At 44.7% G+C, this 72089-nt stretch overlaps 1 protein-coding gene across 3 annotated transcripts; it reads right to left on the bottom strand.

The window, feature by feature from the left end:
* Positions 1-8185: 8185 nt before the first annotated feature.
* Positions 8186-52048, bottom strand: LOC311600025 (protein argonaute-4). Of its 3 annotated transcripts, XM_084786255.1 has the most exons (18): positions 51698-52048; positions 42307-42472; positions 40205-40325; positions 37074-37255; positions 36772-36908; positions 36546-36680; positions 34615-34702; positions 32284-32431; positions 31279-31398; positions 31021-31149; positions 30690-30823; positions 29255-29439; positions 27326-27485; positions 23437-23752; positions 23169-23303; positions 15483-15584; positions 15024-15223; positions 8186-12579 (listed from the first exon to the last, which is right to left on the bottom strand). In XM_084786255.1, the coding sequence occupies exons 1-18, from the start codon at positions 51714-51716 to the stop codon at positions 12471-12473; spliced, it is 2586 nt and encodes an 861-aa protein (XP_084642381.1). In that variant the 5' UTR covers positions 51717-52048; the 3' UTR covers positions 8186-12470. The 3 variants fall into 3 exon arrangements, with proteins under 3 accessions (XP_084642381.1, XP_084642383.1, XP_084642382.1); XM_084786257.1 differs by lacking the exon at positions 51698-52048 and having other exon boundaries at positions 40205-40421; positions 42307-42429; XM_084786256.1 differs by lacking the exon at positions 51698-52048 and having other exon boundaries at positions 40205-40355; positions 42307-42370.
* Positions 52049-72089: the final 20041 nt, after the last annotated feature.

Genomic DNA, 72089 nt, shown 5'->3' on the forward strand with positions numbered 1-72089 from the left:
TAATACCACTTATTACATTATTTTGCTTCATAATATACATGAGATAAATATTCTTTGGTTTAACTTTAGACCATTAACTTGATCTCCCTAAAGCTTTATTTTCTTTTTTTGTTTTTGTTTTTTTTGAGACAGGGTTTCTCTGTGTAGCCTTGGCTGTCCTGGACTCTCTTTGTAGACCAGGCTGGCCTCGAACTCACAGCGATCCACCTGCCTCTGCCTCCCTGAGTGCTAGGATTAAAGGCGTGTACCACCATGCCTGGGCTAATCTTTATTTTTTATAGGGGGAAAATAGGACCTACACTTATAAAGTTGATGAAAACATACTGCATTTATTAAACAAAAGACTCCAACAATGCAGAAAGCTTTTAAGGAAAACAGTAAACAAAAGGTTTGTAGAGAGGCATCCACTGGGGTCCACTTCAGGAGAGAAGAGGAGAAAAATGAGAAGAAATGAAGAAAACATGCAGCAGTCATGCCAAAGCATGTCACGACTAAGCACATTTACTGTTTTATTTTGTTTTAGAAGGGATAGAGGCAATATGGCCACCACCTCCAATGAACATGGTGCCTGCAAAGGAGTGAGTACACTCTGTTGAAGAAGTCTTGTTAGGTTTAGAAAATTCAAAGTCCTTTCTTTATCTTCAGGAACCCCCATTACTTATGGCTCAAAGGAAAGATTTCATAATTTTAATATATATATGTGTGTATGTAAATTTTAATATATGTGTATGTAAATATATGCATATATAATATATATACATATATTATGTGTGTGTGTGTATATATATACACACATACATACATACAAATGCAACTCCTACGGGCTAGCCAGATGGCTCAGTTCAAGACACTTGTGGCTAAGCCTTATGATCTGAATTCGATCCCAGGTCCCTCATGGTAAGCTGCAGGAACTGATTTCCACAAATTACAGTATTATACACGCAGGCCCACAGACACAAGAAATAAATGTAAAAAATTTTTAAAGATTTATTTATTTACTTATTTATTATGTATACAGCGTTCTGCCTGCATATACACCTGCTTGCCAGAAGAGGGCACCAGATCTCATTATAAATGGTTGGGAACCATCATGTGGTTCCTGGGAATTGAACTCATAACCTTTGGAAGAGAAGACAGTGCTCTTAGCCTCTGAGCCTTCTCTCCAGCCCAATACATGTAAATTTTAAAAACAAACAAACAGTAGAATTTCTGGCTTTACATGCTGTGTAACCTGAGATTGGCCTATCTCTTAGACAAAAAAAAAAAAAAGCATGACCGAGCAGAGGTATGTGGGGATATTATGGCAACAAGAGTGAAAGCTTTGTTTCGCTTCAGATGTCAGGGTTCATGGGTCAAAGACAAGGAAGAGCCGACATAGCCCTGCAGCCCGCCAACTTTCCCACAGCTTCAGCACTTCAGACTGAAGAGTCTAAGTCACTTGCCTGGCTGTGTCTTTGAGCAGCTGGCTTGAGAGAACGAGCCGCCGAGTTCTGCGGGTCCAGGGAGAGAACTCGCTAGCTTCAGTGGAGGCTTTCCACAACACGTGGCTCTCCTAGGCCTTCATTCCCCAGCAGGCATGTGATTGGTGAACTTCGTGCCACTGCCTCTTGAGTACTTGGATTTTAAGTGTGCACAACCATATGTGGCAAGAAATCCCCTTTTCCCTTCAGTTTCTAGGACAACCGGTTCTACTCTTCCTTTGTCTGCCTGTAAACATCTGCACTCCTCAGGACTCCACGCTTTTCATCCCGTCTGCACGATCCTCCTGTTCCCACATGTGAATGGCTTTAATCAGCACCGACACACTGATGGGTGTGGTCTCTTTCTCCCGTCCAAATGGCTGGCCCTCAAGTCCAACTTGCCTGAAGCTGAGCTTACCATTCTTCTCCTTCCCATAACCCTACTGTTTCCTGTGTTCTTCCTGTTAGTGGCACTATTGTTTACCCAGCTACCCAGACCAGTGGCTGGGCTCCCTCCTAACGAGTCTACCTTCCTCCGCCCCTCCCACCACTCAGCCACCAAGGTCTATTTCTATTTTCCGCCTCATCTCTATGTCTTCTAACTGCACCTCACTTGCTCAAGTTCAACCCTCATCCATCTTTGCTGGCAAAAAATTACAAAAACCCTTGAACTTCCCTCAGCAGAATTTCAGCTTCCAGTTGCCACAATATTCTTGCCAGCAATACTAGTGCAGAGCAGAATCTGTGTGTGTAAGACATTTTCTAAACTCCTTAAAATGTCATTCAAGTCCTGTCCTGCAAAGAATTGGCACCTGACCCGTGCCCACTTCCTCCTCCTCCAACCCTTAAGATCTACGACCCCGGGCTGAGGTTGCGGCCGCGCCAGGCGGGACAGCGCTGGTTGAGCATGAAGAGGCCATGAGTTGAATCCCTTGCACTACAGTAAGAAGGGGATGATCGGAGAAGTAGAAACGGAGATGGCCCGGCTGTTAAGAGTACATACCGCTCTTGCGGAAAACCTAACTCCATTCCCAAGAACCCGTATTAGGCATCTCACCACCCTCCTGTGACTCCAGCTCCAAGGACTTTTGGAGCCCTCTTCTGGCTTCCAGCATCTTTGTGGTACGAATGCTTAAAGGGCCAGGCGTGGTGGCGCACGCCTTTAATCCTAGCACTCGGGAGGCAGAGACAGGCGGGCAGCTGTGAGTTCGAGGCCAGCCTGGTCTATAAAGCGAATCCAGAACAGAAAAAAAAAAAATGTGATTGGTTGTTTTTTTCTGCATGTATGTCTGTGCACCAAGGGTATGTGTATGTCTGGTGCCCACAGAGACCAGAGGAGTGCAAAGGATCCCGTGGAACTGGAGCTACGTAGAGCTGTGAGCCCCCTTGTGAGTACTGGGAATTGAGCCTGTATTTTTCTAGAAGAAGAGCCGGTGCTCTTAACCACTGAGCCACCTCTCCACCCCTCAGCCATTCTTTCCATGGCTGAATAGTTTTACATCAGTGTATTTATGTGAAAGTTCTCAGTGTGATAGCTCAGGTAGGACCAGAACTTATTATATAGACCAGGTTGGGCTGAAAACTCAAAGCAATCCTTCTGCCTCAGAAAAGCTATTACAAAAAAACGTTTCCTGCCCGCAGGTGTGCCAGCAGGCCAGAAGAGGGCGCCAGATCTCACTGTCGATGGTTATGAGTCAACATAGGGTTGCTGAGAACTGAAGTCACCGCCTTTGGAAGAACAGCCCTTAACCCCTGAGCCGTCTAGCTCAAAAGCTATGACTTATAAGACAGCTAACTCATCAGTTCTTCTAAGAAGCATCCCTTGGGCAAGTGAGACGGTACAGTGGGTAAAGGTGTTTGCTGCCAAGGCTTATGATTGAGTGCCGGGAATCATATTGGTGGAATGAGAGAACCAGCATCTACAAGTTGACTGACCTCTGCCAGTCAGGCACTTCCAGTAAGTGAATGGAAAGGGGGAGGGAGTTTCTTTGAAGGTCCTCTAAGAATTCTCATAAGTCCACGGAAGCATTCTTTCATCCTTTTTTTTTCTTTCTTTTTAAATATTTTTATTTAATTTTTAAATTTATGTGCATTGGTGTGAGGGTGTCAGATCATGGAGTTACAGACAGTTGTGAGCTGCCATGTGGGTGCTGGGAATTGAACCCGGGACCTTTGGAAGAGCAGACGGTGCTCTTAACCACTGAGCCAACTCTCCAGCCCCTCTTTCTTTCTTTTATTGGTTTTTCAAGACAGGTTTCTCTGTGTAGCTTTGGCTGTCCTGGAAGCTGGCCTTGAACTCACAGAGATCTGTGTGACTCTGCCTCCCAAGCATTGGAATTACAGGCATGCGCCACAACATGGGCAACGGAAGCATTCTTTTTTGTTTTTTCAAGACCGGGTTTCTCTGTGTAGCCTTGGCTGTCCTAGACTCTCGCTGTAGATCAGGCTGTCCTTGAACTCACAGGGATCCTCCTGCCTCTGCCTCCCAAGTGCTGGGATTAAAGGTGTGCGTCACCACGCCTGGCTAATAATGGAAGCATTCTTAAAGCTACCTGTTTACTTGTATTTCTTTCTCTTTTTTTTGGTTTTTCGAGACAGGGTTTCTCTGTGTAGCCTTGACTGTCCTGGACTCACTTTGTAGACCAGGCTGGCCTCGAACTCACAGCGATCCGCCTGTCTCTGCCTCCCGAGTGCTGGGATTAAAGGCGTGCGCCACCATGCCCGGCTTACTTGTATTTCTAACCCCAAGCTTCCTGAACAAACTCAATGGCTAGAGTTCATCTCTTCATCTTTGTAAACTTTGTTTTGCTTTGTTTTATTTGCCAAGACAGAGTTTCTCTGTGTAGCTTTGACTGTCCTGGACTTGCTTTGTAGACCAGGCTGGCCTCGAACTCACAGCTCTCTGCCTGCCTCTGCCTCTCGAGTGCTGGGATTACAGGTGTGCACCACCATGTCCAGCCACCTTTGTAATTCTTAGCCATAAAAGAAGTCCAGAAAATGTTTTGGTTTGGGTTTGGTTTTATTCAAGATAAGGTCTCTCTGTGTAACAGCCCTGGCTGTCCTGGAACTGGATTTGTACGCCATAGTGTGTTGGCTCTGTTTCTTAACAATTAAACTTTATTATACAACCCAGCTAGCTTACACAAGAAGGAAAAAAGGTTAAAGGGACAAAAGAGTGAACCTTCCGGTATCCGTTCCACGAGACGGGTCCTTAGGTGTCTCTCTGGCCCGCATGCTGGTCTGGCCTGGTTGCTGCTCCCCCCCACGCCCCATGCTCTCCTCTGGGCTGAACTTGTTCTCTCCTCCCCACCTCCCTCAGTCACATGGGAAGGGTGGTCTCCTTCTCCCGTTGAGGGTCAATTAGGAAAACAATAGCCCAGGTGGGGTTCCCAGGTCTGCTTCCTGAATTCCAAGCCCAGGATAGCTCCACTCAGTCTATCACAAGGTATTCATGGAGTGCCCCAAGGGTAAAGCCCGCCAAGACTGCTTCCATCTGTGACAAAGCTTAATCTTTCCCACACATCCCCCTTCTCTTTTAGAAAAAATTAAGAACTATATACACACATATACATATATACATAATCATCAGGTATCAAGTACATAACAAAGTCCTTTTATACTTGTTAACCCGAGGGAAAGTATTCCACTATCCTACCAAAGAGAGTCCTTTTCTTTCATGAGGAATGGCAATTATCAATCTATAAATGTGTTTTTAATTCTTAAACTAAAGCTTCTAGTAACGCTGTGGCTATCTAGTTTTCAATCCCATCAGAGACCCAAGAAGGAAAATCTATCTAATAGTGGCCTCAAACTCAGAGATTCACCTGCCTCTGCCTCCGGAGTTCTGGGATTAAGGGTGTATGGCACCACACCCAGCTGTTCTGGAAATCTTTCTTAAACCGTTCTAATCATTTCTTCTTTTGCTTGGTAAGTTTCTTGAGTTCTTTTTAGTTGTTTTGTTTGTTTCAAGATAGGGTTTCTCTTGTAGTCTTGGATGTCCTGTAGACCAGGCTGGCCTCCAACTCACAGCAATCCACCTGCCTCTGCCTTAAAGGTGTGTACCACCATGCCCAGTACTTGGTAAATTCATAATTGCTTGCTCGCTTGTTTGCTTTAAATACCCAAGGCAAGCTGGGCATGGTGGCCAGGCCAAGGCTACACAGAGAAACCCTGTCTCAAAAAAAAAAAAAAAGAAAAAGAAAAAAAAGAAAAGAAAAGAAAGAAAGAAAGGAAGAAAGAAAGAAAGAAAAAAAATTACTCCAGGTGGTGGTGGCACAGGCCTTTAATCCCAGCACTAGGGAGGCAGAAGCAGACAGAGTTCAAGGCCAGACTGATCTACAACAGTGAGTTCCAGGACAGCCAGGGCTATACAGAGAAATCCTGTTTCAGAGAAAACAATGAGCAAAGCAAAAACGTGTCCAGACAATTATAGCTACTGTAATCTGCCATGAGGAAGTAGTGTGCTCCCCGTCCTCGTCCTCGGTCTGCTTGTGCTTCATGACCCACCGCACAGTTGCTAGTAATATAAAGCCTTTTTTGATTCCCATAGCAAGGCTGCTTTCTGGTCAGAGACGCTGTCGTTTTATGCTTAACAGTAGGTACAATCAAGTTAAACAAGCATGTGTTCAAATCATGGTTTTGCCACTCAGCGATTCTGTAGATGCTCAGAAGCTGATTGGTTGACTTTATTTTGCCATGCTAGGGATTGAAACACACACACACACACACACACACACACACACACACACACACACACACGCACGCACTGCACAAATGAACAAAGTTCTTTTTCTTGAAAATGAGGATTCCACTGTTAACCTCAAAGGGCTGTTGCTAAGATTAAAGATGTCCCTGTTAAATGCCTGACAAGCAGGCATCCATGTTAATGGTGCTGTCTCTTCCTCTACCCTACGCCTTCTAAGGATGAACTCTTTTTTTAAGATTTATTTATTTTAGAGCCGGGCTTGCTGGCGCACGCCTTTAATCCCAGCACTCGGGAGGCAGAGGCAGGCGGATCGCTGTGAGTTCGAGGCCAGCCTGGTCTACAAAGTGAGTCCAGGACAGTCAAGGCTACACAGAGAAACCTTGTCTCAAAAAAATTTTTTTCTTTATTTTATTTATTGCATATGAGTGCTTTATCTGCAGAAGAGGGCATCAGATAACATTATAGATGGTTGTGAGCCAACATGTGGTTGCTGGGAATTGAACTCAGGACCTCTGGGAGAACAGGTGGTGCCCTTAACCACTAAGCCATTTCTCCAGCCCACAGGATGAACTCTTTTTATCAGTTAATCAACTATGCATGTCTGTGATATGTATGCATGTTCACATATGTATGGGTGCACATGTGTGCATGTGGAGGAGGCCTGAGGCTAACACTGGGAGTATCCATTTCTCTCCACATTATTCGTGAAAGCAGGGTCCCAAAATGGCCACCAACATGGCTAGTCTAGTTAACCAGCTTGCTCCTGAGATTCCTTGTATCCACCAAATTGCTGATTACAAGCTCGCTTCCATGTTCATTGGCTTTCACATGGGCCCTCCTGCTTGTACGGCAGGCCTCCAAGCCCTCTCTTTGGATTCTAGAAGGAACTGTTTGAGGAAGTTGACACTTTTCTGTGTTCTAAGTATCTAGGGGTGGGGGTGGGGGGAATTGCACATACCTCACTTGTGACGTATGTTTGACAGCTGACAGAGGAGGAGTAAAAGCAGGGCTGGTGGAAAACCAAAACCAAACCTACCTTCTCAGGAGTCGGCTGCATGCAGAACTTTCTCTCCTGATAAGCTAAATTCCCTGAGAATAAAGTTTGGATTGGGACAAATCTTTGCATAGTTGGTATAGGTTTTTATTGTTGAAAGTTTTAGAAGTCACGGGCTGGGCGTGGCAGTTCGTGCCAGTCATCTTGCTGCTCTGACCACTGAAACAGGAGTAAGAGCTCAGTATCTTGAGGTACACAGAGAGACCTGGCTCCAAAGCCAAGAAGACAAGAGACCGGAGACTCCCTGTTTTGGATGACTTTGGGGATATTCTCTAGAGAATCTAGTCATAAACACAAGCACCTAGCCACACTATCTTCTTGGGTTTGGGTTTTGTCCGTGACTTTGACACGTGGACGCTTGGCTCCCAGCTGGTGGCGCTGTTTAGGAAGGCTAGACCTTGGAGGAAGCTCATCACTGGAGCAGGCCCTGGAGAACTACAGCCAAGCTTCATTTCCAGATCATTTTCTGCTTCGTGCTTGTGGTTAAGGATGTGATTTCTCAGCTTCCTACTGAGGCTGCCTGCCGCCATGCTTTCTACACTATTGTAGACTCTCCTTCTAGAACCCTAAGCAAAGGAAACACTTCTCTCGTAGGCCACTCCTGGTCCTGTTTTCTCCCAGCAAGGAGAAGAGTGGCTAACACACAGGGTGCTTCTCTAAGGTCCAGGCTAGACTCAGAACCAAAATCACCTTCCTGCTGCGGTCTCCTAAGTTCTGGGCCTACCTCAGTGTTTCCTTAAGATCTTACATAAGCAGAGCTTGCCACTGAGCAGCACCTAGAATCCTCATGAATCTTGTCCAGGTTTTCCATTTGTGAAGTGTTCCTGGAGGCCTTCAAAAACTCCCAAATGGCAATTCCTAAGCACATTGAGACCCAGAAGTTAAACACATAGTTGTCTCACTTCTCTTTTTTGTCTAATTTCTCAAATTAATGATACTGTTTAAAATAGCCACGTACGATGCCAGTACAGTATATTTCATATTTATTACACAATTGACAATAAAAACAACTTTTAGCACAATAATGCCAATCTATCCTCATCCCTCATTTTTGGACATGTGAACAGAAAATAACCCTGCAGGCCAAAAAACAAAAAACAAAACAACCCCCCCCAAAACAAACAACAACAACAAAACTCTGAAAAATTAAAACAATCATTATCCTATCTCACATACAGATACAAACCCTTAATAGCTTAGAAAGTACCTCGTATTGCTAGAAACAGACACCCAGTCCAAATTAATAAAATACACTATAAACATTACAAGTCTAACTGTATAGAAACAAAAACCATACCATTAGTCAAATGAACAAACAAACATTTTCAGCCAGTACACACAGAAAGAATATGAATATGTCAACAGCAAGGGGTAAAGAAATGGTTGACCAATAAAGATCTTTCCTTTAATTTTACAAGAAAAAAAATTCTTGGAGTTGAAGCAGTATTAATATGATGCCCTTAATCTCTGCTTTCGTAAAATGAAAACAGAGCTGCCACCTTGCTACTGAGCAAGGGAAGCTTATAGCATTATCCAGGAGGGTAGCTAGGGTCGAGTAGAGAGGGTGAGCCTCGTTAAAACAGTGGATTACCTTTTTTCATGGGAAGGAACAGACAGGTAGCTGAACCAAGCTGGTAAGCTCTGATATAGGATACAGGCTGGGCAGCAGATCCTAAAACACAAGACCATTCAGAACATGCCTGCTTGTAAATGATCACCTTTGGAAGCAGCATATAAAATTTACAGTAAGAACGAATGTGGTTTGCCTGCCCAGAATGCTGGCTGCATCAAGCCAGCTGGTTCACTTTACAAACAAGCTCAGGATCCAACAACTAACAACAACAACAAAACACAATTGGTTCAACATTTGGGTCTTTCCCCGCTCTTAATGTCCTGTGCTCCCTAGCCCCAAAATGTTACTCTTTACCGTTGCCACAGCAAAATCTTCCACACTACATGACAGTACCTAAATAGGCTGTGTTTAAAAAAACAAAACAAAACAAAACAAAACAGCCCAGTACTACTTCTAGAGAATGCACACTTCCATTGATTGACACATGCATCACAAGTCAGTCAGTTTCGAGGTGGGGTAAGCTATCTGAACTGTCAACCCTAATTAAAACTATGCGTTCAGATTTGCTTGCGATGCTGTTACTGCAGTTCTGATTCTGCAGTGATCACCTCTTAACTAGTTGCCCCTCAGCAAGTTTTCCCAGATAATCCTAACTTTTCCATGTTTCTTTCCATTTGTCCAAAACAACAGCATCATGCCCTTATTGGTACTGGTTTCCTACAAAAATAAGCCTCCTGGCTTTTCCTCCACTGCCACACTGATTGACCCCAGCATAGTAGGACTTACTGAGGTGTTTCAGGCATATTGTTCAAGGTCTAGCCTAGAGCCCAGTTACAGGAATGTGGATCAGGACCTCTGGGCACCCAGCTTGCTCCCTGTTCCATCATGCTGAAAGATGGCAAGAGTTTCTTCTGTGCATTGTTAACAATCAAGCCTTTGGCACCCCGTGCAGGTATGGTGCCTGCTGCCCAGCCAGCCAGCCAGCCAGCCATGCAGGTATGGTGCCTGCTGCCCAGCCAGCCAGCCAGCCATGCAGGTGTGGTGCCCGCTGCCCAGCCAGCCAGCCAGCCAGCCATGCAGGTATGGTGCCTGCTGCCCAGCCAGCCAGCCACCCATGCAGGTATGGTGCCTGCTGCCCAGCCAGCCAGCCAGCCATGCAGGTATGGTGCCCGCTGCCCAGCCAGCCAGCCAGCCATGCAGGTGTGGTGCCCGCTGCCCAGCCAGCCAGCCAGCCATGCAGGTGTGGTGCCCGCTGCCCAGCCAGCCAGCCAGCTATGCAGGTGTGGTGCCCGCTGCCCAGCCAGCCAGCCAGCTATGCAGGTGTGGTGCCCGCTGCCCAGCCAGCCAGCCAGCTATGCAGGTGTGGTGCCCGCTGCCCAGCCAGCCAGCCAGCCATGCAGCCTGCAGGAGCTCTTCGCATCACAGACTCCAGGCAAGTCTTGCTTCCATTTTTTTCCTCCTCTTGGGTCCACCGTGGACAGTGGCTGTGCTGTGTTTTCTGTGCTCTCCCTGAACAAGTGTGAATGAAAGCAGCAGCCAGCCATTCTTCAACATGTCCTGATTTGTATTATCCAAGTGAGGTATTTGCAAACAAGGAAAATCTTAGGGAACAAACATCTGCCGTGTCTTCCCTCCTGCCTGTGCTGTGCTTCAGCCACAGGCCTAGCCTTCCCCCCACTGTCTGCAGAGGTTTAAGGATGTCCGCGCCCATCCTCGTGTGCTATAGGACTTGACAGACATCATAAAACTCTCTTGGGGACCAGTCTCAGCAAACACTGGTGGCACCACTGAGCAACAGCACGTGGAAATGTAAACATTACTGTATTTACAAGCTTGCTTGAAAGGCTGGAGGGAAACGGTGCTTTATATTGCTGGGATTTTGAGAGGGCTCATTCAACAGATTTGGGCCTTGAACCAGCTAATGAGTTCAAGCAAACACCCTTCACTGTCTGATCCAGTGTTTCCCACCAGCGGCCTCTACATAGAGACTGCGAAAGCGTTCTTAGCATAGTGTGTCTGTCTCTTCCCTAGCACCCTCCTCAGCCACGAGGAGTGCAGCTCTAGATAGAGCCTCTTACCTTTCACTCCTTGTCCTTCCAGGATTAGAGGCAAATGTGGGCTGGGAAGCGCTGGGTGGAACGCTTGACTATGTAACGCTTGTCCTTTACAGAATACTATCTACACTAAATACAGAATACTTTCCCCTATGTTCTAGCTGGCGCTGGCTTTATAGCAATCCCCCTTGTTCAGAATAGGAAACCTATCTTCCTGTGAAGGAATCCAGAATCTATTATAGAAAAAGAAAACAAAAACAAAAACAAAAGAATCAACTTCTACTGAGTTTTAGTTGAAAAAGAGAAAGGCAAAGCCACTTAGCACATTTCAGGCTGGAAGAAGAGTAAACAAAACTGTGCTGTAAGCGGCTGTGTGTACAGCTTCGATTCTCAGGGAAAACAAGATTTTACATGCTGGTACTTTTTTCTTTTTCAAATGCAGCATCACTCAATGTGCCTTATACATTGGCAAAGCCTGACCAATCAGGAAGCATCCTAGTTTCAGCTGATTTTTTTTTAATTTTAAAGTGACAGGATACCAACTATGACTATAAAATAGTTTTTTAAAAAAATTATTTAAAAGGGCATGGAAATATGTGTCTTAATAGACTTGTCTCAGAATATCCTGGTTATGATATATAAGAAATAGTTGATAAAAACCATACCGAAATCTCATCTAGAAAACTACTTAGTTGGGGGAAGAAAGGGGAGGGAGGGACCTTAAAAAATGCTTATTGCCAAAGTTAACTTTCTATGAGAGAAGGTTAAAAATCATTTAGATCTAACAAACCACACAGCAGCATAAAATGGGCACTTTTGAAAACTTGGAAAAATACTAAAAGCTAATTTGTTTTTCCAAATAGGGAGAACATGGGTACTTTTTTTTAAAACCGCGGCAGTGTTATCTGTCCCTGTGACACGCGTCACATCAGCTTATGTCACACATTCACAAAAGCCAGCCAAGTAAGAGAACTGCCTGTTCAAATCTGCAGCCAAAGATAGTGCAATTGCCGGGCAGCCTGTACTCCACAGCACAGGCCCAAAGAGATCAACAAGATAAAGCAGTGAAGGTAATAAAATCCTGTAAAACTTTCAAAAATTAATGCTCCTTAAAGGCATTTACAGTGACAAAGTAAAAAATCTCCATTAAAAAGTCTGTGGACCCACCCAATTAACAAGTTACATGGAAATGAAACAGATTGTTTGGTTTCTCTCTCCCACTTATGCACATACCCCACTCAATGAACACAGAACAAAGGAACTACTCCTCTTATAAGCCTAGGTGCGGTGAATACCACAGCTAGCAAAATATCCCACAGAAACCCTTCTTTGAAAGTCCTTTAGAAAGTCAAGGCTGATCAGCCTACACGTTGAGGTAAAAATTCTGCCCAGTGCATCAGAAGACATAATCTATGAGGATCTATTTCCTTTCTTTTTTCTTTTTAAATGGCTCAGTTTTGTTGATGCATCAGACAGTGCTGCAGAGTACAGACTCAGTGCAACTGTTCAGAGCTGCCTGTAGGGACCACCCGAATCCATGTGGCATGCTCTAGAGGCAGTCAGCATCTGAAACATTCTCAAGATGTGTGGGATGCCAAAGTGGTTGAGTTCTTTTCCAAGACTCTCAAGCAAAATACATAGTGTGCTGGGTATCGTGGTGGATCTGCACAGCCTTAGCCAAGGCCTGAGGATCTCGGCCATTGCTCTGTCCTGACACGTGACTGCCTTCCGCGCTGTAATGAGAACAAAACAAGAAACCAGGCATTAACAAAAGACTATTTCAAACTTCAGTGTTTCAAATAGCATAACAGTCTTGCATTCAAGAACATCTTGGCTCAAGCCTGGGCCACTCAAACAATTTATGTTTCCTTAGACATGTTTGTCCAACTGGAAAATACAGTAAGTACAACTTATTTAACAGGTGGTTGATAATTAAATAATGCTCACACTAACCAAGCGTTTGAAAGCACCTGCAGGGGGACTTCCACTGCCCCTTCTGTCAGGCTACTTCCTATTCATCCCTCAAGCTTCAATTACAAGTCATGGCCCTCTTAGAAATCTTCCCTGACCCCAAAGCCCAGGTCAGGGTCATCTAGAATATGTTTTCTTTTACACAGCTGGAATGAAATTGTTAATTGGGATATTATTTCTTTACTGGAATAAAATCTCTAAGAAAATAGTATCCTCCTCATCCTCATCCTCCTTCCCCCTTTTCTTCTTCTTCTGAGACAGGATCTTCTTGTGTAGGCTTCACTGGCCTCAAACTCACAGCAATCTGCCTGCTTCTGAGGCATGCACCTTCATGCCTGGCTTAATTTGCTAACAATAATAGTTTCCTATATTAATGAGTCAATGGGCCTAACAGAGTGCTCACAATTTCTACTCATGCATTTTGGGGTACCCTGTAGCATAGGAATTGTCAAACCACTCCTTTTTGAGTGCTGAGGATTCAGTCTGGGGCTTCATGTATACTGAGTGCTATACTCCCCACTGAGCCACACTCTTGGCCCCTGACCTCTCTCTACAGTGCTGATGTTGTCCTACTCATCTTTGACTTTACCCTCTCATCCTCCACTTACACTGCTGCAGCCCAGGAACAGCTTCTTAAAACAATTTATTATGTATACAGCGCTCTGCCTGCATGTAACACCTGCAGGCCAGAAGGTGGCACCAGATCTCAATTTAGATGTTTGTGAGCCGCCATGTGGTTGCTGGGAGTTGAACTCAGGACCTTTGGAAGAACAGCCAGTGCTCTTAACCTCTGAGCCATCTCTCCTGTCCCCCACAAACAGCTTTTACATTTAGCAAAGACAATCTTGCTCCAACACAGTTTTCTACTCCATGCCAAAGAAAACTATTGTCCAAAATGCCCCTTGCTCTCTCCACTGTTGACTATGGCTGGAAAATACTCTTTCCTTTGTAAAGTTAAGCCCTGCCCATTCAGCTATAAAATCTCTACCAGCCTTTCCTCTGATGCCCCACTACATAGTTAGGTCCACTGAGTTAGATGAGCTGTCGGCTTTATGCTCACCTGTATTACCTCCATTCTGAAACATAAAATCCCCGCAGGTGGGAACATGGCTTACTAAGCCCATTCTTTCTAGTACCTAGCACAGTACTAGGCATACAATACCAAATACATGCATTGAATTAATGAATGTATATTGGAGACTGCAAGCTACAAAGCCACAGCTGGGAGTTTTCTCTAATAGTGAATTTTTCAATCCCTCACAGAAATAAGACTTGCAGTGCAATGTCTACTATTTAGCAACTGAATTGAGACTTGGGGAAGAGCCCAGAAACTGCTACACTTCACAGATGGTCATTTGGGAAAGACAATTAATGCAAAAAGCTTGTTTAGGCATTTATTAGTAGCTCAGTAACAAGTCAAAATGTCTGAGTCACCCCTTCTGTTTCCCCATAAGCCCCGATTTACTCTGGTCAATTCTGGATTGTACTAGAAACAAAATGAACTGGGTAGGGCGTCTCAAGCATGAAGTGGAGTCCACAGGCTGTGGCTACTTTGACTGGAGACAGGGAACTCTGCCTGGCACCTTCTGAGGCTGCCTGGGGCCTCAACAGAACTGAAATGCAGTGAGCCCTAATGTGGAAACCACAGGCAGCTAGCTCCCAATGAGACGCAAGTTTAAACAAGCCTGAGCACTTTTTGGACCAAAAGTCACAATAAAAGCTCTCAAGGCTTCATGCAGTCTTTTTTTTTTTTTTTAAAAGATTTATTTATTATTATGTATACAGTGCTCTGCCTGCGTATACACGTGCAGGCCAGAAGAGGGCATCAGATCTCATTATAGATGGTTGTGAACCACCATGTGGTTGCTGGGAATTGAACTCAGGACCTTTGGAGGAGCAGTCAGTGCCCCTAACCTCTGAGCCATCTCTCCAGCCCTTTTTTTTTGTTTTTCAAGACAGGGTTTCTCTGTGTTAGCCTTGGCTGTCCTGGACTCACTTTGTAGACCAGGCTGGCCTCGAACTCACAGCGATCCGCCCACCTCTGCCTCCCGAGTGCTGGGATTAAAGGTGTGCGCCACCACGCCCGGCTGCTTCATGCAGTCTTAATTGTTCCTTACAGGTTAAACCTTAAAAGGATGTTTAAATCTTTAAAGGAATTTTCTGTACAGCTTCCACAACAGGAAGAGATTTTTACTTGGGAACTTGCCTGTCATGATCTTTATCCACCAAATGATACCTTGCCCGGAATGCTACAAGTCGGGCGTAATACGCCGGAGCAGGAATGGAGACTGAGCGTGTGCAGCGTACGTAGGTGTGACAGAGCTGGTAAGTCAGTAGCTGAAGTTCATCTGCAGTGAAGCAGTTGTCATCCCACAGGACCTGGTAATGTGAAGGACGGCTGGTTCCCTGGAGGGAAGAGTTTTAGGATTAATGTACTTCTAGCAGGACTTGGCTACCGGACAGAAAAGCGAAACTGAAATCTAATTATTAAACTCAACAGTATTTCTGCCTCACACACCTCAAGAAGATCCCTACACAGCAGTCCTGGAACGCAGCAGCTAACACAGCGAAGTGCAGCGTTTAATGACAAGTCTACTCAAGCTGGCTGCTGAGCTGGCAAATAGCTCCCTATCAGGTCAAAGATCTGGACCAGCTTCCAAATTACCTGAATTCCTGCATGACTACAGAGGTAAAAGTCAAATTCAGATGGATGTGTGATGGTACTATCCACCGTAGTGCCTGCTGGGACATTGCCACTTTTCCCCACCTGTTAAAAAAATACATCATTAAAAAAAAATACAATTAATCATCTGAGTAACAAACAAGCTAAAGGCCACTTTTTCCTTTGATGCATTTGTTGGTAACAAGTTACTGGATTGCTGTTGTGTGAAGTCTCAACTCTAGATTAATTCAAGATGTTAAGCCAATGTGGTGATTCATACCTGTAAACCTCAGTATTTGGAAGGCTGAGGCAGGAGGATTCTTGTGAGTTCAAGGTCAGGAAGGTCAGTCTGGGCTACAGTGTGAGACCCTGTTTAAAAAAAAAATGTTGGGTCCCTTATAGTAACTTTTTCTTAGCTCAATCCTAAAGCATGTTCCCAAACATGTCTCTAAAGCCTTTTGAAGGATCCAAATAATAACTTTTACTATAGTTTTGTGCACTGAGACTGCCATGTGTTTATAGATGTCACTCTGCGTGCAGAGAAGGGGGAAACCACATATGAGAGATGGGAATGTGGTTAAGCTGTGGAGTGCTCGCTTAGCATGAACATGAGTAAGAGCCTGGGTTCAGTCCTCAGCACTACAACAGAAAATGACAAGATAGATAAACTTCCCCAGAAAAAACGACTTTCATTCCTCACTTGAGAAAAAAAAAGTGAAAGGTAAGGCACAGGCCTCTGAGCTGGTTCGCCAGGTTCAGCAGAACTAATTCTTTTATGGGGTCAGAGTTCCTGGCAGATGACTGAGAGGCTCCTGCTGAGACCACAGAGCCAGTCAGTCTTTACAGCCTTGAGCAGAGCATCTTGTTTGTTTGTTTGTTTGCTTTTTTTGAGACAGGGTTTCTCTGTGTAGCGTAGGCTGTCCTGGACTGGCGCTGTAGACCAGGCTGGCCTCAAACTCACAGAGATCCACCTGCCTCTACCTCAGGAATGCTGGGATTAAAGGCGTGCGCCATCACGCCCAGCCAGAGCAGAGCATCTTTGTGCCTCAATCTAATCATCTATAGGATCAAGTGATGACCTCTGGCATTTCTAAAATCCTAAAGTTCTTCCACAACTAAACACTAAAATCAGATTTCTAGAAAGGCCGGGGGTGGGGGTGGGGCGCCAGAAATGCACTGAAATACAGCACATTAAGTCTTCTTATTCATCTCTGTTTTCTGCAGTTCAGTAGAATTTAATATGAGAAAGTTTAACTAACACAGAGATGTATGTTTATAGTTTAAATGCTATTACAGGCATGTATGTTCAGGAAAAAAACTGTGTGTGTGTGTGTGTGTGTGATATCCACTAGGGGGTCTTAGATCCCTCCTAAATAAGATGAACAAGTACACAATGTTCTAGTATCTTTCCTAAAATCATGTTCTTTAGGAATATTAGGAGTTTTGTTTCTTTGTTTGTTTTGGGGCTTTGTTTGTTTGTTTGTTATTGGTTTTGTTTTTTTTCCAAGATAGGGTTTCTCTGTGTAGCCCTGGGTGTTCTGGGCTTGCTTTGTAGACCAAGCTGGCCTCAAATTCACAGAGATCCACCTGCCTCTACCTCAGGAGTGCTGGGATTAAAGGTGTGCGCCACTACTGCCTAGCAATATTAGTTTTTTTTTTTTTTACAGTGCACTTAAAGTGATTTTTGTCAAATTTGAGGAACACTGTATTAAACCACCATTTATAAGGCTTTTTTAGAGGGAGAAATATAGCTCAGTGGCATAGCACTTGCCTGGCAAGTGAGAAGCAACACACACACAAACACACAGGCTTTTCTAAGGTGTAATTTCTCAAAACCACTATTTAATCAGGTATAATATTTACGAAGACAATAGAATAAATGACATTTCCAAACGTATTTAACCACAGAACCTCTTTTTAAAAAAATCTCTAGAGCCGGGCGTGGTGGCGCACGCCTTTAATCCCAGCACGAGGGAGGCAGAGGCGGGCGGATTGCTGTGAGTTCGAGGCCAGCCTGGTCTACAAAGTGAGTCCAGGATAGCCAAGGCTAACACAGAGAGACCCTGTCTCGAAAAACCAAAACCAAACCAAAACAAAACAAAACAAAAAATCTCTAGGGATGTCAGGTAGTAGTAACATATCCCTTTAATCCCAGCACTCAGGAGACTGAGGCAGACAGATCTCTCAGTTCAAAGCCAGCCTAATCTACAGAGTGAGTTACAGGGATACACAGAGAAACCCTGCCTTGAAAATCAAAAACAAACACAAAGCATCAATGAAAAAAAAAAAAAAGGACTCTAAGGTTCTAGAGATGAAACCTGCAGATCTGTATGATGTCTGGGGGAAATGGAAACCAAACACACTGCACTCAACAATGATAGCTTGAGCACCCTAGCTAGGCTTGGCAGCAAATGTTGAGTCTAAGAGCCAGAGGCAGAAAGAATGAACGGCCTTCCATGGCACAAGCACTTGGGTACAATGTGCAACAGGTGGATGGAAGGCACTAGAAAGGCTGGTAATGAGGGAGTAGTCACACGATGTCTTACAGCTTAAGTAGGAGCTGAAAAAGAAGGCCCTGCCTGGTATGGTAGCACACCCAGCAGAACTCTCAGCACTTAGGAGGAAGGCTGTAAACTGGAGGCCATCTTGGGTACACAGTGAAACTTAGTTTCTAAATAAATGAATAAATAAAATGGGATAAAGTCTGAAAACACTAGAAGTGCCCTAAACTCAGGGACGCATGAGTAACCTGTAGCTCATTCATATTATGGCATCCAAACTCAGCAATAATAATAAAAGAAATGTTTACTACACATAATCTCAAGGGTGACACCTTAATACACTAATTAAGAGAAGCCAAACTCTGCCGGGCGCGATGGTGCATGCCTTTAATCCCAGCACAGGGATTAAAGGAGGCAGAGGCAGGTGGATCACTATGAGTTTGAGGCCAGCCTGGACTACAAAATGAGTCCAGGACAGCCAAGGCTACACAGAGAAACCCTGTCTCGAAAAACCAAAAAAAAAAAAAAGCAAAGCCAAACTCAAATGCTACATGTTTCTATTAATATTTATATGACACTCTGGAAATGGCAAAATTATAAGCTAAAAATGCCTATCCATGTTGCCAAAAGTTATCCAAGGCTGAGTACAAAAACCTTTTCTGGAGACCCAAACCAGTGAGCCTGGCTACTCGGGAGATAAAAGCAGGAGGATCTCAAATTTACAGAGTGCCCTCAGGGCCAACCAAGATTAGTGAGACCCCGTTTCAAAGTAAAAGATAAAGGGGACAGAGGATTTGGCTGAGTGACAAAGCACTTGCTTATATGTTTGAGACCCTAGATTCAATGTCCAACACAATAAAAAAAAAAAAAGATTTGGTATAAACAGAACTATATGCATTAGTCTGAACCATAAAGTAACGCTATATCCTTAAAGGGTTGCATTTTCCTGTACCAGCAGTAAGCCTCAACATAAACAATAGAAAGGAGAGGGACGGCTGTGGTCATCCAGAGGAAAGAATACAGTGAGAAATGACAGACATATGAGAACACAGTGGAAGGAAAAACGAATTCGTCGTCTTGGCTCCCCTGGGAAAACATGATGGAGCAAAGGAATGTGTTTGCAAGCAAGGAGGACACTTGCAGACTGCCGAGCAAACCCTGATAGCAGGATGAAGGAGCCGTGGCGAGGAAGAGACTGCTAGGAGTCTCCGCAGGCAAGTTCTGCCTAGGGTAGTGGAAACACACGAACTTAGGGTAAGAAAGACTCGGGGTCAGAACACAGGGGACTATTTGGCAAACTGCACATGATAGGGACAATATAGCATTGAAGAATTTAAAAATGACTCTGAAGTTGATAGTGTGGCTAACACAAAGCACAGTGACGCCAAGCAACTGAATCTAAGGAGAACTAGGGGAGGCTTTGGATGGGGATTAAACAGTAAGCGGGAGGTTTAGACGTGTTTTGCTTGACACACCTATATTAGACTATATCACTGATGCCAACTATTTCTGTGCCCCTCCCTAAGGGAAGATTATAAAGTTCCACCCAGCTACCATAGGAGTGGCCATGTGAATTGCTTTGATGATAAAATGTGGCCCAAAATATGTTACTTCTGGGCGGAAGCTTTAGGAGCCAGGACTTGGCCTGTCTTTTATTTGTTTTCCCTTCTGCCACAGTGACTGGCAAGGTTCCAGACTGAGTCTGTTGGCCTTGGTTCCTAGGGAAGACAACAGGGCCACAGCTGCAGCAGGGCCACAGTGAGCGTGTAGTGTGAGCAAGAAATGAATCTTCGTAAGCCACAAGGATGGATTTTTGTTATCACCACTACAGAGCCTGGTCTGTGGAGACGGATACAATGTTCATAGAGCATCTGAGTGAAAGTGTCTGGTAGATAACTCAAACAAAGTACAAATCAGGAGTCTGCCAGCGCAATCTAGGGACAGGAATATGGACCTGGAGCTGATAAGCAAGTGAGCCTAGAAAAGAGGATGAGTTCAAATTGAGAGCAGGAAGAAGAGTCCCTGAGGGCTGGAGAGGTGGCGCAGTAGTTAAGAGCTCTTGCTCTCTCAGCAGCCCTGGGTTTGGGTCCCAGCAACCATCCTCCTCACAAGCATCTGTAGCTCCGCTTCCCAGGGATCTGCTTCCCCTGACCTTCTGACCTCTGCAGGCATCAGGCGTGACTGTGGTGCATATACATACACGGAGCAAAACACTCATACACATAAGATAAGATAAACATACCTTTTTCTTTTTCTTTTTCTTTTTTTTGTTTTTTGTTTTTTTGAGACAGGGTTTCTCTGTGTAGCCTTGACCGCTCGGCATTGTTGGTTGTTTTTTTTGTTTTTTGTTTTTTGTTTTTTTTTAAAGAAACCAAAATTACAAAATTCTCACTAGAGTTATGGTACTGCTTATCACCAGCCCAGGACATGACCAAATTCAAAATTTAAAGCACAGTTACTACAGAATGCAGACTGCATTCATAGTAACATAAAACTGGAGAGACATCTCAACAGTTAAGAACATGTGCTGGGCAGCGGTGGCGCACGCCTTTAATCTCAGCACTTGGGAGGCAGAGGCAGGCGGATCGTTGTGAGTTCGAGGCCAGCCTGGTCTACAAAGTAAGTCCAGGACAGTCAAAGTTACACAGAGAAACCCTGTCTCAAAAAACAAAAAAACAAAACAAAACAAGAACATCTGCTTTCCAATGCTGAGGAAAGGAGTGTGGATCCCAGCACCCATGTAACAAACTGAGCGTCCCAGTAAATGCCTGCAATATAAGGCCTCAAGGGGAACAGAGACAGAAGAACACTGGCGTTCACTGGCTTCCAGCCTAGACAAGCAAATGCAAGCTGCAGTTCAGGAAAAGACCCTGCCTCAAAGGAATAGGCAGAGAATAGCAGAGGAGGACACCTAATGCCCTCTTTTGGCCTCTGCATGCATGTACAGATGTATGCACCTAAACACATTCACATTCATACACACTCACAGACACACCAATAAGTAACCACATACATACACACTCATACATATACACATACATATATATACACACATACATACATACATACATACATGCACATACATAAATTTATGTATGTATGTATTCATACATAAATGTATGTATTTATTCATCTGTTTCAATTGTTGTCTTGGAGGCTTTCCATCTGCTAACTTAGGCCTAGCCCAGGAAGCTTCTAGCACCCATACAATCAAACCTAGGACTAGAATGTTTTCAGTCTCTGAGACTTACTGCTTAATAAGCTGACCCTTTCTAGTTCTTACTGAGCTCTCGGCTGGCTGGATCAACTCAGCTGTCCTGGCTCAAACTCCTCTCCCAGCTGACTTACTCAATCTGGTTTTTCTCTCTGTCTCTGAATTGCTGTGCTTGGCCTCACTAACTCCAGCAATCTGCTCTAGCCTTTTGGCTCCTTCTCATCCTCTGGCTCATTTGGTCTTCACCTGTGTCTAGCTGGTTCTCTCTGTGAAACCTACTGAAACTGCCTCCTCTCTCAGTCTCTGTGCTGCTCCCTTAAGTAGCTTCCCTCTGTTCTCATGAGACTTGGGCACATCCTATTCTGTCAAATCTTTCTCTGATTCATCACTTTTTCTGCCACTCAACTGGACATCACTTTCAAACATGGGTGCTTCCTTCTACAAACTAACCTTCCGTTCATTATTTGGGATTAAAGGCATGTACCACCATGCCTGGACCTAAGCTTTTCTTTACTTGAAATTTGATCTATACCAGACTAGTGTTGAACTGGGATCTGCTTGCCTCTGTCTCCTGGATTAAAGGTGTGTATGTATTCCAGCTGGATCACACAGACCTAGAAGGTCTTTGGCTGTGATCCCTTGCCAGAACAGCCATGTTCTAAATTAAAATTTCTCTAAATAGATGAAAAATCCTAGGTCAAATTGTCAAAAATTTTCATTGTGGCTTAGAGAATAATAAAGTCTCCTACCTATGGCTAATAAGTCTGCCATCATAGTCATTCCCAGCAGACACCGCAATGACTCCCTCAGCTGAAGTAAACTCACTCAGGAGACTCTGCTTTATACCCTAGAACTAGCACTCATGCAGCAGCAGTGAAAAGCAGCAGAAAGCACCTGTGAAGCTCTGGGCTGGATGTCCAGCGCGCGCTCACACACACACACACACACACACACACACACACACACACACACACACATACACACACACGCCCAGTCCCACTTTGAAGTTCCTTGTTATGACAGGTTTCTAATCAGCACCCTACACAAACACAGTATGATGGGTAACACCGACAGCCAACTTGGCAGGCCCGAAAATCATCTGTCTAGGAGACAGAGCTCTGTACATATAAGGGGAGTTTCTACATTAGGTTAAATTTTGGGTTGGTTTTTGTTTTTTGAGACATGGTCTCTTTATACAGCTCTGGATGCCCTGGAACTCCCTACATGGAACTCACAGAGATCCACCTGCCTCTACCTCCCAAGTCCTGGGATTGAAGGCATGCACCACCATGCTCAGCTTCTACGTGAAGTTAACTGATGTGAGACGACCCATGCTAACTGGGGGGGGGGGGGGGGACAGCACCAGTCCATGGCTGGGGTCCCACAAACACTAAACCAAAGAAAGGGAGCAGAGCACGTTTTGACTTGGCTATAGATGTATGCAGCTGCCTCCAGCTCCTGCCACCATGACATCCCTGTCGTGATGGACTGCGCCTTCAAATTGTGAGCCCAAACAAAGCTTTTATTAGGTGTTCTGTTAGAGTAATAAGGAAAGTAAGGTGCCAGGCGTGGTGGCACACGCCTTTAATCCCAGCACGAGAGAGGCAGAGGCAGGTGGATTGCTGTGAGTTCCAGGCCAGCCTGGTCTACAAGGGAGTCCAGGATAGCCAGGGCTATACAGAGAAACCCTGTCTCAAAAAACAAAAACAAAACCAAAGAAGAGAAAAGTAATTAACATAAAACTCCCAATCCCCACTCCAAAACTCTAGAAACATGCATTCTGTAATACAAGAGAAACATTCACTCTTAACACTTGTGTGACCCAGAACTGGTCATCTAAATTCAACTGCATTAGTATATTTATCAAATTATAATTAGACACAGCAAGTTTGAGAGGAATGCTCTATCACCTACTAGGAATCACATTTACTTGCCACACAGTCAGGTGAAGGAGCTTACAGCACGTCCTCTTACCCGTTCTGTCTTATCTGCACAGAAGAGTCGCGTGTGATGTCTCTTTTGCACCACAATGTAGGTTATTCCTGGCCGATAGTCTTCCTCCAAACTTATACATGCTTTTCGAATTGCTATTAGCTCCGGCCAAGCTACCTAAGGAGACAGAAGAGGAATTTTGTTTCATGGAGAACTTGCCTAGGATCCCTCTGGTCTCAGCTCACAAGTGGCAGGTTGGAGGGCGCTCTGCCAGAGTGCTGGTAGCATGGCACCGGGCTGAGGGGAGCACCTGTTTCATCTGTCCCTCGGATACCCCTCCACGGTAGTAGATGATGCGGGTGGGCTTGAAGCGCGTGGACTTGTAGAACTGGATCAGTAGCTCCCGAGCCATGCTTGTCAGGTCCTGCACAACCTCCTGACTATAGAGGAGCTCCTGGGCAATCTCCTGCCGAGACGTCTGCACCCGGACTGTGGCACAGTAGCGGCTGGGATGGCCATCCATGCTGCCCACCACAGCTGCAATAGAAGGCTTCTTCCCATCCCCGGCAGGCGGATGAGTGACATCAGCTCCCAGGAAGATAACAGGCTGCTGGAACACTGAGGGCCTGTCCGAATTTAACAAGACAGTGCCACTCAAAACATATGACCATCAAACTTTGAGTCGAGAAAAATCTATCACCAGAGATAACTGCAGATATAATCTTAGAAAAGAGGGCCTGTGCCCATTAGGACACAATAGTAACCTTCCAAAAACCAACTCTCTTTAAGTTGTGAAATTTAGAGAAGAGAATCAAGTCTTCTTTTTCTGTTTTATTTTTATGCATAATATTTATTTATCACTCACACCACATATTTTACTTATTTATTTTTATTTGCACACACACCTATACAAATGTAATCTCATAACAGTAGGAATTTTGTTCTTTCTTGGTCATTACTAGTACCTAGAACTTTGCTTAGTTCATCTTTGGCACTTAATAAATAATTGTTGAAAATATAAATTCATGCCAGACACGGTGGTGCACACCTGTCATCCCAGCAGTCAGGGAGGCAGAGGCAGGTGGATCACTGTGAGTTTGAGGCCAGTCTGGTCTACAAAGCGAGTCCAGGACAGTCAAGGCCACATAGAGAGACCCTGTCTCAAAAAAAAAAAAAAAAATTTAAGCCGGGCGTGGTGGCGTATGCCTTTAATCCTAGCACTCGGGAGGCAGAGGCAGGTGGATCGCTGTGAGTTCGAGGCCCGCCTGGTCTACAAAGCGAGTCCAGGACAGCCAAGGCTACACAGAGAAACCCTGTCTCAAAAAAAAAAAAATTTAAAAAAAGAAAAAAGAAAGAGAAAAGGAAAATGTAAATTCATTCAGTATCACTGATTCTATCAAAGGAATCAAAGGAAAATATGGGTAAAATATGGTAAAAGCTAGCCAACAAAACAGAAACCATTATGGTGGTATCTATAACCCCACACTCACATCAGGAGGTGGAGGCAGGCGAGTAAGGAATTCAAGGTCATCTTTGGCTACGTAAAGGGCTCAGTTCAAGGCCAGGTTTGGATATGTGAAACCCAATCTCAAAGAAAAGGACATAATCCACACAAGACGTACATAGCCACAGACACTAATACTTGCTGAGGCAGGCAGATTTGGAGTTCTAAGCCAGTCTACATAAAAAGACTGTGTCTCAATAAATGAATAAATTTAAAAAAGCATGAGAGAACAAAGAATATACAAAGTCAGAATCCAAGCCTAAGAAGGTGATGCCAGGGCCTGAAGAGACAGCGTGGCTCAGTGGTTTCGATGGTAGACTGCTTTCCAGAGCACCTGAGCTCAGCTCCCAGCACCCACATTGGGTAGCTCTAACTCCAGCTTCAAGGGGACCTGACATCCATCTCCAGCCTCTGAGAGCACCTGCACTGGTGCCTTCCAGTGTAGATGATAACCCCCTCCACACATGTGTACATAATTAAACTATACAACAGGCCGGGCAAGATCTTTTGTTACTGCATGTACGTGCCTGTATAAGTGTATGTGCACCGCACGTGTGTAGATGTCCTCAGAAGTGTTAGATTTCCTGGAACCCGAGTCACAAACAGTTGTGAAGCCTGTATCCTTTTCAAGAACAGTAAGAGATTTATTTATTTATTTTTGGTTTTTCGAGACAGGGTTTCTCTGTGTAGACTTGGCTGTCCTGGACTCACTTTGTAGACCAGGCTGGCCTCAAACTCATAACAATCCACCTGCCTCTGCCTCCCGAGTGCTGGGATTAAAAGGCCTGTGCCCACTACCACCCGGTTCAGTAAGAGATCTTAACTGCTGAGCCATCTCTCCAAACCTAGCCTTCTACTTTAAGATGAATATGGACAATACAGAGATTCTGTCTCAAATAAATATATAAACAAACAAACAATAAACCAGGAGGTAGAGGTTTACGGTTATCTAGTTAGCTATCTCTAGACCATTTTAGGCTACATGAATTCTGAGATCCTATCCTGAAACAAAAAATTAACTAGACAGACAAAAGAATTGAACTGGCTCCTTACAAAAGATGCCCTAAATTAGGCCAAAACATGATTTTCATCATCAATCAGGGTAAAGCAAATTGAAATAATAATAAGATACTATTATTTTAATAAAAATGGTTAAAAAAAAAACCATTGATACTGCCAAGTACTGATAAAGGTATGGAATGACTGGCACTCTCAGTGGAAATGTCAACTGCTACAGACAGGCTGAGTACCTGACTGCGTCTCTTAAGGCTAACTCTATGAGGTCTGAGTGGTGGCCCGGCGTCTGACTGCGTCTCTTAAGGCTAACTCTATGAGGTCTGAGTCTATTCTCTATTCTCCATAATCCAGAAGTTCCACACCTGGAGAGAAACAATGCTTATGTTTATTAATACTGTTGAAATCACAATGAATATATAATGTCTATAAAATTATGATTTTATCTACAAATAAAATAATCTATTACAATGAAAATTATTTAAATACAACAACGTTAAGTGAATTGCATAGATGCAGTGTTAAGAAAAGGACGACAAACTGGGCACGGTGGCATATTCCTTTAATTCCAGCACTCTGAAGGCAGAGACAGTCAGAACCCTGTGAGTCTGAGGCCAGCCTGAACTACATAGTGAGTTCTAGGACAGCCAAAGCACATTGTGAGAGCCTGTTTTGAAAAAAAAAAAAAAGTGCAAGAAAAGGAAGGTAAGGACAGGAGAGCACTGCAGCAGTGACTCCATCTACAGGAAGGCTGACAGATAAAATAAGTGGTTTCTTTGGGGTTACTGTTTGTTTGCAGATAACTCAGGGTCTCACATAATAGGCAAGCACTGTACCGGTAAAGTGCAGCCCAGGCCCTGGGAAATACCTTTGGAGTGACAAAAGAAAGCTTGACAGAGTCTGGAAGTGCTCTCTTTTTTCTTTTTTCCAGAGCTGAGGACCGAACCCTAGGCCTTGCGCTTGCATTCTACCACTGAGCTAAATCCCTAACCGTGGAAATGCTCTATCTTTTTGTTTGTTTTGTTTTGTTTTTCAAGACAAGGGCCTCTCTGTGTAGCCTTGGCTGTCCTGGAGTAGCTTTGTAGACCAGGCTGGCCTTGAACTCACAGCAATCCACCTGCCTCTGCCTCCTGAGTGCTGTGATTAAAGGCATGCTTGGAAATGCTCTTACTGGTGGTGGGTACATGGGCTTACACGCATTACCTAAGAAACTGTCATTGAGATGCATATTTGAGATGTTTTGTTTATTTGTTTTACACTAGTGCAAATGGAACCCAGGGCCTTACATACACTAGGCAAGTGCTCTACCACTCAGCTACATCTGAGACCCTGGTTTTTGTTTTGTTTTTGAGACAGACTCTCATTGTGTAGCTTTGGCTGGCCTGGAGCTCACTAAGTAGATCAGGCTGCCCTGGGACTCACTGGCCTACGTCAGACTCTTGAGCGCTGAGATTAAAATATATACTACCACACCTGGCTAAACCTTTGCGTTTTTAAAAACTTTTTTTAGTTTGGTTTGGTTTGGTTTTTTGAGATAAGGTATGGAATTCACAATCCTGCTGCTTCATTTTCCCCAAGCATTGGTGTGTTCCACCATATCTGGCTGGACAGTGTGTTCTTTATCATAAATCACATAATTTAGATTTTTAAATAAAGTAGGAAGAAGAAGTCATGATCTTACCTTTGATGAGGTACAAGCACATTGTTAATTCCTCCAAGTTTTGCGTTTATCTTCAGGCAAAGGTTGGAAAGGGTTTGGGGCGAGGTCTTCACAACATTTTTGACCTGGACACACTGTGTGGCCATGCCTAGAAGGGTATCTCCAACACGTTTCACCTCCGCTATAAAAATAAGTCAATAAATTAGTTCCCTGTAAAATGCATAGTCATCTAATTACTGTGAGTAAAAGAAAAGTCCTAAACACTTAACGGCCTACACACAGTGTCAAGGCAAGCGTCAGGTGCCAGCACTTTCCTGTCGGCCCTCAGAGCAGCCTCTGCTTTCCCTGTGCAGCTGCTCTGGGCGTCCGCCCACCTCCGGTGCTCTGGGGGTGCTGCCTGTCCCAGCTTGCTTGGTCCTTTGAGGTTTCTTTTCCCTCAGAGCTGGTCTGGTGAAGGAACTCCTCTCCTAGCTCCTCTCTTCTCAGAGCACACAAGGCCCTCCAAATTCTACTTTTTCTTTCCCCTAGGCATTAGAGATAAATAGAAGGCGGCAAAAGAAGCAAACAGAGAGAAGACTAGAGATGTTTGATACAGCTTAAGGGCCGCCCTGCAGCTCAGATGGCAACCCAGAGAAGAAGCCCATGCCACTCTTCCAACAGCAGATACAAACTTATTTTCTAGAAGCGCCAGCCCCTCACCCTCACCCCATCCCCACCCCCCCTCTGATATTACTAATGCTTTTCACCAGAATTTTCTACCTCTTCCAGTTCCCTGGACCCAGCATTTCCCACCCCTATGTCACCTCCTCCCCCTAGGCTGGGTAAGGCCTTACGGCTGGTGGTATCCAGATGCAGACAGAAAAACATGGTGGCCAGCAACCTTCTACACAGGGTTTGTTCTACCAACTTGGGTCTTGGAGTGAGAAGGGTGTGTTATATGGAGCAGAGGCCACCGTCTATTGTGAACAGACACAAAAGAGGAACAAGAAATAAATCTTGGCCTGGGTGTGGCTTGGTTGATGGGGTGCTTTCCTAGCATGTACCACATAAATCAGGTGTAGAGTTACATTCCTAGAATCCCAGGACGTGGGAGGTAGAGGTAAGAGGACTCCATTCTCTGCCACATAGTGAGTTCAAGGCCAGCCTACATAAGACCTTGCTTGACACAACAAGTAAGGGGAGAGGAGGGAAGGCAATGGAAAGAGGGAGAGAAGGGAGGAAAGAAAAGAAGAAAGTATCGTGCCCGGCACGGTGGCAAGCGCCTTTAATCCCAGCACTAGGAAGGCAGAGGCAGACGGATCAATGTGAGTTCGAGGCCAGCCTGGTCTACAAAGCGAGTCCAGGACAGCCAAGGCTAACACAGAGAGACTCTGCCTGGAAAAACCAAAAAAGCACTTTACTACTCCCCCACATGACCCAGAACCAAAGAATCAACAGGGCACAAGATCTATATATTTTATAAGAGAAAATGTAAATAAAGAATTTCTAAAATGAGGAAAAAGAAGAAGAAGAAGAAGAAGAAGAAGAAGAAGAAGAAGAAGAAGAAGAAAGTATTATCATGCCCTCCGACTCCCCACCATTTTCCAATGTTGGAGATCAAACTTCGGTTCTCCACCCTGAGCTAACCCCCTCCACACACACCTGAATCTCTGTGGCTCAGACCACTGAGAATGTACAGCTGGGACTGTGTACTTGAAATTATCTCTTTTTTCTTTTCTTTCTTGTTTTTAAGGATTTATTTACTTATTATTTGTACAGTATTCTGCCCTCATGTGTGCCTGAATACCAGAAGAGGGTACCAGATCTCATTATAGATGGCTGTAAGCTATCATATGCGGTTGCTGGAAATTGAACTCAGGACCTTTGGAAGAATAGACAGCGCTCTTAACCTTTGAGCCATCTCTCCAGCCCCCGAAATCATCTCTCTTTCAACATTAAAAGTGTTCTTACCATATACTGGTGTCTTCCCAGGCAAGATAACCACTATTAGCTGCAGGCCCACATATGTCATTTTCAGATGTTTAAACATGGGCTCCACACTGTCTGCACCTTGCGCATACTTGCAGAAACATGGCTGACCCTGGATGGGCATTCCTGCATCCTTGGAGATTTTACGAAGTTGGTCAGTGAAACTCCTGTTAAGATAAAACCAGTGGTGTGGTACTTTCATTTTCATGTGTAATCAAACAAAAAAAAAATCTTTCAGCAGTAGCCAAAAATAGGTTGGCATTGTACCACTGCCATCATAACAGAACAATCTGTATTAGTAAACTACCAGATCATCAGTCTGAATTTTTATTACTATTTTTTTTTGTGGTATTGGAAATTAAACCCAGAGCTTTAACTATGCTAAACAGGCATTCTACCACTGAGCAATACCTTCAAACCCATCTTGAATTTCTAAAAAATTACGGTTCAGTTGAGCTTTAGGAACTAGAATAGCATTCATACTTCAAAGATTTCTTTTAAAGCAAATCAGTAATTCAGAGCTGAAAAAAAGAAAAAAGAGGAACACAGCTTCAGGTAACACATGTTTGGTAAATCTGGTAAATGAAGATAAGTGAGCTTGTGTTCAGCTAAGAACATGTAAACATGCTATCATACTCATGGCCATGGGTTTAGAATTAGAAACAAACTTGTAACGGATTTGGTTCAGGAAACCAACATGATTTTTTTTTTTTCATTTTGAAGTTTATATTTTGGATTTAAGAAATTACTTCAATCCATGCCTAAGTCAGGGTCTCACAATTTAGGCCTAGCCTGAAATTGACTATGTAGATCAGGCTGGCCTTAAACTCCCAGAGTTCCACCTGCCTCTGTCTCTTCAGTGCTGGGAATAAAGGTGTGAGCCACCACATCTGGCATCAAAATAATTTAGTTTGTACATTTCCAATATCTTGTAGGATTCCTTTTTTTTTTCTTTTTTACCCCAGTTCTGTTTCTTAATTTTCTTTACCCTTTCCATGGACTTTGACACAAAAGGTACATATGTAAGAGGTGACACAACTCTTAGCCAGTGTTCCTGCAGCAAAACAAGCTCACTAGTAAGTTATAATTGCCAAAGACAAATTAGTTTTTTTTTTTTAATTGCTGAAAGGGTACAATAGCAATGGGAACGCCTAAGAACTGAAGAATTTTCCAAATAGCATTATTTCTACTCAATTTGCTTCACAATTTTTTGTGAATTGCTTCATAAATTTCTACTCCAAAGATTAGAACTCTCTAAGAGTTCTTGAGTTTACAGTATAGCGCGGGATCTTTTCTGTACGGCCAGATGGTGTCACTGCGGGCATCGGGGTCAGTGCCAGTGTGCCCAGCACAGTCACAGAAAGATGGTATTGCGTATCTAGAAGGGGTATTACTGAGCTGAGAATGGGATACTCACTTCAGCAAATCTTCCCTACATTGTTTCTGAGGCGCAAAACAAGCCACTGCCCATACTTTTATTTCAATGCCAGCATAAAACTGCTTTCCTCGCATGTCCCAGACACCCTGGTTGGGTGTGGCTACTGTTTTATTCTTTGAAAAAACAAAAACAAAAAAGAAACAAAAGAAAAGAGAAAAGATATTACAATCTAAGACCATTTTTATGTTGAAGAGGGAGCAAACACAACTTTATTTGGTACAGTCGGAAGTCAGAAAGCAATGAAGGGCACAAGGACGGGTAAACTCAAAGGCCCGCCTTTCTCTTTTCTAACTGGGGTAAAGCAGCTTACCCGGCCTCCATACTGCAGCATTGGAGCTGGAAGCACCCTGCCTGTGAGCTCCGTCATCTCATTGTGGACAACAATTCCAAATTCCTTCAGGTATGGGTCAGGTCCACCCACCATGCTATTGCTTTTCACCTAAGGAATGGGAAAGCCTGCATATGTAAAACGAACAGGAACTGTGTCCCCTCAGGAACTGCTCATTTTTTTTGTTTTTGTTTTTTGCACCTCACAGCTGGCTAATGTTGAGGACCGCGCCTTACTGACCAGTCTACTGATTTCCTCCTGTCTGTCAGGAGCAGACCTTGCTGTGGCTTTGATCATTGTGGATGTCTGATTGTCCGTGAGCTTCTTTATACACCTCTGTCCTGCCACTATGTTACAGACCTGCAAAGAGACCAAGACAAGCTGTTTTGTAGAAATGGGCTTCTAAACAGGAAGGCTTTGTCTATTTCCAAGAACAAATGGTTATATAATGAAGTTATCTGCACAAAATACTTCAAAAAGAAGACTACCATCAGTTCATAACACTTTTTGTTTGTTTGTTTTTCAAGACAGGGTTTCTCTGTGTAGACCTGGCTATCCTGGAACTCACTTTGTAGACCAGGCAACACAGACACACCTGCTGGTATTAAAGACATGGAACCATGCCCACCCAGTTTGAATGATTTTTTTTTTTAAGTTTTAAAGATTTCTCTATTTATTATGTACACAATATCCTTCCTGCAAGCCAGAAAAGGACACCAGGTCTCATTATAGATGGTTATGAGCCACCATGTGGTTGCTGGGAATTGAACTCATGACCTTTGGAAGAGCAGCCGGTGCTCTTAACCTCTGAGCCATCTCTCCAGCCCCCTTTAAAAGACCTATTTATTGAGCCGGGCGTGGTGGTGCACGCCTTTAATCCCAGCACTCGGGAGGCAGAGGTGGGCAGATTGCTGTGAGTTCGAGGTCAGCCTGGTCTACAAAGTGAGTCCAGGACAGCCAAAGCTAACACAGAGAGACCCTGTCTCGAAAAAACCAAAAAAAAAAAAAAAAAAAAAGACATTTATTTTTATTTTATGTACTTTGGCATTCTGATTGCTTGTGTGTGTCAGATCCCCTGGAACTGGAGTTAGACAGTTGTGAGCTTCCCTGTGGGTGATAGGACTTGAACCTGGGTCATCTGAAAGAACAGTCAGTGCTCTTAACTGCTGATCCATCTCTCCAGCCCTGAGCTTTTTTTTTTTTTTTAATAAGAAAAATTAATTCAAGAGAATTCCTTCGGCTTACCTCAAGTGGAAGGTACGTATGCTTTTGTTCTTGCCCCACTTGAAGACAGGGAAGATGGGGGTATTTCAGCTGCAGACTATACTTTTGCTTAAAATACTGAGCTACTGTACATTCCATGGCTTGACCGTTTTCTAGCTGTAAAGGGAAGCTGGAGGAAAGAACATCTACTTAGAACAGCTATTTTTTTTTTTAAACAAGTAAACAAAACCTACTAACATTTTCTCTGTGGGCTGGTCACTTAAGAAACAAAGCCCAAGGGCCGAGGATGTGGCTCAGTGGGTAGAAAGCTTAACATACACAAAGCTCCATGTTTGATCCTTAGCCCTATATAAACCACATACGCAGACATAGTGGCACATGCCTGTAATTCCTGCATGTAGTAGATGGAGGCAGGAGAATCAGGAGTTCAAGGTCATCATCATTTACATACTGAAGCTGGGTGTGGTGGTGCACGCCTTTAATCCCAGCACTTGGGAGGCAGAGGCAGGCAGATCACTGTGAGTTCAAGGCCAGCCTGGTCTACAAAGAAAGTCCAGGACAGCCAAGGCTACTCAGAGAGACCCTGTCTCGAAAAACCAAAACCAAAACCAAAACCGAAAACATTTACATACTGAGTTGGTGGCCAGTCTAGACTATATAAGACTCTCAAAAAGGGGGCAGAAAGACAGCTTACTAGGTGAAAGTGTTTGCTACCAAGCCTGATGGAATGTTCAATCTCTGGGACTCATGTGATGGAATGACAGAGCCACCAACTCCATAAGCTGTCCGTGTGTGTGTGTGTGTGTGTGTGTGTGTGTGTGTGTGTGTGTGTGTGTGTGTAAGAGAGAGAGAGAATGATCAAGGGTTCAAGGGTCAGGAGCTAGGGGTATAGCACAGTGACAGGGTGCACGTGCAGAATGAATAAAGCCTTTTGTTCAACCCCTAGCATCACCACCAAAAATTAAGTCTGAGTACTTCCAGTAAGTCGTTTTAATACTGTACCAGAACAATTCCACTGAAATTTCCCCTCCTCCTCCTCGTCTTCCTTCTTTTTAGTTTTTTAAGACAGAGTTTCTCTGTGTAGACTTGGCTGTCCTGGACTCCCTTTGTAGACCAGGCTGTCCTCGAACTCACAGTGATCCCCTTGTCTCTGCCTCTCTGAGCGCTTGGATCAAAGGTGTGTGCGACCAGGCCTAGCTGATTCTTAATGCAAGTTGATCTACATTTCATATACTTGGTTCATCTACATTTTGTATACTTGGTTCAAAAGGTAAACTGAATACTGTTTAACAAATACCTCAAATAGCCGGGCGTGGTGGTGCACGCCTTTAATCCCAGCACTTGGAAAACAGAGGCAGGTAGATATCTGTGAGTTCGAGGCTAGCCTGGTCTACAAAGTGAGTCCACACAGTCAAAGCTACACAGAGAAACTCTGTCTCAAAAAAACAAAAACAAAAACAAAAAACCCTAAAATATTTTTTACAGCTTTGAAGGTAAATAAAGATTCTCTTTGGTTGTAACCTGTTTAACCTGCTTAAATTCTATAGGCCCTCCGTTGAGACCTACTTTATTTTTTTACTTTTTATTTCTTTTTATTTTACATAGTTTAGTGGGTGTTTTTTCTTTTTTAAAAAATGTATTTATTTATTTATTATGTATATAGTCCTCTGCCTGCATGTACACCTGCAGGGCAGAAAAGGGCATTAGGTTACATTATAGATGATTGTGAGCCACTATGTGGCTGCTGGGATTTGAACTCAGGACCTCTGGAGGAGCTATCAATGCCCTTAACCTCTGAGCCATCTCTCCAGCTCTTATTTTTTATTTTATTTTTTTGTTATTATTTTTTGGCTATTCCTGCACCCTAACACTGGTGATCCTAAAAAATAAATAAATAAATAAATAAAATCACACTACTGTATACCATCGTCTTGAATGATGTTCAGTAGCTTCCTCTGTTATCAAATTGCTACCATATGCTATTGTTAACTTGGGTTTCCTTTTGGCTTTTGCTTTGGTTTGGTTTGGTTTTTCGAGACAAGGTTTCTCTGTGTAGCTGTGGCTGTCCTGGACTTACTTTGTAGACCAGGCTGGGCTCGAACTCTCAGCGATCTGCCAGCCTCTGCCTCCCGAGTGCTGAGATTAAAGGCACATGCCACCACTGCCTGGCCTCCTTTTGTTGTTGTTGTTGTTTTTTTTTTTCATTTTGTGAGACAGAATCTCTTGGGACAGCTCAGATTGGCCTCAAACTCACAGCAGTAATCCTGCCTGCCTTAGTCTCCCAAGTACTGAGATTGCAGGTGTAAACCATCATGAGTGGTGACCATATTATTTTAGATGTAATCAACATACGTTTGATGACTAGCCGGTCTTCTTGTCACATTACAAACTCTGTATTTTCGTTTCATCTGTCCACAGTGAGTCACCTCAACTTTGAGACCTGAAGAGTAAAAATAAACATATAAAACCTAAAATATCAGTTTTAATTAAAATCATAGCTACAAAACCAGATTTGAATGCTGTCTTTAAAAAGTCAAGGAGTATGGGCAGGGTGGCACACACTTTTAATCCTAGCATTTGGGAGGTAGAGGCAGGCAGATTGACATGAGTTCGAGTCTAGCCTGGTCTACAAATCAAACTCAGGACAGCCAAGCCTACACAAAGAAACCCTGTCTCAAAAAAAAAAAACAAAAACAAAAACAAAAAAACCCAAAACAAACAAATAAAAAGTCAAAAGAGTAGCCAGGTGTGGTAGCACACTCCTCTAATCCCAGCACTCAGGGAGGCAAAGGCAGGCAGATCTCTGTGAGGCTAGCCTGGTCTACAGAGTGTGTCCAGGACAGCAAAGACTACACAAAGAAACCATGTCTCAAAAGAAAAAAAAAACACAAAAAAACAAAACAAACCCAACTCCCCAAAAAAAGCCAAAACAAAACAAAAGAAATAAAAATAATCCAGGCATGTTGGCACATGCCTTTAATACCAGCACTCAGGAGGCAGAGGCAGGCAGATCTCTGTGAATACAAGGCCAGCATGGTCTACAAAGTAAGTCCAGGACAGAGAAACCCTGTCTCAAAAAAAAAAAAAAAAAAAAAAAAAAAAGAAAGAAAGAAAGAAAGAAAGAAAGAAGGAAAGAAACAAAACAAAACAAAACAAAAATAAGTCAAGGAGTGACCAGGCAAGGAGGCACACATTATTTTTTAAAGATTTATTTATTTACTATGTATACAGACTCTGCCTCCATGCACACCTGCAGACCAGAAGAGGGCACCAGATCACATTATAGATGGTTATGAGCCACCATGTGGTTGCTGGGAATTGAACTCAGGACCTCTCGGGGAGCAGTCAGTGCTCTTAACCTCTGAGCCCTCTCTCCAGCCCAGAGGCACACATTTTTAATCCCAGCAACTCACAAGGCAGAAGCAGGCAGATTTCTGTGAGTTATAGATCAGCCTCGTCTATACAGTGAGTTCCAGGACGGCCAGGGCTATACAGTGAGACTGTCTCAGAAAACAAACATGAAGTCAAAGAGTGCATTACTTTGGAAAGAATTCTCAAGCTCTTAACCATTGCAGATAGTGAAGATTTTTCCACATACACACAAAAAGTCAATAAAGTAACACAGGATAAACGTTGCAAGAATATGGTGACAATTTCATCATATAATAACAAAACATCTCAGCAAAGTATGATCAATTAGGTCCCAGGTGATCTAAGATGCTCAACCAATTTTATTATTAAGATCTATTTATTAGTTATGTATACAGTGCTCTGCCTGCATGTACACCTGCACACCAGGAGAGGGCATCACATCAGGTCTCATTATAGTTGGTTGTGAGCAACCATGTGGCTGCTGGGAATGAACTCAGGGCTTCTGGAAGAGCTCTTAATCTCTGAACCACATTTCCAGTCCTTGCCCAGCCATTTTTTTTTTTTTGAGACAGAGTCTCTCTACATAGCTCAGATTACCCTCGATCTCATGCTCCTCCTGTCACAGACTCCTAATTGCTGAGATTACAGGAACCGGATAGCATGCCTGGCTATATACCGGGCCTTTTTAGTTCATTCCGTAAGTCTGTATAAGCGCCACTGTACTCTGGTGTCTGTTTTCAAGTCTGCGTGTACACTGAGACTCTGTGGTTAACACAGCTAAAGAACTTATCCAAAGTCCCACTGTGAGGCCTGTCTAGGCTAGGGAGGGAGCCCAGATCTGTCCGGATCAAGCCCCGATTGCCTTCCCTGGGCTGCGCTCACTCCAAGATGACATTAACATGAACACTTACCTCTGATTTCTTTGGTAAACTTGACGCGCTGGGAGTCTGTTAGGGGTTTTGTCTGTTCGTTGATGTTCTGAATGTCCAGAACCTCACACATGAACTCAGTGATGGGCTGCGCCCGGTAGAAGGCGGTTGCAGAGACTAACAGAGAGAGGACACTTAGCATCAAGGCACAGGGAAGGCCCGAACGAAACACGCGAAAGCCAGAGTAACAGATGGACTTCCAACCCACCATCAATATTGAGCATCATATTCCACATGGCAGGCCTCACAGACTGATGAAAGCCGAACCAGACCTCTCTGCCCCCTCCCAGAGGGTGGTAATAACCTTCAGGCGGTGAGAAAAGAGAACGGCCCACCGGAGTGTACCTGAAGAGACAAAGCTGTGAGTACTACACGCATAACATTCTGAGGTCAGTGTGCGAGCTGAAGTCAAGTTTGAACTGTCGCTGACACAGGAACCTTTACATAGCTAAGGACAACCCGTCAGAAAGCCGGGCATTTGTGGGAAGGCATCCAGAGCAAGGTACTAACCTCATTGAGGGGAGATGCCTTGTAATAACATCCAGTGCTTGGACTGAGTCGTCTGGGACTTCATTCAGGTGTCCAGCCAAAGCTTCTAAGAGCAGCTGAAGGCTCACAACTGACACCCACTGCACAGACACTTTGAAAGTTTGGTCTTTACCCTCACCGGGGAGGGTCACCTCCATATCAACCTGAGGAAAGATAGGTAACACAAACAGGTTTGTAATGGTTGTGGAAAAGACCCAAGAATACTCGATATGGCATATGCACCAGGGATATTTACCCCAACACTTTCTATAATAGTAGACCACTGGAAACAATGTAATAGAAACAAATAAAGAAATAATTTAGTAGAAAATATTATATAATAATTAAAAATAAGGGGTAACTTCTACATGCTCACCACAGCAGGCATGCACCCATCACACACACACACATACACACACATGCTCACCACAGCAGGCATGCACCAGTCACACACACACATGCTCACTACAGCAGGCATGCACCAGTCACACACACACACATGCTCACCACAGCAGGCATGCACCAGTCACACACACACATGCTCACCACAGCAGGCATGCACCAGTCACACACACACACACATGCTCACCACAGCAGGCATGCACCAGTCATACACACACATGCTCACCACAGCAGGCATGCACCAGTCACACACACACACATGCTCACCACAGCAGGCATGCACCCGTCACACACACACACACATGCTCACCACAGCAGGCATGCACCAGTCATACACACACATGCTTACCACAGCAGGCATGCACCAGTCACACACACACACACATGCTCACCACAGCAGGCATGCACCAGTCACACACATACACATGCTCACCACAGCAGGCATGCACCAGTCACACACACACATGCTCACCACAGCAGGCATGCACCAGTCACACACACACACATGCTCACCACAGCAGGCATGCACCACTCATACACACACATGCTCACTACAGCAGGCATGCACCAGTCACACACACACACACATGCTCACCACAGCAGGCATGTACCCGTCACACACACACATGCTCACCACAGCAGGCATGCACCAGTCATACACACACATGCTTACCACAGCAGGCATGCACCCGTCACACACACACACACATGCTCACCACAGCAGGCATGCACCAGTCATACACACACATGCTTACCACAGCAGGCATGCACCTGTCACACACACACACACATGCTCACCACAGCAGGCATGCACCAGTCATACACACACATGCTTACCACAGCAGGCATGCACCAGTCACACACACACACACATGCTCACCACAGCAGGCATGCACCAGTCATACACACACACATGGTCACCACAGCAGGCATGCACCAGTCACACACACACACACACATGCTCACTACAGCAGGCATGCACCAGTCATACACACACATGCTCACTACAGCAGGCATGCACCAGTCACACACACACACATGGTCACCACAGCAGGCATGCACCAGTCACACACACACACATGCTCACTACAGCAGGCATGCACCAGTCACACACACACATGCTCACTACAGCAGGCATGCACCAGTCACACACACACACATGGTCACCACAGCAGGCATGCACCAGTCATACACACACATGCTCACTACAGCAGGCATGCACCAGTCACACACACACATGCTCACTACAGCAGGCATGCACCCATCATACACACACACATGCTCACTACAGCAGGTGTGCACCCGTCATACACACACATGCTCACTACAGCAGGTGTGCACCCGTCATATACACACACAAACACACACATGCTCACCACAGCAGGCATGCACCAGTCATACACACACGCATGCTCACTACAGCAGGCGTGCACTAGTCACACACATACACACACACACACACACACACACACACACACACATGCATGCTCACTACAGCAGGCATGCACCTGTCACACACACACATGCATTCACATAAATCAATAAGTATTTAAAAATAAGGAAGGAAGATACTACAAGGCAGGCGAACTTTATAAATGTCATGTTAAGTGAAATAAACCTGACATGGAAAGATAAATATTAAATGAGGTACTCAGAATAGTCAAATTCATAGAACAAAATGCAGAATGGTGGTCACCAGAGCAGGTGGCAGGGAGGTATGGGGAACTGCTGCTCTGGGTAGACAGTTTCTGCTTAAGATAACAGAAAAACTCTAGAATAGATGATGGTGACAAGTAACAATATATGCTCTTAACAACAGAGCGGTTGTTCACGTCTATAATCCCAGCAATCAGGAAGTTGATGCAGGAGGACCACAAAGTCAAGGCCAGACTGAGACACAGCTCAAAAAAATTTTGTCTTAAGTAGAAAAAAATAGTATATAAATATAAACAATACCTAGATGTACTACTTAATGAAAAAAGAAATCATAGAATTACATGCAAGAATAAGCACTTACATAAACAAATATGAAAAAAGATAACATAGGCCGGGCATGGTGGCGTACACTTTTAATCCCAGCACTCAGGAGGCAGACGCAGGGGGATTGCTGTGAATTTGAAGCCAGCCTAGTCTACAAAGCAAGCCCAAGACAAGCAAGGCTACACAGAGAAACCCTGTCTGGAAAAAGAAAAGAAAGTACTGCGGTATTATTTTTATAAATGAAGTTACTGAAAACCCCATTGTTATATTTAGGCAGTACTTTGTTAAAGTACATTCTTAATATGAAAAATATAGAATATATGCAAAGATGACAAAAATCAATGTAACCCGAGCACTCCTCTCACCACAATGAAGAACACCTCTAAGGGCTGACGTGAAGGAGGCTGGGGTGTAGCTCAGGGGTGGAGCCATCACCCAGCACGCGTGCAGCCCTGAGTTCAAGCCCTATACCGAGAGGAACAGCAAGAGCAGGAGGGAGCTGGCAAAATGACTCGGTGAGACAGGTGCTCACCAACAGCCAAACAGCCCGAATTTAATCTCTGGAAGCCACATGGGGGAGGGACAGAACCAACATACATGCACCTCGGCACGCACGTGCCCCCCCACAGTAACTAACCGAATACAAGAACTGACGAGTGACCCGGAAGGAAAACATTCTGCATCCGTAGTTACTACTAAATAGCCTAGAGCTTCTTGCTATTAACGCTTACCCTATCCCGTCCAATTGGCAGTGGATGTGCTGTGTACATGTTTCTTTTGCCATCATAGCCAGGCTGCCGATCTCCAAATATTTGCATCTTGAAGTGTCTCACCATAGTGTCTACTACCTCCCTTAACAGCAATGGAGACAGTAGCAGTTAGCTTTGAGAAATGGTCAACAGAAAGCGAAGTGTCACCGTGATTTCATCAAAACTGTGTGTGGTGCCACTAGAAAAAAGTCAAAGTCACAGAGCTGACTCAAGTGGTGGAAAAACATGCATTTAGGAGAGGTGACAACAAATGAGCACACAGGACACACCTGTCATCCCAATGCTGGGAAGGTGGAGGCAGAAAGATCAGAGTCATTTTTGGCTAAACACTGAGTTTGAGACAAGTTTGGACTACATGAGACCCAGTCTTAAGGAAAAAAAAAAAAAAGGGAGGGCTGGAGAGATGGCCCAGCAGTTAAGAGCACTGGCTGCTCTTTCAAAGGACCAAGGTTCAGTTCCCAGCACCCACAGAGCAGTTCACAACTGTCTATAATTCCAGGCCCAAGGAACCTGACACCCTCACACAGACATACATGGAAACAGAACACCAATGTACATAAAATAAAACAATAAAGAAGTTAAATTTATATTGAAAAGTGGACCAATGAGAAGGCTTACAGATAAAGGTACTCGCTGCTAATCCTAGAACCCACACAGTACAAGAGAACCAAGTCTCTCTAGTGTCCTCTAATCTGCACACGCGCCATGGCACACTTGTGCCCACACACAAATAAATAAATAGACATGTAAAAAAGGTAACTACAGCTTTATAAGAATAATAATTATTTAATAATAATCATCTTAATATAGTTAAGGCATCTAAGATTTGCATGGATGTTAACCACTAAATGGTGTTTCTTGTAAAACCAGAACCCTTATCAAGAACAAAAAAGAATTCAGAAATTTGTGCATTAATATATCTAAGACATATTCAAATGAGTAGGTCAACCCCCTTTTCTAATGCTAATGATTTATTAGCCTGCATACTACTTTGTTTTATTCCAAAAAGTTCCTAGGTAGTATAAACAAAGAATGCTATAAAATATTCTCATTCCAAAACGATCACTGATCTAGCTTCAATTAGACAGAAATCTCTCTTAGTCAATGGCTGGCTCTACTTAAGCAGTCTTGCATATACACTGGCTTATTCTATGCAGGTCCTAAAGTAAGTGGAATGGCAAGTAAATTGGAATATACAACACAAGACACGGACATATCTGAGCCCATAATGTTGTGCATGCTAAAGTTAGTGAGAACCGGGGCTGGAGACATGGCTCAGAGGTTAAGAGCACTGTCTCTTCTTCCAAAGGACCTCAGTTCAATTCCCAGCAACACATGGTGGCTCACAGCCATCTCTAATGAGATCTAGTGCCCTCTTCTGGCATTCAGGTGTACATGTAGGCAGAGCACTATATGATAAATAAATAAATCTTTAAAAAAATAAAGTTAGTGAGAAGTTTGGGTGCTGGGAATTGGACTCATGACCTCTGGGAGAGCAGACAGTGCTCTTAACCGCTGAGCCATCTCTCCAGGCCCCTGGAGCTTTTTTTTTTTCTTCTTTTTTTTTTCCAAGACAGGGTCTCTCTGGGTTAGCCTTGGCTGTCCTGGACTCGCTTTGTACACCAGGCTGTCCTTGAACTCACAGTGATCCGCCTGCCTCTGCCTCCCAAGTCCTGGGATTAAAGGCGTGCGCCACCACGCCCGGCTTTGCTGGAGCTTTTCTCAATACTCAGTTCTTACATCATTATACTTTCATGTACAAAGTGATAAAATCTAAATCTCCAGATAGCTCTACTTTCCACACATTAACATCTTCATCTATTGTTATAACTTCTGGTACCTTTGGCAATGGCCAAGGCGTAGCCACTTTCTCAGTGTGTATTTACTGACGGATAACCCAGCAGAGTTGCCAGAGCAACCAATGAGGACTGCATCATATACTTCCTACTAGGGCACCACAATGCCTACCTGCTGAAAGGCTTCAGAAGACAGTATGATGCACAAGAAATCCTGTGAATCAGAGGTGCTAAAATAGGAAGACATCTCCTCTTTCTAATCCTTACCTGTTAACTCTACGAGGCCGTTTTTCTGGCTTAATATCCACGTCATAGTGATAAACATCTATTTTAGGGATCTGAACCTGAAAATGATTGGCTAACAGTCGAATGGGTTTCCCAACAGTTCCAAGGCCAGGACGCCGGGGTGGCTGGAAGAGGCTGGCTGGAGGTCCTGAAGAGATCGAAAAACATACATTGTGCTATTTGGTAATGAGGACAATAGTCTCTCCATTGTAATGACTGTTACAATTACTGAGATCTTATTCAGGCACTAACTTGCAGACTAAACACTCACATACATACTTTTTTTAAATTGAGGTGTTGAATATACTAAACTTATCTAGATTTCTAGGTAGTTAACCATGTTGCTATTATTTTCAATTTAAGGAACATTGAAGTTAGACAGAAAGACAGTATGATGAATTTATCTCATACACAGGCTTACAAAAGTATATACATTTAAAGGCCGGGTATGGTGGTACACGCCTTTAATCCCAGCACTCGGAGGCAGAGGCAGGTGTATTGCTGTGAGTTTGAGGCCAGCCTGGACTACAAAGCAAGTCCAGGACTGCCAATATAACATAGAGAAACCCTGTCTCAAAAACAAAACAAACCAAAACCAAAAACCACCAAAATTATATACATTTAAAAATAACGCTGGGCGGTGGTGGCATACACCTTTAATCCCAGCACTTGGGAGGCAGAGCGTGCTGGATCGCTGTGAGTTCAAGGCCAGCCTAGTCTAAAAAGCGAATCCAGGACAGCCAAGGCTACACTGAAAAACCAAAAACAAACAAACAAACAAAAACATGTAGCCAGGCATGGTAACATGGTGGTATTCACCTATAATCCTAACACCTGTGATGCTAAGAGAAGAAAATTAAGAGCTCAAAGGCAGAGTTCAAACCCTGCCTCAAAAAACAGCAATAGAGGGCTGGAGAGATAGTTCAGAGGCTAAGAGCACTGGCTGCTCTTCTAGAGGACCTGAGTTCAAGTCCCAGCAACCACATGGTGGCGCACAACCATCTATAATGAGATCTGGTGTCCTCTTCTGGCAGGCAGGCACACATGCAGGCAAAACATTGTATATATAGTAAATAAATAAATCTTTAAAAAAAACAAAACAAAACAGCAATATGTACTGGTGAGATGGCTCAGTAAATAAAGACTCTACTGCCAAAGTCTGATAGCCTTATTTTGATACACAGGACCCACATGGTCAAAGGAGGGAACTGATTGGGTATGAACACACACACACACACACACACACACACACACACACACACACACACACTGCATGCATTAAAATAATCAGGGGGTGCTTGATGTGGTGACGCATGCCTTTAATCCCAGCACTCAGGAGGCAAAGGCAGGTGGCTTTCTGTGAGTTTGAGGCCAGCCTGGTCTACAGAGTGAGTTCCAGAACAGCCAAGGCTATTACATGGAGAAACCCTGTCTCAAAAAACCAAACAACAACAACAACAACAAAAACCAACAAGGGCTGGAGAAATGGCTCAGCAGTTAAGAGCACTGGCTACTCTTCAGGAGGACCCAGGTTCATTTCCCAGCACCCACATGACAACTCACAACTGTCTGTAACTTCAGTTCCTGGAGATCTGGAACCCTCCACAAATATTCAGGCAGACAACACACCATAAAAGCAGAATAAGTAGCAGGGTGTGGTGGCACACGCCTGTAATCTCAGAACTCGTGAGGCAGAGGCAGAGGCAGAGGCAGGTGGATCTCTGTGAGTTCGATACCAGCCTGGTCTACAATGTGAGTCCAGGACAGTTAAGAATACACAGAAACCCCTGTCTCAAAAAACAAACAAACAAACAAACAAAAGACAAATAAATATATGATTTTAAATGCTTAAAATTTATTTTAAAAAACAACAACAAACTCAAACAAACAAGAACCTGATTCATGGGCTGGAGAGATAGCTCAGAGGTGAAGCGCACTGGCTGTTCTTCCAAAGGTCCTGAGTTCAACTCCCAGCAACCACATGGTGGCTCACAACCATCTATAATGTGATCTGCTGCCTTCTTCTGGCCTGCAGTCACGCATGCAGGCAGAAGATTGTATACATAATAAATAAATAAGTTTTTAAAAAAGAACCTGATTCATATCTGGGCCATGGTGGTACACACCTTTAATCTCAGCACTTAAAAGCAGAGGAAGATAGATCTGTGAGTTCAAGGCCAGGTGGTCTACACAGTGAGTTTGAAGAAAGCCAGGGCTACACAGAGAAACCATGTCTCCAAAAACAAAACAAAACAAAACCCTGATTCACTTGTTATGTACCTAATCTACATTGTGTACTCAACATCAGAGCCCCAGCTCTCAAAATCAGTGGTTTTTTTTTTTTTTAAGGTTTATTTTATGTATGCGTGCTCCATCTGCATATACACCTGTATGCCAGAAGAGGGCAACAGATTCTAGTATAGATGGTTGTGAACCATGTGGTTGCTGGGGATTGAACTCATGACCCCTGGAAGAGCAGACAGTGCTCTTATCCGCTAACTCATCACTCCGGCCCCCTAAATCAGTGGTTCTTGACCTGAACATTAAGCAAATATCTAGAAGCATTGTAACCTGTCACAACTGGGAATGCTAGTGACATCTATGAGCAGGATTCATCCCTTCAAAAGACCAATAACACCCAGGCTGAGAAGCCCTCCAGTCATGACTCACAATGTTACATGCCTGTAATCCCAGTACTCAGGAGGATGAGGCAAGAGGGATACAAATTTGAAGCCAGCCTATGCTACATGAAAAATTCCAGGCTGGGCGGTGGTGGCACACACCTGTAATCTCAGCACTTGGGAGGCAGAGGCAGGTGGATCCCTGTGAGTTCGAGGCCAGCCTGGTCTACAATGCGAGTCCAGGACAGCCAAGGCTGCAATACAGAGAAACCCTGTCTCAAAAAACCAAAAGAAAAAAAAAAAAGAAAACACTAATTCAAAAAAGAACCAGAAGAGACTCATTTGTTGACGACACCTTGTATAGTCTCTCTTTTCCTAATATTATATGTCTGTAATATATTACACATATTGTATAGTGTGCGCATGTGCATACACGTGTGTATGCATGTGTGTGTGTTATTGATCCAAGATGTCAATATCAAGTATATTCCCATCTACCAATCTCCATCTTACTTTTTTAAAGATTTACTGTATTATGTGTATGAGTGTTGGCCTGAATGCATGTACATACATATACCACGTGCCTGCCTGGTGCCGGTGGACACCAGAAGAAGGCATCAGGCCCCTGGAACTGGAGTTACAGATGGTTGTAATCCAGCATGTGGGCACTGGAAACCAAGCCTGAGTCCACTGCCTTCGGAGACAAGCTCTCCCACTGACCCTGAAGCTCACTGACTCAGCTAGCCTGGGTGGCCGACAGGGCCCCACAGCGCTGCCTGTTACAGCATTGCCCTTCAACCTCCGCTGCATGCTTTGTACACGGCTGTCGGGAATCCAAACTCAGGCCCCAGTGCTTGCACTGCCCACTAAGCCAGCTCCCCAGGCCCACAAAACATATTATCATATTTCTCTGAAAAGTTATGCAGTGAATAAACAGAATAACTCGTCATTTACTCTACTTTCTCCTTCCTCTCTGCCCTTTCTCTTTCTCTTTCTTCCTGCTCCCTCTTGGCTCCTATTCCCCCTCTCAAAACCGAATATCTACCAACCTTCATTGGGAAAGACACGGCCTGCAAGTACTTATCTAATTAATCTTCTCTAATGAGAATATCAAGTGGACACTGGCCTAAAAAATAAGCATCTTTTCTATTATGAATAGGCACTGAGCAAAGTAGGTTGTGGTTACAATGGAAAGTTACAAGTGTGCTTACTAAAGTGACATTTCACTGAGAACAGAGACAAGTCACTAAAAGATCCATCCCCGCATACTCAAGACCCTACGTGTTTTAGTAAGTAAATAGCTTGCCTAACTCAAATAAATTGGTTTTTGGTTTTGGTTTTTTTTTTTTTTTAAAGAAGATTTATTTATTATTATGTATACAATGCTCTGCCTGTACACCTGCAGGCCAGAAGAGGGCATCAGATCACATTATAGGTGGCTGTAAGCCGCCATGTGGTTGCTGGGAATTGAACTCAGGACCTCCGGAAGAGCAGTTAGTGCTCTTAACCTCTGAGCCATCTCTCCAACCCAGAAACTGGCTTTTGGAATGAAGATTTTAGAATACAAGTTCTAAATAAATCTAAGCTCAGTTAAAGAAGTGGGCACTCACCAAACTTCTCTTTTCATGAAAAGTAAAATATTTTACTCTACTTTGGTATGGGAGGGAGGCTAAGGATCAGCCCAGGGCCTCATCTTGTACCTGTAGGGACATCCATTACTTATGGACCAGCAAGATGGCTCAGCAGGTAAAGGCACTTTACAACCAAACTTGAATTTGATCCCTATGACCACACAGTGAAAGGCGAGAACAGATTTGGGAGTGTGCATGTACATGTGCACGTGAGGGGGTGCACACACACAAACAGACACACGTACACCATACATAATTTTAAAAATGAGTAAGTTGTTCCAATTGTTCTACCTTCTGTACTAGAACATTCTTAGAAGTAGAGTTCCGGTTCTGGTCCCCACCTCACCTAACTCATCACCCAGTAAGTTGTATGAATTCAATACGTATGGAAGAGCAGCCCTGGTTCCAGATAAGAAAATAAAACAGAAACCTCAACCCGAATATGAAAAACGTGACAATTATTCCTCAACAAAGCAAAACCACACAGCATGTGAAAAGTTCCATTGCGATGCAAAGAGATCTATTCTGGGTGTGATAAATCAGATAAATCGGCTGTGCACAATATACACTTAAACAATCACTGTAACATAAAATTAAAAAGATCCAAGCTCTACAAGAGAAATTTGGAAACAGAAATTTGGATCAAATGAGTTGCCTATGAGTCTGCTTTTCAACAGTGCCTGGACCAAGGCCTCCTATTTCTTCCCTAGGTTCACGGGTTTTTGATTAGCTATGCTTCTCTAAAGTACCTAATGGCAAACGGATAGGCGAAGGGATTGAAATAAAAGAGATTAAACAGAAGGTTGGGAGTATAGCTCGTTGATACAGGGTGCCCCTGCAGGTACAAGATGTGGCCTGGGCTGACCCTTAGCACCCCCTGCACCACACCCAGGAAAAAAAAAATAGAGTGAAATATTTTGCTTCCTTTTCGTGACAAGAGTAAAGTTAGGCAAGTGACCACGTCTTTAAATAAGATTAGATTTATTTAGAAGTTATATTCTAAGATCTTCATTCCAAAAGCCAAGTTCTTTGAGCTAGGCAAATTATATCTACTTACTAAAACAATAAAATCACAGTGGCTAGGCCTCAGGAACCAAACTCTCTGGGTTTGGATTTGGTTCTGGTGTTACCATTTCCTAACTGTAGAACATTGGGCTCATTTCATAGCTTCTCTGTATCTTGGCTTCCTCTTCTATAAAACAGGGCTATGTGATAAAAATAGCACCTATTTCATGATCCTCTAGTGAGGATTGCAGATGATGCCTATAAAAGGCTTACCATGGTGCTTTGTAGCAGTCATGTGTTCATTAAGTGTTCGCTATTATAATGACAGCTGCATAGAGGTATAGTTAATGCTCACAGACATGCCTGCCTTTATCTAGGTGGCTTCCCTACAACTTGTCGACAGTCAAAAAATTACATTTTCAGCCGGGTGTGGTGGCGCACGCCTGTAATCCCAGCACTCGGGAGGCAGAGGCAGGGAGATCGCTGTGAGTTCAAGGCCAGCCTGGTCTGCAAAGTGACTCCAGGACAGCCAAGGCTAACACAGAGAGACCTTGTCTCGAAAAACAAACCAAACCAAACAAAAAAATTACATTTTCTGCCAGGTGTGGTGGCACACACCTTTAATCCCAGCACTTGGGAGGCAGAGACAGGTGGGTTGCTGTGAGTTCGAGACCAGCCTGGTCTACAAAGCGAGTTCAGGACAGCCAGGCTACACAGAGAAACCCTATCTGGAAAAACACAAACAAAAACAAAAACAAAATTACATTTTCTGGAAACAAAACATTCATGACTTAACTCAGAATGCATGAGGTCAGCCTTAAATTAAAAAGCTGTTAGAGTGGGAATAAGTCGCCCCACACTTTGGTCCTCCTTTCCCATTGGAGCTTTGAATCTCTTTTTTTTTTTTTTAAGCTTTGAGTCTTGATGAAGTCATTTATACTCTTTGAACCTCATTTTTTCATCGGTAAAATGAGAATAGACACCTGCACTGTCTACTTCCCAGAGGATTAAATGAGCTAACAGGCTTTGCTTGGTTGGTTGGTTATTTGGTTGGTTGGTTTGTGAAATGATTGGATCGTGAGGTTTACTGTTGTTTTGTTCTGATAGCCCCAACCTCTGCTTCAGCCTTCCAAGTGCTGGGGTTATGGTGATAAGCCACCTGGTCTGGCTCAAATAAGCTCATAGTTATGAATTAAAAAATATTTATTTTTATGTGTGTGTGTGTGTGTTTTTCTTCCATATATGTCTGTATACCACACACATGCAGTGCCTACAAAGGCCAGAAGAAGAGGGTGTTGGGCCGCTTGGGACTGAAGTTACAATTGGGGGCTGCCACATGCATGCTGAGAACTGATGCGGGAGGAATACCCAGGACTCTTAACCACGGAGTCCTTTCTCCAGCCCATAGGGAAGTATTTTACAAAGTATAAACTGCTACAAAGGGCTGGGGGAGGGTGGGCTGCACATCAGTGGTAGGGCACTTGCCTTTTATTCACGGGGCCTTGAGCCCCATCCCAAGCATTGCAAAAGCAAACAAACAACTACAAAATTAAAAAAAAAAAAAACATGCAAAAATTAAGGTTATAATCACTACAAGAAAAATGAAGGATAAAGGTCATCTAATTTTCTAAGCTCCCGACAGAAGATGAACCTGGGTAATGGCAGAGAGGTAAGCAGAACTAAGAAGCCTCCAGATGTTGCTCAAGTGCAGAAGATCCGACACACCAGATCTAGGCGTGCTCTAGTGGAAGTAAACGTGCTTCTTAAGTTCTAAAACAGCCCGGAAGCAACACTCCACAAGACCCACGGGCTCCCTTTGGGCAGAGTCCACGCTCAGAGAGCACTTGTTATTACTTGTTATTTTCCAGGTTTCCAAGATAGTCAGACACTGAAACAAGAATCCACTAAACGGCACACAGGAAAACGTTACTCATCATCGAGGACTTATGTAAAATGTTGGCCTAATCACTGGTGTCTTGTAAATAAGATTAACGAATATTCATTTTCTACAAATTGAGCAATTCTAAGTAAACGGCTAAGTCCCCTTTGCAAGTCAAACTTGCAAAAAAGCAAAATCCAACCAAACAGGGTGGCAGCTGGTTTCCTGGGCAGCTCCTAGGCAGCCATGTTGATTCTTTTCATGAACCCGCCCGCTTGTACACAAAGTTACATAGTCTCTTCCCATATCCGTTATTAACTGCAACAGTTGCTTCACTTGTGAGTTACTCATGGGAGGGGAGAGTAGGAACTTTTGTAGGACATCTGTACTAATCATGACAAGTCTCACAATTGTCTCGTTTCATTCTCCTATCAGTCTTACAGCACATTAGCCTTCGTTTATAGAAGAGGAAATTAAACTTCAAAGTGGGGCAGGGTTTGGTGGCGCACCCCAGCACTCGGGGTGGGGGTCGGGGTGGGAGGCAGGTGGATCTCTGTGAGTTCGAGGCCAGTCTGGTCTACAAAGTGAGTCCAGGACAGCCAATGCTACACAGAGAATACACAGAGAAAACTTGTCTCCAGAAAGAAAAAAAAAAAGAAAAAAGAAACTTCAAAGTGGGGAAGTAAGAGGGTGCAGGTAATCAAGTATGAAAGTACTATACTAGATCTGAGTGGAAGTTTGGTATAGTCCTAAAGCCATAAGCATCCTTTTATCTATGGGATCATATCTGAAGTAACAGCATAATAAATAAGCTGGGGTTTATCAAATATATAAAAATATATTTGATAATATATAACAAACCAATGTGGCTTTTTCTTTCGGACAGAGCATATGTAGCGCAAGACTGCATAGACTACCTTCCAACTCTTGCTATTCTTTTTCTCAGCCTCCCAAATACTAAGATATTATAAGTATGCACCACCAACAGCAGGCTCAAACCGGTTTGTTTATAGTCAGGGTCTCAAGTAGCCCAGGCTGACCCCAAACTCACTCGTAACTGAGGCTGGCCTCGAACTCTGGATGTTCCTGCCTCCATCTCTCAACTGTTAGGATTATAAGCATATGTCACCACGCCCAGCTAAGCCAATTTATTTCTTAAAGGCCTATGAAGTTTGATCATGAAGGCTTTTAAAAACAAAAAACAACTTTAAGCAGCAAATGAAGATAGTGTTAAATCACTCGGTTATGAAAACATGTTCCAAGTAAATAAACCTGCAAATTTTCCAAATCCAAACAATAAACCTAATTTTCTACATACTTAAAAACATTCAACCAAGTCTACTACGTAGACAAGGTTTGAATATGAAAATCAATTCCATCACTGCCCCTAAACCTTGCCCTACTTAGCCATGCCATTAACAACCTGTTGGGGCTTGAGACTGGAGCGTCAGGATCCAATTGCAGAGCGTTCATGAAAGTTCGGAATGCAGAGAGGGAGATAACCAGGGGCCACCCATAGCAGCAACGAATCACAGTTTGAAAAACACTTTCTCGTTTGATCCTCACAATCACTCATAACTCAATTAAAAGAGTACGCAGGCCACTGATGCCTGTGTTGGGGAGTACTAGCTTGTCATCACGCAAGGTCTAGTCCACAGCATTCTGGGGACCAACTAACTGACAGATATCAAACTTCAGGGCCTTGGGAGAAAAAAATGCACATATTCCCCTTTGGCTTTTAGGGATGAGGATGTGTGGATCTCTCTCCCTTATGTGAGGAACCAGTTGTCAGTGCAAGAAACAAAACAAAACAGTAATTCAGCCCCAAAACAAGAAAACCTTTGGGCAGAAGGTGGGAGGGAGGCCGTCCAGGTCTAGCCAGGCCTCGGCGCGCACCAGACACACTGTCCCTTTTGAGCCCCTGAGTTAGCCTCGCGGTGACCGTGGACAGAGATCTCCTGAGGGAGGGTCTGCCCTATCCCCGGGGCACCGGTCACCTCCTGAGCCTCCCTCCCTTAGACCTCCTTGTGACGGCTCCAGAATAGACCAAGAGTCTTCAGCTGGGGTGCGGTCCCCGCCCCCCCGGGGACAAGGACATGGGGTTCCTTCCTTCCCCCGGGCCTGGCAGCCCGCGTCCGCGTCCGCACAAGCGGCGGAGGGACAGCGACAATCCCTTCCGCCGGCCCGTCCGCCCTCCCGAGCCCCGGGTCCCGCCCTGGCCCGAGCGCGCTCCTCACCGGGTCCCAGCGCCTCCATGGCGGCGGCGGGGGTCGCCTCGCCCCGGTCCCCGGCGCCTCCCGCTCCGGGCCCCGCCGCCGCCGCGTAACGCTTGCTCTCCGGAATATTGGCGCTGAAGCTGCGCCGCGAAGACGCGGACGCTGGGCAGGGGGCGGCGGCGGCGGCGGCGGCGGCCGGCCCGGGGATAGGGACCCGGCTCTCTCAAGGCTCTTCCGGTCTCAGCGACAACAAAAACAATCCCCGCTACCGCCGCCGCCGCCGCCGCCAGCTGGAGCGGGAGCGGGAGGCGGCGCGCGCCCGCCGGGCGGGGAGGGGGCGCCGGGCGCGCGCGGTCCGGGGTCTTGGCCGGCTAAGGGGGTGTGCGCGGCCCCGCGCGCCCAGGGTCCGGCGAGCGGTCCGACGGGAGGGGGCGGGGCTCGGCAGGGGCGGGCGCGCGCCCTGGGGGCCGAGCCCAGAGGACGCGTCAAGCACGCGCGCGCGGGCACGCGCCCGCCCGCTCGCCCGCCGGTCGCTGGGTCGCTCCGCCGGTTCTCCGCAGAGCTGGATTCCAGTCCTTGCTGACCCACAGGTAGTAGTAGTCCTCCACTGCGTCCTGAGACTCACCTCAGGAACCTTCCCTGCACCATAGACGACCTCTTCTCTCTCGCTCCCGGACACCTCACGGACGCGGTCCTTCATTCGTTCCTTCACCTAATACCACACATCCAGTCACCTTCCTTCCCTGCGAAGGGAAAGCAGGTTCTGTTCTGGGTCTCAAGGCTGATCAACATGTCACCAAGGCAACGTGTAACCCCCAGCAGGTCCAGTGTCCTTAAGGTTTCCAGTTAGGACAGGACCGTAGGGGGTCTAGTCAACTAAATGGGGGCTGCAGCGGTCTACTACTTAAAAGGCACAACACCTTCACTCTAGTTTGCTAGAGCCGCCATTGAGTGGCACAGACTGTGTAGCTTAATACAATGGAAAGCAATCTCTCTCAGTTCTGCAGACCGACAGTCTGAGAAGATCAAGACAAGGTTGGGCCAGGCGTCGTGGCACACTCCTTTAATCCCAGCACTCGGGAGGCAGAGGCAGGTGGATCGCTGTGAGTTTGAGGCCAACCTGGTCTACAAAGCGAGTCCAGGACAGCCAGGGTCTGTCTACACAGAGAGACTCTGTCTCAAAAACAAACAAACAAAAAACATGGTGGTTGTGGAGGGGGTTCTGAGATCTTTCTCCTTCGGTTGTCCATGTCTTCCTGTGGTATCTCACGTTTTTCCCTTTGCATCTTCTATTCAAATGGCTCCTTTTGTTTTAAAAAAAATTTTATTAGCCGGGCGCGGTGGCGCACGCCTTTAATCCCAGCACTCGGGAGGCAGAGACAGGAGGATTGCTGCGAGTTTGAGACCAGCCTGGTCTACAAAGTGAGTCCAGGACAGCCAAGGCTACACAGAGAAACCCTGTCTCAAAAAACCAAAACCAAAACACAACAAAAAAATTTATTACTTATTTTATATGTATGAGTGCTTTTTGCCTGCATGTATGTATTTGTGCCTGGTGCCTGTGGAGGTCATGGGACCACATTGGATCCCCTTGAGCTGAGGTTACAGATAGCGTAAACTATTCAGTGGCTGGGAATTGAGCCTGGTCCTAGCCATCTCCACAAACCTCAGCATCTTTTTCTTACAAGGAAGATGGCTCAGTGGGTAAATGGGCGTTATAACATGACAAGCTGAGTGTGATGCCGTATGGGGGAAGAAGATAACTAACTCCTGAAAGCTGTCCTCTGACTTCCACATGGAGTGCCTTGGGCAGCCTCATGTAAATCAATACATACATTAAATAAATAAATAAATACATTCCTTACGTTATTTTAAGAAACTAAGCCAAATCCTGAATGGTGGGAGATGAAAGCAGGAAGATGGAGAGAGTTCAAGGCCAGCCTCTGCTACCAGAGAATTCAAGGCTAGGCTAGGTCTTAAGAGACCCTGTCACAATCAGGCCATGGCAGTGCAGGCCTTTAATGCCAGCACTCAGGAGGCAGAGACAGGTAGATCTCTGTGAGTTCAAGGCCAGCCTCAAACAAACAAACAAACAAACAAACAAATAAAAGCCAAAAGGAGGAGAGAGAGAGAGAGAGAGAGAGAGAGAGAGAGAGAGAGAGAAGGAGAGAGACCCTGTCTCCAGCCTGGTGTAGCCTTTAATTCCTTCACTTAGGAGACAGGCAGGTGGATCTTTGTGAGTTCAAAGCCAATCTGTTCTACCTAGTGAATTCCAGGACAACCAGAACTACATAGTGAGATCCTGTCTTTGGATTGAAAAAAAACAAAAACAAAAACAAAAAACCAAAGAGAGACCCTGGCTCCAAAAATAAAACAAAACCAAGTCATATATTAACTTAAATAATAACAATGGGGGCAGAAAATTAGAGGAGTAAGGATTCACAAGGTAAATGCCGGCTGGGGAGATTAGCCCAGTCAGGTAAAGCCATGCTTTCCAGGCCTGAGGACCTGAGTGCAGTGCAAATTAAGAAGAAGCAGCAGTAGGAAGCCAGGCATGATGGCCCACACCTGTAATCTCAGCATTGAGGCAGCAAAGACAGGCAAACCATGGGAGCTCACCAGCCAGCCAACCTGTCTAGCCTACTTGGAGAGCTCCAGGCCAATGAGAGACACTTCCTCAAAAAAAAAAAAAAAAAAAAAAAAAGATGGAGAACTCCTTTAAGAGCTACTGAGCTGAGCTGAGCTGTGCACAGAGAGAGAGAGAGAGAGAGAGAGAGAGAGAGAAATAAAGGGGGGGGGGAAACAGGTGGACAACTAAAAGGAAAATAAAAGCCACCAGCTAGAAAGTCAAAGCATTTGTATTTGGTTATTGTGTTTTGCGACAAGTTCTCCTGTGTCTCCGAGGCTGGTCTAGAACATGCTATGTAACTGAGAATGACTTCAAATTATGGATTCTTCATCTGCAATTCTCAATTACTGAGGTTACAGCCACGTGGCACCATGCCCAGCATAAAGCTCAAGTTATGTTAGTTTTTTAAAAATCTTTAAAATGTTTGGTTTTTTTTTTCTTTTTTCGAGACAAGGTTTCTCTGTGTAGCCCCAGCTATCTTGGACTCACTTTGTAGACCAGGCTGGTCTCCAACTCACAGAGATCTGCCTGCCTTTGCCTCCCAAGTGCTAGGATTAAAGGCATGCGCCACCACAGCCAGGTGAAGATTTTTTTTAATTATGGAGATATGCACATGAATATAGTGTGCAAGGAGGCCACAGGAGTACCTCTGGTCCTGTGGAGCTAGGGTTAAGGGTGGTTACAAACTGCTGATTATAGGTGCTGAGAACCGAACCGAACCGAACCTTGGTCTTTTGCAAGAGAGGTCCATGCTCTTAATGGTTGAGTCATCTCTCAATCATTTAAAAACCTGGGCTCAAATTTTTTGTTGTTGTATGTTTGTTTTGGGTTTTGGTTTTTTGAGACAGGGTTTCTCTATGTAGTCGTGGCTATCCTAGACTTGCTTTGTAGACCAGGCTGGCCTCAAACACACAGAGATCCTCTACCTCCCAAGTGCTGGGATTACAGGCATGAGCTCCCACGCCGGACTTGGGCTCAAGTTCTAAAACCTGGTTGCCAACCTCTCTTCTCTGCCTCACAGTGTATCCTTATGCAATTTAAACAGTGCTGGTGGAGAGCCGGGCATGGTGGCCCACACCTTTAATCCCAACACTGGGGAGGCAGAGGCAGGTGGATCTTTGTGAGTTCAAGGCCAGCCTGGTTTACAAAGCAAGTCCAGGACAGCCAAGGCTACACAGGGAAACCTTGTCTTGGAAAAAACAAAAACAAAACCAATGTTAGTGGAGCTGGGGATTCAGCTTAATTGGTAGAGACCTTGTCTAGCATGCACAAAGACCTGGGTTCAATCCCCCAGCACTGCATAAACATAGTAGCATATGCCTGGAGTCCTAGCACTTAGGAGGCAGAAACAGGAGGATTGAACAGAGGTTCAAAATCATCCTCACCTACATAGTGAACTAAAGGCTAGCCTGAGCTATATATGACCCTGTCTCAAAACAAAACTAATTAAGCAATGCTCTTGGTTCAAGTGGCCTGGTTTGAGGCCGACTTTCCCAGCCCTACTTCCTAATAAAGTTTCTTTTCATTCTTTTTTTTTTCTTTCTTTCTTTCTTTCTTTCTTTTTCTTTTCATTCTTTAGGCACTCTGACTATAGGTTGTTTACCATAGCTTAGAAACGGGAGCGTGAAATGTGAAGTTCCAATCAAGACATCAACATTGCACTGTCTCAAATAGTCCGGCCCTCTCATTGTTGCCTATTTGATTATCTCTGTCCCGTTCTCACACTCAGTCCCTCTGAGACACCCTTTACCCTCTTCCTAGTAACCCTTCCCTTTAAAGTTCTGAAGTCAAGAAACTGTCCTGTGCCTCTGTTCAGGAAGCCCTACCGCTCTGCTTCCTGCTGCGGGCTAAAAAGCCATGCCCTCAATACCACTTCCCCTTCATAGCTCTCTGCCAATAGCCCACACACTTCCAGGAAGGAGATGGGTAGAGAATTTGCCTCTGTTTGTCCATACTGAATTATTGTTTTTACGGTTAAATCTTCTTGTCCCTCGGCCACTTCTCTAGGGCCTCCTTTGATGATGCAATTAGCTCAGCTCCTTGTTATATCTCAACGCAAGCCTGGCTCCCCACTGCCCTATAAATTCTTGTTGTTGTTGTTGTTGTTGTTTTTCAGACAGCCTTGGCTGTCCTGGAACTCTCTTTGTAGACCAGGCTGGCTTCGAACTCACAGCCATCCGCCTGCCTCTGCCTCCCGAGTGCTGGGATTAAACGCATTGCGCCACCACGCCCAGCATGCTCTATAAATTACTGAGGGAAGGTCTTTCCTAGGCTTTATTCAGGTATTGAGATTTGTGTCTCTGTTTCCTAACAACCTGCTGTGTATCCAACGCCTTTGGGGACAGACTTTATGAAATGTATGCGTGAGCAAGTGAATGTGCGAATGGTAGAAGCAGGACACCGGATAGCATTGGCGTCAGAGCCTAGATGAGACTCTTGGGGCAAAGTGCCAGCTTCTCTGGGTGCAGTTTTCGTTTTGTTGTTGTTATTGTTACTGTTGCTGCTGTTGTGTTGTTAGTGAGATGGGTCTGGGTTTCAGTTCCCATCCTATAGCTTACTAACTCTAAGTACCTTGGGCACGTCCCCTCATCTGCTCAAGGTCATCTCAAAGAGGCGGCTGAGTCCTACACATCCCGTGTGTGTGCTTGTATGTCTGGAACAGAGTGAGCAAATGCCTCGTTGTTCCTAGCTCTCCTTGTTCCTTGTCGTTCTCCAGCTAAAACTGTTAATGCGGTATCTCTCTGTTGTCCTACTGGGGTTGTCCCTTGAGAGCTCAAGATCTCAGCTCAGTGGAAGAGAGGAGAGCTCTCAGGGACTAAACATGTTTACACTCTCGTACCTGAGCCACTCACAGAGAAGTGCTTGGCTCACTCATCTGGAGGAGAGTGCTGGGGACACGGAACGTGCTCAGTTAAGGTTGACAAAAGAAAATGAACCACTTGAACTTGTCGGTGCTATCCCAGAGGCAGGCTAAGTCGAGGAGAGCTCAAAGGTAGGACGCCAGTCACCAGTCTGCTTGTGACACTCCACGCTTGTTTCTGCTTCTTATCTGTTGGTCCTCTGACTCCACAGCATCCCTGCCTACCCCCTTTCTGAAAGCCCATTGCTTGCACATAGAGAAGGGACTTCTTTGCTGTTGACCAACTGCAGTAGGCAGTCTTGTTCTTTAGCTAGGGAACATCTCAGCTCAAACAAAATTCTTTAGTTTAGGGGCTAGAGAGATGGCTCAGCGGTTAAGAGCACTGATCTTCCAGAGGTCCTGAGTTCAACTCCCAGCAACCACATGGTGGCTCACAACCATCTGTAATGTGATCTAATGCCCTCTTCTGGCATGAGGGTGTACATGCAAATACAGCACTCATATACATAAAAGAAATAAATGAAATCTTTAAAAATTGGCTTTTTTTTTTTTTTTTTGGTTTTTCGAGACAGGGTTTCTCTATGTAGCCTTGGCTGTCCTGGACTTGCTTTGTAGACCAGGCTGGCCTCAAACTCACAGCTATCCGCCTGCCTCTGCCTCCTGAGTGCTAGGATTAAAGGCGTGCGCCACCACGCCCGGCTTTAATTGGCTTTTTTGAGACAAGGTCTTTCTCCATAGCCCAGGCTGGCCTAGCCTCAGCTTCCAGAATGCTAGTCTTATAGACATGTACTGTCATGTCCATCTTTCAAACAAACAAACAAGAAACTTAAAATTAAAGAGGACCCATTCCAACTGATGGGGGCAGATACCCGTCTTGTGCTTTTGTCAATTTGATGCACAGAGTCACTTGGGAAGAGAGAACGTCAGTTGAGAAAATGCCCCTATCAGACTGGCCTATGGGAGTGTCAGGCGGGCATTTTCTTGGTCGATGTGGAAAGGCCAGGCCACTGTGGGCAGTGCTCCCGACAGGCAGGTGCTCCTGGATTGTATAAGAGAGCCAAATGAGAAGGCCATGGAGACCAAGCCAGAAAGCAGCCCTCCTTCACGGCGCCTGCCTCTCTGCCCCTGCTTGAATTCCTGCCCTGACTTCCTCAATGACCAACTGTGATCAGGACGTGTGAGTCAAAAAAACTGGGCCCCAGTCGCTCTTGGTCACAATGTTTATCACAGCAACAGGAAACCAAACTAGAACAAGTAGCGAACTCTAACCACACCAGCCCTCCAAGAGCCACCTGAAGGGAATGTTGTGTCACCTGCTTCTTTTTTTGTTTTTTGTTTTTCGAGACACGGTTTCTCTGTGTAGCCTTGGCTGTCCTGGACTCACTTTGTAGACCAGGCTGGCCTCGAACTCACAGAGATCCGCCCGCCTCTGCCTCCCAAGTGCTGGTATTAAAGGTGTATGCCACCACACCTGGCTTTTTTTTTTCATTTAAAGATTTATTTATTTATTATGTATACAGTGTTCTGTCTGCATGTATGCCTGCACTCCAGAAGAGGGCATCAGATTGCATTATAGATGATTGTGAGCCACCATGTGGTTGCTGGGAATTGAACTCAGGACCTTTGGGAGAGCAGGCTGTGCTCTTAACCACTGAGCCATCTCTCCTGCCCGTGCCACCTGCTTCTAATCCACAGCAGCCTTGTTCTTTTCCAAATTATTTTATTTTTTCTTTTTCTCTCTCCCCTCCCCACCCGCAAAGACAGGGTTTCTCTGTGTAGCCGTGGCTGTCCTGGAACTCTCTAAATAGACCAGGCTAGCCTGGAACTCACAGAGATCTGACAGCCTCTGCCTCCCCCAAGTGCTGGGATTAAACACTTGCACCACCACACCCAGCTCTTTTCCAATTTCTTAAGTTAGATATAATTTATTTTAAAATTTGTATATATATACATATATGGAGAGAGAGAGAGAGAGAGAGAGAGAGTGTGTGTGTGTGTGTGTGTGTGTGTGTGTGGTGTGTGGTGTGTGTGTGTGTGTGTGTGTATACATGTGCCATGCTCCAGTGTGGAAGTCAGAGGAGACCTTGAGGAAATCAGTTCTATCCTTTCATCTTGTGGGCTTCAGAAATCCAACTCAAAGCCGGGCGTGGTGGCGCACGCCTATAATCCCAGCACTCGGGAGGCAGAGGTAGGTGGATCGCTGTGAGTTCGAGGCCAGCCTGGTCTACAAAGCGGGTCCAGGACAGCCAGGGCTACACAGAGAGACCCTGTCTCGAAAAACCAAAATAAATAAATAAATAAATAAAAATAAAGAAATCCAACTCAAGTCATTAGGTTTGATAGCTTTAGCCATCTCTCTGGCCCCAAGATAACTCTTTTTGGGGGGGGCAGGGGTTGGTTTGGTTTGGTTTTTCTAGACAAGGATTCTCTGTGTAGCCCTGGCTATCCTGGAACTCCCTCTGTAGACCAGGCTGGCCTTGAACTCAGAGATCCACCTGCCTCTGCCTCCCCAGTGCTAGGATTAAAAGTGTGCACCACCACACCTGGCTAAAATAAAATTCTTTTTTTTTTGTTGTTTTTTCGAAACAGGGTTTCTCTGTGTAGCCTTGACTGTCCTGGACTCACTTTGTAGACCAGGCTGGCCTCGAACTCACAGCGATCCGCCTGCCTCTGCCTCCCGAGTGCTGGGATTAAAGGTGTGCACCACCACGCCCAGCTCTAAATTTTTTTTTTTTTTGGTAAAACTCTTACACTGTAAATTTTACTATTCTTTTTGTTTGTTTGTTTTTGTTTTGAGACAGGGTCTCACTATGTTGTTCTGGCTGTCCTGGAACTCATTATGTAGACCAGGGTCTATCTGCCTCTGTCTCTGGCTGCCGGGACTAAGGGTGTGTGCCACCATGCCTAGCTAAAAGTTATCCAAGTACTGGAACTAAAGGTGTGCACCACCTCACTCTGCTAAAATTTGCTATCTTAAAAGTTACAATTTAGAAGCCAGGCATGGTGGCACACGCCTTTAATCTCAGCACTTAGGAGACAGAGGCAGGTGGATCTCTGTGAGTTCAAGGCCACCCTGGCCTACATAGAGAGTTCCAGGACAGCCAGAGCTGTTACACAGAGGAAACCCTGTCTAGAAAAACCAAACAAACAACCAAATAAAAAGTTACAATTTAAACTATGTGGTGGCACATACCTTTAATCCCAGCACTCAGGAGACAGAGGCAGGTGGATCTTTGAGTTCTAGGCCAGCCGGGTCTACAGAGGGAGTTCCAGGACAACCAGGGCTACACAGAGAAATCTTGTTTTGAAAAACAAATAAACAAACAAACGAACAAATAAAAAAGTTACAATTCAGTAGCCTTTTGTATACTCATGAGATGTAGTCTTCTCTACTGTAGAACTCCAGAATGTTTTTAACAGATTTTTTTTTTTTACCAGAATGTTCTTATCACCCCAAAAGGAAGCTTCACAGTTACTGTGCATTCCTCCACATGGCCCCTGGAAACCATGAATCTGCCTTCTCTCTATATAGATCTTCATATTCTGGGCATTTGATATAAAAGAAATCATAGACTATGTGGCCTTTTATATCTCAGGTTCAAGGTTCATGTGTGTTGTAGCATTTATCAGTACCTCACTGCTTTATTTATTTATTTATTTATTTGTTTGTTTGTTTATTTATTATGTATACAGTGCTCTGCCTGCATGTACACCTGCAGTCCAGAAGAGGGTGTCAAATCACATTACAGATGGCTGTGAGCCACCATGTGGTTGCTGGGAATTGAACTCAGGACCTCTGGATGAGCAGACGGGGCTCTTAACCTCTGAGCCATCTCTCCAGCCCCACCTCATTGCTTTTTATAGTAGTGTTCTAGTGCATGGATACTACATTTAAAACTTGATTTCAGCAGTTGGAGAGATGCTGCAGCAATTAAAAGTACTTGCTGCTCTTCCAGAGGACCAGGACTTCAGTTCCCAGCATCCATGTTGGATGGCTCCCTGCAACCTATAACTTTAGCTCCAGGGCATGCATCCAACACCCTCTTATAGCCCCTGCAGGCAGCCACATGTGTGTGGCATACACGGGCACAGGCACATACACATTAAAAAAAAAGACGTGGGGGTTTATTTAACCACACTCATTTATTTTGGGGTGATTGGGTGTATGTCACAGCACACACATGCAGGTCAAAGGACAACTTGAGGGAATAGGTTTCTCTCCTTCCACCAGATAGGGTCCAGGGATCTGACTCAGGTCACCAGCCTTGGTGGCCGGTAGCTTAACCCACTGAGCAATCTTGCCAGCCTTATACGACCACATTTTATTTATCCATTGGTTGGTTAATACTTGAGCTGTACACATTTTGGCTGTGATGCCGTTATGATCATTCGTACACAGCTTTGCATGTGATCATACATTTTCAGTTATTTTGGATGTATAGCTAGAGATGAAATTGCTGCTGGCTTATATGACCGTTCCATGTTGAGTTGGTTGACAGTTTTCCTTGGTCCCCACCACTGTCCTGTTGACAATTTATGAGAGCTCTAATTTCCTTTTTTGTTTAAATGGTGTGTGTGTGTGTGTGTGTGTGTGTGTGTGTGTGTGTGTGTGTAGTGTCATTCCTCTGGTGCCACTCGTCATTATTTTGAGACAGAGCCTTTCCACTGGTTTGGGACTTGCCAAGGTAGCTAGACTGGCTGGCTGGTGAGTCCCAGGGACCTTCCCAGGGTTCTCGGTGCCTTCCCAGGACTGGGATTACAAGTGAGCACTACCGTGCATTTTTTAACATAGATCCTAAGGATCAGACTTGAGTCCTGATGCTTAGCATTTTACTAAGCTATCTCCCGCCCCTTCTTTTGTTTTCTTAAAACGTCTCATGTAGCCTAAACTGGCTTCAAACTCACAGTGTAGCCTATGATGACTGTACCCAGTAGGAAAAAGGGAAAAGCCAGCCTGGCCTAAGCTGATTTTGACCTCAAGTAAACTTTTAGGGAGAATCCCCTATTTAGCACCTTATGCCTATACATAGTTGAGCATGCATATGATTAAAATAAAATACTTCGTGGGAAGGGACAAGTGCAGCAGAAAAATGATTATATAACCTAATCTACTAATCAAAACAGAGAACCACCCTCCCTGTGCCCCTTAGGAACTAACTTCCTCCTTCTCCTGACTCCTATAAAAGGAAGGCGTGAACCAGGGCCTCTGAACATCTTTACTCATGTGGCCCGCTGCTCCCTTGAAGTGTATTCTGATCTTTTCTGTTGCATTTCTCTGTCTCTCTGTCTCTTTCTCTCTCTCTCTGGGACAGGATCTCCTCACATAGCTGGTCTCTCACACACAGAGATCTGCCTGCCATTGGCCCGCACGTGAAAAGAAGTCTTGCGCCACCAAGCCCAGTTGCTTTGCTTTGAATAGTTTCCTTCTGAGTTTTGCAAGTTTGTGTGAGTTTTTATCTCAACCCCTTGAAGAAGAAAGAGACCACCTAACCCTGACTCCGACTATTGGTAATATACTGAAGTGAAATTCACTTAACAGAAAAACTAGCTGTTTTCAGCATCATGTAGCAAAACTCACAATTGTTAAAATATCTCCTTTTACTTCCTTCATCAAACATATCACAAATGGTTTTTTTTTTTCTTTCATATCACCTTTCTTAGAAGACTCTATCTTTTCTTTCACTACATCTTTTAGAAGCTACTACTACAGGGCTGGCAAGATGATGCGGAGGGTACAGGGGCTTTCTGCCGAGACTTCCAACCTGAGTTCGATCCCCAAAACCCACATAGTAGAAGAGAACGGATCCCCCCAACTTGTCCTTAGACTTCCACATGAGCACTGTGCTACACACAGGCAAGCACGTGAGTGGGGGTTTGTTCTGGACACTAAGACGAAGCTCTGGAGACTGACGGCCTCCTGACGTCACAGGGCTACGGTTTCCTCTTTTGTTTGCCGTTGCAGAGACTTGGCGGTAGGAGCAGCCCCTGGGAAACCCCGGGTGCCCACAGCAGGGCCAGGTGAGCAGTTCAAAACACACCTGCTGGGTCAGAACCAAAAGCAGCTCATAACGAACGCCTGTGTGTATCGCCTCTACACCGCCGCATTGGAGAGGAGAGACTGCGCTGCGCAGCGCATGGCTTGGGACAGGAGTACAGTTCCTGAGAAGCAACTGATTCTGGACTGGCTGGGTTGTGAGCAGGGTTGTGGTTAGCACCGTGGAGGATCATGATGGAATGCCAGTTCCGATTTTAACACACATTCGAGAATGTGAAATCCTTCTTTAGTACTTTTACAGATTTACTAGTTTTGTATATATAGCTTGTCTACATGTGTCTGACTCATGTGCCTACCTACTGCCTACAAGGTTAGTAGAGGACATTGGTTCCCTGGAGCAGGAGTTATGGATGGATGTAAGGCACCACGTGGATGCTGAGAGTGAAACCCAGGTCCTTGGAAGGAGCAGCGGTGCTCTAACCACTGAGCCATCCCTCCAGCTTCCAAAATGTTTACATGGTTTTTTGTTTTGTTTTGTTTTTTTGTTTTTTATCTCAGGGTTGTTAGATTGTGGACTTTGCAACCTTTCTTCCTCTCCATTTTCCAATCTTTGTAATTCAAGTTAGGACATGTCAGAGTCTTATCAGTTAGATGCTATTCTCACATTTGGTCAATAGTTAATGAGATATAGAATACTGGATTAACATTATTCTTATTAAGAACCACTCCTTTATGTCCATTCTGGCTCTTTTGTTGTTGTTGTTGTTGTTGTTTTGTTTTGTTTTTTGAGACAGGGTTTCTCTGTGTAGCTTTGGCTGTCCTGGACTCACTTTGTAGACCATGCTGGCCTCGAACTCACAGCGATCCACCTGCCTCTGCCTCCCAAGTGCTGGGACTAAAGGCATGCGCCACCACCGCCCGGCTCCATTCTGGTTCTTGATGCTTTGTATGTGACCTATTTTCTACCCTGTAGCTTTTTATAGACATTTCTCTTTATAGCTGGTATGCTGGAATTTCAAAATAATATACCTGTCTGTAGATTTCTTTTTTAGTCATCATGTACTTTAGTGAACTCTCTTATGCTAAAAATTGTCTTAAGTTCTAAAGTTCTTTGGTTTCATTCTTTTATTTTTAAGTGAGGGTCTCCTGTGATACAAGCTGGTTTGGAACTCAGTATATAGCTAAGGAAGATTTTGCTTTTTTTTATTTTTTATTTTTTTTATTTTTGAGACAGAGTTTCTCTGTGTAACAGTTCTGGCTATCCTGTACTCGCTTTTGTAGACCAGGCTGGCCTCGAACTCACAATGATCCACCTGCCTCGGCCTCCCAAGTGCTAGGATCAAAGATGTGCACCACCACGCCTGGAAGAACCATTTTTTAAAAAGATTTATTCATTTATTTTATGTATATGAGTGCTCTGTTTTCATGAACACCAAAAGAAGGAATCATCAATTACAGTTGGTTGTGAGCCACCATGTGGTTGCTGGGAATTGAACTCAGGACCTCTGGAGGAGCAGCCAATGCTCTTAACCTCTGAGCCATCTCTCCAGTCCCAATAGAACCATTTAAACAGAAATAGAACTCCCATTTGCTCTTTGGAAAAATCAAGTAGGGATGGGAGTGTGGTTCATTTGGTAGAGTGTTTGCCTAGCCCACTCAAAGCTCTGTGTCTGACCTGTAGCATTGCCAAAACTGGGTGGATTGGTTGCATGCCTGCAATCCAAGCATTCCAGAGGCACAGGGAGGAAGATCAGAAGTTCAAGGTCAACCTTGACTATATAGCCAGTTGAGAATTAGACTGAGCTACAAGAGACCTTGTCTCAAAAATAAATAAATAAATAAATAAATAAAATAAAAAGAGTATGACCTGGGCTTAGGACCCAGAACCCAAACCAGGTGGCTCACAACTGCTTGTAACTCCAGGCAGGGGATCTGATGCCCTCTGACCTCCTAGGGGACTTATATGCATGTAGTATACATAAACTAATGCAGTTATGCATATATACACATGTAAATCAAATATATATATATATATCTCAGGGATGGCTAAAGTTACATATTGAGACCCTATCTCAAAACACACACACACACACACACACACACAAATAAAAAGGAAGTCAGGCACGCTGTAGTCCCAGCACTCGAATCAGAGGCAGGTGGATCTCTGTGAGCTCGAGGCCAGCCTGGTCTACAAAGTGAGTCCAGGACAAGGCTACACAGAGAAAAACCAAACGAAACCAAACAAACCAAAAAAGGAAAAAAAGAGAAGGAAGGGGAAAAGACGAAGACAACGTTGGAACTAGAGCCCACCGGCAAGCACACATACTATGCAGAGGTCTATTAATTAGGCTTGCTCTCCAGTTCTCCAAGGAAGTATGGTCTGGCTTTCCTCAGACCGCTAGCCTCCAGCTCTGTGAGCTAGTACACTTCTGCTGCTTGTAGCATCCAGCTTGTTATGGCAGCTCTAGGAAACCAGTGTGAGGAGCAGGAGCAAAAACAGGAAGATAAAGAAGTGGCTCACAGAGCGAACGATCACAGTGGCCTGCGGGGAGGGGTGTGTGTAGCTATGAGTCCTGGCTGTGCTTTGAGAACAGAGCTGACAGAATTTGCTGATGAGCTGAATTTAGCATGTGTGTGTGTGGGAGAGAGAGAGAGAGGAGAGAGAGAGAGAGAGAGAGAGAGAGAGAGAGAGAGAGAGAGAGGGAGAAAGGGGAGAGAGAGAGAGAGAAAGGGGAGAGAGAGAGGGGGGGGGCATTAATAGTGACTTCAAAATTCCGGTTCTGTCAGTGTTCCAGGTCTCTATCTGTGTCTCTGTGCCTGAGGGCTTTCCCACCGGGATAAAGAAAAGCCACTCCAACTCTAGACCTGAAGTGCCTGCCAGAGATTAAACTGCATAGAAAAAGCTCTCTGGGATCACCGTCTAAATAGCCCAGCTCCCTCCTCCCTCGTGGGAGACAGTGGTGTGCAAGATAGTTCCAGGTCTGCCTCACTTGTGGCTCTACCTCCTGAGTGCTGCGGTGACAGGCATGCACAGCCAGGCTCGCTAACTCCAGCTCCAGGGGAATCTGGTGCCATCTTCTGGTCTCTTTGGGCATTGCGTGCATGTGTGCGAACCCACACTGGTTGGAAACGGTCCTGGCGGCACAGGCCTGACATGGCAGCATTTTCAGAGGATGACGAGTTCAAGGCCAGCTTGTAGTACTATCTCAAAGCAAGGGTGAGGGAGGGAGGGATTGGAGTTTTCTATTCACTTAGGAATGTTGCCAAGTGGCAGTGTTTCATAATAGAAGCTTTCATTTCTCCAAGAACGTTTAGTTTTCCAGAGCACTCATAACCACAGCATAAGGACTCCGTGGGGGCTGAAACTGGAGTGGAGCTCAGACAGAGAACTGGGTCATAGGTTTCCAATCTCCTTTCTTTCATTGTTCTGAATAAATCATCAGAGCCCCAAAAGAAAATACACTCACAGGCACTTCCTACTAATGCTCTTGTCCTCAACCCTCCCTTCTGCCTGGGTCTTTCTACTGGAGTTTCTCGGGCCGCTAGTGTTTGAGCTGAGCTGTACGTCTGGGGTGGGGTGGGGGGGCTTGCTTGCCGTTAGCATCCTCTCTGCAGCCTTGCTGTACAGCTTTCTCGGCACAGCCTGACATCTTCCCCTGAGGTTCCTCTCCCTCTCTCTATCCCTGTGGGTTTACTCTAGGGTTGCTCACTTGCTCTCACTGTGGATCCCTAGGAAGAACAAGAGGTGAGTGTCTAAGTTCAAAGCCACGCTTTTCCTCCTTATCCAGCATAGCTCGATACGCTCGCTGCTGCGCAAATTTATCAGTTCTGGGAAGTGAGTGGCAGGGAAGCTGGTCTTCTCTGCACACCGCTCTCCCCCTGAGGACCTTGTATGCCTGGAGTTCCTTTTTTTTTTCTCCCAGAGGCTAAAAAGAACCAGAAGTATTTTTGCACGGTCCACATGCTATTTTCCAGCTATCTGACTGCAGGGGCATCTCCTATTTTCCAAGGAGCCAACTCAAGCTGACTCCTTACTGTCAAATCTTGTGTGTCACATAGGAGGTAATGGTGGACATTGTGCACAACTATATTAAGACCTCAAAGAAATGGCAGTCATAAAAAGGAATCTTCAGGTTATATGGGGAAGTATCGGGAGTGCTTGTGGTATGGGTAAGAGTAACTGAACTTTGCTTTTTTTTTGTGGGTTCTTCTTTTTCCCACCCTTTATCCCCACCCCCAGTTTCACCACCCTATCACTAGATAGGAGAGAAAGGATAGAGGGGAGAGAGAGATAGAGATCTCTAAATCTAATTTCTTTCTTCTTGCTTCTTCTTTGAGCGGGACTACTAGCAAACCGAAACCAACTCCTTTGAACGACCGACAACCACTGACTGACCAACCCTATTAGGTCTCTAGCAATTATATATATATACACCCTCTAAAAAAATTCCCAGAATTTTTTTTTCAAGCCAGGGTTTCTCGGGCTGGAGAGATGGCTCAGCGGTTAAGAGCACTGACTGCTTTTCCAGAGGTCTTGAGTTCAAGTCCCAGCAACCACATGGTGGTTCACAACCATCTATAACGTGCTCTAATGTGGACTGTATACATAAGAAGGAAATAAATCTTTAAAAAAAAAAAAAGATAGGGTTTCTCTGTGTAACAGAGCCCTGACTATCCTGGACTTGCTTTGTAGACCAGGCTGGACTGGAACTCACAGAGATTGTCTGCCTCTGCCTCCTAAGTGCTAGAATTAAAGGTGTGTGCCATCACATCCGGGAAGTTCCCAGAATTTTAAAAATTCCAAATGTCACACAAGCACAGAAACTACCTGCAGCTGGCAAAACTTTGCCTGTGCTACAGCATGAGGCAAAATCATAGTCAGCTGCTAAGGACAGTCTGAAACAGCCCCAAATTCCCATGTAGGGGATTAAAATGAAACCACTTCTTAAAATATTTCTATGGGTTTTTTGTTTGTTTGTTTGTTTGTTTGGTTTGTTGGTTGGTTTTGTTGTTGTTGTTGTTTTGGTTTTTTGAGACAGGGTTTCTCTGTGTAGCCTTGGCTGTCCTGGACTCACTTTGTAGATCTGGTTGGCCTGGAACTCACAGCGATTCACCTGCCTCTGCCTCCTGAGTGCTGGGATTAAAGGCGGGTACCACCACTGCCCGGTGCAGCCAGTGCTCTTAACCACTGAACCATCTGTTTTGATTTTTCAGTAGTTTGACTAGAATATGTCCCCATATGATTTTATATTTTTTTTCTTGCTTAGGGTTTTCTTGGCTTTCTGGATCTGTACATTTTCTCTTTCGTTTCAGCCTAGCGTATGTTAGGCTTACCATTATCTTCTTTGTGCTTGATCTCTCTCTCTCTGTCTCTCTCTCTGTCTCTCTGTCTCTCTCTCTGTCTCTCTCTCTCTCTGTCTCTCTCTCTCTCTCACTCTCTCTCTCTCTCTCTCTCTCTGTGTGTGTGTGTGTAGAGAACTGGGGTCAATATCCAGTGTCTTCCTTAATTACTATCCACCTTATATTTTTAGACCAGGTTTCCTTTTTGGTTTTTTGGGACAGGGTTTCTCTGTGTAGCCTTGGCTGTCCTGGACTCGCTTTGTAGACCAGGCTGGGCTCAAACTCACAGAGATCCACCTGCCTCTGCCTCCCAAGTGCTGGGATGACAGGCATGTGCCACCACTCCCATCTTATATGTCAAACTTTAGTGTACATAAAACACTATAATTTGCACATATACAGAGAATATATAAATATATGATGTTTCATGTTGTGTATGATTTGTTATATTATTTAAACAAATTATAGAAAAGGTAATACTTTCTCTGGAGCTCTGTTTTGTGCTAAGACAGGACAAACTGACTTCTTTCTTTCTTTCTCTTTTTTGTTTTTTGCTCTTTGAGACAGGGTTTCTCTGTGTAGCCTTGGCTCTTTTGGAACTCACTCTGAAAACCAGGTTGGCCTTGAACTCACTGAGATCTGCCTGCCTCTGCCTCCCGAGCGCTGGGTCTGAAGGGGTGTGGTAGCACCACCTGGCATCAGGATAAGCTGATTTCTAAGATTTCTTCCAGAGGTTGATGTTATAAGTAGATTTAAAAGCAGATAGAAGGATCTCTTTTGGGGGTGGGTTTCGAGACAGGGTTTCTCTGTGTAGCCTTGACTTACTCTTTATTTTTAACGATGTGACTATATGTGTGTCTCTGTGTGGGTACACACACACACACACACACACACACACACACACACACACACACACGAGAGCAGACGCCCACAAAGCTCAGAGCTGTCTGAGATGGGCACTGGAAACCAAGCTTGGATCCCCTTTAGAGCAGTACACAATCTTAACTACTAAGATGTCTCTCCAGCCCCAGACTCTAGGTTAGAATCGTGGAGGCCAGAAGAGGGTTGGATCCTCTGGAACTCCAGTGTGTTCTGGGAATTGAGCTACCTGGGTCCTCTGCAAGAGCAGTAAGGGCTCTTAACCTCTAGGCCTTCTCTCCAGACCCATGAACTCCCCTTTTCTTGAATAAACTTCTGTATTTGTCTTGGTTTTCTCTTGGAGCTGGAGAGAAAGCTAAGGAGGTAAAGTCCTTGCCAGCAAGCCCTGGGTCCCCCGTGATAGGAGAGAACCAATTTCCACATGACCATGAAGGTGCTTACACATATACACACACTCACACACACATGCATATACACACACACCACACACGCACACACATACATGCATACCACATACACACAAACATATATACATACCACATACACACATATATTTATATACACACACATATCACATACACACACATATACATGCATACCACATACACACAAACATACATACATACCACATACACACACACACATACCACATATACACATATGTACATGCATACCACATACACACAAACATACATACATAACACACACACACATATACACACATATACATATATACTACATACACACAAAAATACATACATAACACACACACATATATACATACACATACTGCATACACATGCCACACCACACCATACTACAATGTAATTTTTTAAGGATTTGACTCTGTAAGACAGCAGCTTTCCCCTTTAGCCCTTGGGTATGTTTGTCATCCTCTAAGCCCATGTCATTCATTATTTTTCTTTTAGGCATTTATTTGTTTATTTTTCCACTTACTGCCTGATGCAAGAATGTAACCTCTGCTGGGTGGTTGTGGCACACGCCTTTAGTCCCAGCACTCAGGAGGCAGAGGCAGGTGGATCTCTGTGAGTTCGAGGCCAGCCTGGTCTTCAGAGTGAGTTCCAGGACAGCCAAGGCTACACAAAGAAACCCTGTCTCAAAAAATAAAACAAACAAACAAACAAACAAAAAACAAAAAAAAAGAATGTAGTCTCTGAAAGAGTAGAGATGTTGTACCAAATGACAACCATTATTTGCCCACAGTGTGTAACCTGGCTGTATACAGCTGCCTCCTTCTTCTCCTGTCTGGAGGCTTGCTGGGTCTGATTGGTCCAAAGGCATCAACCTTGGCCTCATCCACCAAATGCCCCATAATCCACCGCTTTGTGTGTATATTTTATCCACGAAGGAAGGTGCCTCGGTTCCAGCAGATATTCAGGCTCAAACAACGCCACAGATGCTTAGTGAGTTGGACTCAGCCTTTGTGTTTTAGTCCCCATCTCCTTTTCCGTCATCATCACCCACTCTTCTCAGTCACTGGCTGAAAAACTCCTTAAACCTTAGCATCCTTCCTACCTCCACACCTTTGCTCATTCTATTTTTCTTGCCTAAAATACTCCCCTCCTCTTCCTCTTTGCCTATTTGAGCATTTCACACTGACATCTAGCAAACTTGGCCTCACCCACCAAATGCCAACCAAGTCTGAGTCATGAAGACAGCCATGAGAAATCTCTGGTTGATAACACGAGTAAAAACATCCTTTGTTTGGGCCTATAGTGGGCACGGTGTTATTCTGTCCAGTATTATCCCTTGCTTTATGAAAACATGCCAAGCTGGTGGCACAGGCCTTTAATCCCAGCACTGGGGAGGCAGAGGCAGGTGGATCGTTGTGAGTTTGAGGCCAGCCTGGCTTACAAAACAAGTCCAGGATAGCCAAGGCTACAGAGAGAGACCCTGTCTCGAAAAACCAAAAAAAAAAAAAAAAGAAAGAAAGAAAGAAAGAAAGAAAACATCCCAACTATATTGTACTGTTAGGCTCTAACTTTCTAGGTATACTTTAGTTATTTGACATATCTGAAAGGGGTCAGGCATTAATCAACCTATAAAACAGATACTGAAATTGAACAGTATGCAGCGATGGACCAACATCCCTCTGTCCTTCTGTGGTGGAATCCTTTTCTGCAAGCATACATACCTGGATAAGTCTCCCTACATTGGTTAAGGCTTATATGGTCAAAGTATACTCATATACAATCAGCTATTATATAGATAATAGATACAAATATGTATAGACTATATGACCTATAAACATACATACATTCACTTAAAAACTGTAGTTTGTTTCTATTTATATGCGTGTGTATGCACAGGTGTGTGTGGGTGCCGATGGAAGACAAAAGAAGGTGTCAGATCACCTGAAGCTGAGGCAACAGGCAGTTGTGAGCCGCCTGCTGTGGGTGCTGGGAAGTGCTGGGAATGGAACTCTGGTCTCCCAGAGCAGCACATGCTCTTAACTGCTAAGCCCTCCCCTCTCTCAAGCCCAGGCTGATGTATATTTGAGTGATCACCTGCTGGGGACACTGCTGTCTCTGCAAATTTCCTTTGTATGGATCTAAGAACACCGGAGAAAAGTCAGTCCATCCAGGGCAGAGGAATTTCTGTTATGTGTATCTCTTGGGTAGGGAGCTAGGGAAGGGACAATATGCCGAATGGAACCCAAAGAGCGCCTGAGTTCAGGTTCTCCCTCGTG

The sequence above is a fragment of the Acomys minous genome (genome assembly GCF_964271855.1).
Source record: "Acomys minous genome assembly, chromosome: 6".
Lineage (NCBI taxonomy): Eukaryota > Metazoa > Chordata > Mammalia > Rodentia > Muridae > Acomys > Acomys minous.

Coding starts and splice junctions, on each gene's coding strand:
- LOC311600025 (XM_084786255.1), bottom strand. Junction 23,753..27,325: donor GTGCTTGTACCTCATCAAAG/GTAAGATCATGA, acceptor AAATTCGGACAG/GCCCTCAGTGTTCCAGCAGC. Junction 15,585..23,168: donor GTGCAGATAAGACAGAACGG/GTAAGAGGACGT, acceptor TTTTTTTAACAG/GTGGGGAAAAGTGGCAATGT.